Source organism: Dendrobates tinctorius, unplaced genomic scaffold (assembly GCF_039654945.1).
Source record: "Dendrobates tinctorius isolate UK_male_01 unplaced genomic scaffold, ASM3965494v1 ptg000157l, whole genome shotgun sequence".
Taxonomy (NCBI): Eukaryota; Metazoa; Chordata; class Amphibia; order Anura; family Dendrobatidae; genus Dendrobates; species Dendrobates tinctorius.
Window position 1 is genome coordinate 15,663,152 of NW_027361824.1, and position 72,089 is coordinate 15,735,240.

The following is a 72,089-nucleotide window of genomic DNA, read 5'->3' on the forward strand; positions in this document are numbered from 1 at the left end:
TTAGGGGGTCAGGTCTGTGGTCTGTATTAGGGGGTCTGGTCTGTGATCTGCATTAGGGGTCAAGTCTGTGGTCTGTATTAGGGGGTCAGGTCTGTGGTCTGTATTAGGGGGTCAGGTCTGTGGTCTGTATTAGGGGGTCTGGTCTGAGGTCTGTATTAGGGGGTCAGGTCTGTGGTCTGTATTAGGGGGTCTGGTCTGAGGTCTGTATTAGGGGGTCAGGCCTGTGGTCTGTATTAGGGGGTCTGGTCTGTGGTCTGTATTAGGGGGTCAGGTCTGTGGTCTTTATTAGGGGGTCAGGTCTGTGGTCTGTATTAGGGGGTCTGGTCTGAGGTCTGTATTAGGGGGTCTGGTCTGTGGTCTGTATTAGGGGGTCTGGTCTGAGGTCTGTATTAGGGGGTCTGGTCTGTGGTCTGTATTAGGGGGTCTGGTCTGAGGTCTGTATTAGGGGGTCAGGTCTGTGGTCTGTATTATGGGGTCAGGTCTGAGGTCTGTATTAGGGGGTCAGGTCTGTGGTCTGTATTAGGGGGTCTGGTCTGTGATCTGCATTAGGGGTCAAGTCTGTGGTCTGTATTAGGGGGTCAGGTCTGTGGTCTGTATTAGGGGGTCTGGTCTGTGATCTGTATTAGGGGGTCAGGTCTGTGGTCTGTATTAGGGGGTCTGGTCTGAGGTCTGTATTAGGGGGTCAGGTCTGTGGTCTGTATTAGGGGGTCAGGTCTGTGGTCTGTATTAGGGGGTCAGGTCTGTGGTCTGTATTAGGGGGTCAGGTCTGTGGTCTGTATTAGGGGGTCTGGTCTGTGATCTGTATTAGGGGGTCAGGTCTGTGGTCTGTATTAGGGGGTCTGGTCTGAGGTCTGTATTAGGGGGTCAGGTCTGTGGTCTGTATTATGGGGTCAGGTCTGTGGTCTGTATTAGGGGGTCAGGTCTGTGGTCTGTATTAGGGGGTCAGGTCTGTGGTCTGTATTAGGGGGTCAGGCCTGTGGTCTGTATTAGGGGGTCTGGTCTGTGATCTGCATTAGGGGTCAAGTCTGTGGTCTGTATTAGGGGGTCAGGTCTGTGGTCTGTATTAGGGGGTCTGGTCTGTGATCTGTATTAGGGGGTCAGGTCTGTGGTCTGTATTAGGGGGTCTGGTCTGAGGTCTGTATTAGGGGGTCAGGTCTGTGGTCTGTATTATGGGGTCAGGTCTGTGGTCTGTATTAGGGGGTCAGGTCTGTGGTCTGTATTAGGGGATCAGGTCTGTGGTCTGTATTAGGGAGTCAGGCCTGTGGTCTGTATTAGGGGGTCAGGCCTGTGGTCTGTATTAGGGGGTCAGGTCTGTGGTCTGTATTAGGGGGTCAGGTCTGAGGTCTGTATTAGGGGGTCAGGTCTGTGGTCTGTATTAGGGGGTCAGGCCTGTGGTCTGTATTAGGGGGTCAGGCCTGTGGTCTGTATTAGGGGGTCAGGTCTGTGGTCTATATTAGGGGGTCAGGTCTGTGGTCTGTATTAGGGGGTCAGGTCTGTGGTCTGTATTAGGGGGTCAGGTCTGTGGTCTGTATTAGGGGGTCTGGTCTGTGGTCTGTATTAGGGGGTCTGGTCTGAGGTCTGTATTAGGGGGTCGGTCTGTGGTCTGTATTAGGGGGTCTGGTCTGAGGTCTGTATTATGGGGTCAGGTCTGTGGTCTGTATTATGGGGTCAGGTCTGTGGTCTGTATTAGGGGGTCAGGTCTGTGGTCTGTATTATGGGGTCAGGTCTGTGGTCTGTATTAGGGGGTCAGCTCTGTGGTCTGTATTAGGGGGTCAGGCCTGTGGTCTGTATTAGGGGGTCAGGCCTGTGGTCTGTATTAGGGGGTCAGGTCTGTGATCTGTATTAGGGTGTCAGGTCTGTGGTCTGTATTAGGGGGTCAGGTCTGTGGTCTGTATTAGGGGGTCTGGTCTGTATTAGGGGGTCAGGTCTGTGGTCTGTATTAGGGGGTCTGGTCTGTGGTCTGTATTAGGGGGTCTGGTCTGTGATCTGTATTAGGGGGTCTGGTCTGTGATCTGTATTAGGGGGTCAGGTCTGTGATCTGTATTAGGGGGTCTGGTCTGTGGTCTGTTTTAGGGAGTCTGGTCTGTGGTCTGTGTTAGGGAGTCTGGTCTGAGGTCTCTATTAGGGGGTTTGTTCTGTGGTCTGTATTAGGGGGTCAGGACTGAGGACTTTATTAGGGGGTCAGGTCTGAGATCTTTATTAGGGCGTCTGGTCTGTATTACGGGGTCAGGTCTGTGGTCTGTAATAGGGGGTCACATCTGTGGTCTGTATTAGGGGGTCAGGTCTCAGGTCTGTATTAGTTTGGGGTCTGTCGTAGCTAAGTGACCAGGTCTTACATTTGTATTAGTTAAGGGGATCAGCTCTAGAGTCTGTATTAGTGGCCCTGGGGGGGCCTATATTAGTTAGGCGGTCTAGTCTGTGTTCTGCAATAGGGAGTCACCTTTGAGATCTAAATTAGGGTCAGCATTTATTTTTGGTTGTGATAATGAGAGACATATTCACTATTTGCAATTGAAATGCCATAGTTTGGGGGGGTGTCCCATACATAATGATGAGGGGCATAAGATAACTGCCTTCGGAACTTTATGAGCTAGCTATAAAAGGGTTGCCCACTACTGAGACAATCCTTTTTAAAGACTTTGGTCCCCAGTGTAAAGTAAAAATGAAAAATCTTATACTCCGTGGTCACCATTCCAGTGATGTTGGTACAGGGTCTCCCAGGACTCACGTGACATAGCTGTACCACACCGGCTGCTAATGGGCTACAGTTCAACTCAAACTTCCCTCAAAAAAAAAAGTTGGACATCCGTGAAAAGTGTGAGAACTACAGCCCATAAGAGTGAGTGAGTGTTCAAGTAGTGGACAACCCCTTTAAGTAGGTCACTCCTTGAGGGAAATGAAAACATACAAAATTGCAATTTTCATTATTTTATGAGGATTTTTCCTTTGTCTTCTTATTAGAAATCATTGTGAGGAGCCCGAGACCAATGTGAGGCTTCGTGCAGTAGGTGGCCAGCCAGTGTTTGCCTTACATATTGAATATCCTCAGAAGTCGTATGTCCAGTTGTCCCTTGTTTTGGGATGGATGAGTTTTGAGGAGATTACCCACTGTGCCCCCAGACCGTCCTGTCACCCGGGGTCCATTACTCATTCTTAATCATTATTAGTTTGGTGTTTAACTATTTTTCATCTGGTTATGTTTCAGACAAATGGTATTTGTTTTACTCTGAGAGCTATGGGCTCATTAGGACAAGAGTCTCGGGCAATGATCGGCAAAATGACTGCGCGTTCATCTGTAAAAACATTCTTTGAGTACATTATATGGAATAGATGTGATAAATCACTCAAAAGTGAGAAACTTCATTAGAGAAATGACTTTATGCTTGACAACCTTGTTCCCACGTTATACTACCATAAGATAGAAAGAAGAAAGCATAGCTATGTCTAATGGCTTTATAGCAGCCACCTGGCATTGTGTCTGGTGATCTAAGACTTGTGCGTAGCTGGTTGTCCATGGAGAATCCAAACTTGAAGCTCCTGATGAACATTTCTGGTCTAATGCTAGCAATTTAGTGATCAGTAGTGCTTAGCGGCAGAACATGTCCCCTTATTCAATGTCCTTACTCCATTCTTCTGATCCAGAGCACCTAAAAACCGCATTCCCTCTCTCTCTGTGAGCTTTGGTGAATAGGTCCCAGCTAACATAACAAGTCTAAGAAAATATAAAGCTGCACTCTGAATTGTTTAGAATGCTACATCTAGGAAATTGGATCTGCACTACCGCCATAGAACATTGGTTAAGTGCTATATTACGTGCATGTGAAATTTAGAAAAATTGTAAATGCAAAATTTGTTATAGGAAAACTTACAGTAAAAAGAAGGTACTTAGCACATAGATTGGCCAATGTGTATGAGCCCTCCTGCAACGTCAATGCGTACCTTATAGTTTGGTCCCAATTTTGCAGGATATTTCTCTTCTCCATTCCTCAAAATACAGCCCTATCCTGCAGTATATCACTGTTTTCAGTCCCTTTATAGAAAGGCCTATCCTGCAGAATATCTCTCTTTTTAGCCCCCTTTTTACACAGCCCTATTCTGCAGTATATCACTTTTCGTAGACCCTCTATGCACAGCCCCACCCAGCAGTACATCACTTCTTTAAGCCCCCTCAATTTACAGCCCCATCTTGCAGTATTTCATACCTCTCAGCCCCTTATATACAGCCCCAACCTGTTGTGTATCCATCCACGCAGCACCATTCTACAGTATATACAGTATTTCCTATACCTCTTTCATGGCCATTATAGAGTACGATGCTCCTAAAATACTCCACCCACACCAACAGAGTATGATATTCACAAAGTGAATCCCCCCAGTTTCACCAGACTGTTCCCAACCCCCCCACACACAATATGATGACTCCATAATGCATATAGCTAGGCAGAACACACCCATAGCATGATGCCCCTAAAGCGTTGCCCACATAATGATGCCCCACACTGCACCAACACAATATAATACCTCCACTCCATGATGTCCCTAAAATGTCATTCTCACAGTATGATGTCCCCAGAGTTGCCACATACACACAGTATGCTAGCCCCTCAGTATGATAGCCCCACTGAGTATGATAACCCCATAGTCCCCCACTTAGTATGATGGCCCTTATTGAGTATGATGGCCCTCACAGCCCCTCACTCAGTGTGAAGGTCCCCACAGTCCACTACTTTGTATGATGGCCCCCATAGCCCCTCACTCAATATAGTGACCTCCACAGCCCCTCATTCATTATGATAGCCCCACAGCACCCAACTCAGTATGACGACCCCCAATCAGAATGATGGCACCCACCGACACTCATTCAACATTATAACCTCCACAGTCAGTATGATTCTCACAGACCCCCACTCAGAATGATGGCCCTCACAGTCCACCACTCAATATGATGGCCCTCATATCCCCTTACTCAAATTGATGGCCTCCTCAGCCCCCCACTGAGGATGGTAGTCCCCACAGTCTGCGATGCGGTATATAGACCTGACAGTCCCTCACTCAATGTGATGGCCTCCACAGCCTTTGGCTCCCAGATCCAGTCTTCTGCTTAACAGTATACACATTCTGAGGATGCGGACAATTGTGTCAACGGGTGGGGGAAGGAAAGTGGCCCTGTGCTCTGCCGCTATGGACAGTACACCCATCCGCTAGTTTAAACTCATGGAGATGTGTATGTGGCGAGCTCTCTCTTGTGTGGCTGCAGGTAGCCACTATGACAATATTATGGGGAGCAGAGAAAGCACCCCACCTGCCCCATACTGCCATACTCTACGGGAAATACACCATTGGTTTTTGACATATAGATCTGGTAAAGCAGGATGTGACCCTAAATGGTGGATGGGCGAGTGGGTCATGGGTCGTATGATGATGGTGATAATGACCAGGGCCAGTATTCAGAATGCGGGTAGCAAAGCAATGTGCCCATTGTGGGTGCCCAAACAGAAGCCGCAGCTGAGACAAAGTCATGCAGGTGGGCTACAGACTGAACAGACCAAAAATCTAAGTGAAGACTTTGGTTTGAGCCTAAAGTACTTCTTCACATGTACATGTATTATTGCACCTGTGCAGCTGCCATTTTTCTTGGGTCCGCTGCACCCTGGATTAGTGCAGATGCATTTAGGCCTGTCTGGTTTGGATCTGAATTTTTTGGAGGATTTTTTCCTCTTTTTGAGGTTTTCATGTTAAAGTAGGACTGGCAAGTGTAAGGAACCTTGTTAGGTGACAGTCCAGACACAGTTTTTGCACAGTGGTCCCACAGCTTCACACTACGCCGCAGCTCATCTCTTCAGCCCGGGTTCAGGATTATATAACTGCAATTGTGAGAAGAAACAATATTTCTGCTCCGAAGTATCCAGTGTTTATGGACCTTAATCTGCACCATCTGCTCCCATTTTGCTTGCGGTGGTCTTTGATGTGCTATATCACGGAAACATTCCTGATCTGGAGGAGGATCCGGACCGAATTTCATCTCTTATTTTCACAACGGTCAATTATTAGCTGCATTTATTTAGTAAAACTCATAGTGACAACATAGGAAGCGATCAGTATATACAATGTGAGAAATCTTCAAATAGACACCATGTATCGCACCGCACCGTACACCAAACCTCCGGCCGGGGAAGAATCGAAAGGATTAACACGGGTAAACATCTGGGAGCCAAATGCATAAACATTGTCTCCTCCTAACACGTATCTGCATTATTCGCTACATGTATAGAGGCAAAAGTTCTTCATGTCACAAAAGCGCCACTTTTTGTACTGCAGATTTCTTTGTTCTTCATGTTCTAGGACAGTGAGGCTATGTGCCCACGTAGTTTTTAATGCTGCAGATTTCTCCCTGCGGATTTTGGAAAATCCGCAGGTAAATCCGCAGGTCAAATGACCCGGGGGGGTTACCCGGAGATTAGCCTGCGGTTTCTCACCTCACAATGGTGAAGGTGTGAAACCTCAGCGGAATCCACACAAAGAATTGACATGTCATTTCTTTCTGCAGATTCAAAACCGCAGCTTTTCCGCAGTGAAAAAACTGCAGCGTGTGCACTGCGGATTGCAAATCCCATAGACTTACATGGTACCCGACACTGTCTGCGGAACTGCTGCGGATCCGCAGAGGCCAAAACCGCAGCAGAATCCTCAGCGTGTGCACATACCTTTAGGGTATGTGCACATGTTGCAGATTATCCTGCGGATTTTTCCGCACAGATTTTGCCAATCCGCAGATCAAATGACCTGCGTTTTACCTGCGGATTTAGTGCAGATTTACTGCAGATTTTGTGTGGATTTCACCTGCGGATTCCTATAATGGAAGAGGTGTAAAAATGCTGCGGCATCCGCACAAAGAATTGACATGCTGCGGATTCAAAACCGCAGCAATTCTGCGCGGAAAAATCCGCAGCATGTGCCCAGCGTTTTTCATTTTACATTGACTTTAATGTACACCGCAGGAGAATCCGCAACGTGTGCACATACCCTTAGTGTCCTGAGAACCGCTTGGTGTTGCCACTTTTCCAACCAAAAATGGAACTTCGCTTAATGCAAAGACATTTTACATAACAGAAGATATTAAATAGGTTAGTACCAAAGTTCCTGCTAGTCTAGTTCAGTGAAGGAATCAACACCAATATTCCTGATGTTTTAGGACACTATGTAGTGTACGGCAGCATCTCTGGTGGTCTAGGGTAGTGAGAAGGTAATATCATCATCCCTGGTGGTCCTGGGCAGTGATGAGTTAAAGTCAGCATTTTTGGTGTTCTAGGGCAGTAATGTTAATGTAGTTTTCCCTGGTGGTCTAGGGTAAAGAAAGACTTTAAAAAGCTAACAATCTAGAGGGTAAATTATACCTCCTATCTACTGTGTCACTTACCTGCTAATGACCATCCATTTGATCATGGATTGATTTCTGTCAGTGACCAAGTATTTAATTGACCATCAGGAATGTGTCGGACTGTAACATTACCCATCAATTACATATTTACTAGGATGCTAACTACATATATCAAAAAGTGAGAAAGTAGCTGGCTTCTCCTCATACTTAAAAAAAACAAAACAAAAAAAAAATAACAAAATAAATGTCACGCTGCAGCTCTGTAGGTAAATGCAAACTCCACAAGATGGCAGCAGAGTGGAGGGAAGACTGAAATTCTGCTCAGAGCAGACCAGCAGCACTGCAGTGAGGCTACAACCAGGTGGCAGCAGAATAGTAAAACAAGCCAGGTCAATCCCAGAGAGTATCGCAGTACCAAGGGAAATACCAAACACAGAGTCAGAGGAACGCCAAAAAGGTCAGGACCGGTCAGAAGCAGATGTACCAGAAGCAAAAGACACGATCATGTCAGAGCCCAAGCAGAGTCGAGTACCGGGGATTCCAAACACGAAGGGAAACACTAAGTCGGGTGAGGAAGAGAAGAGAGAACAGACACGGGCACAGTCAGCAAAACACAGCAGGACAAATCAGGGTATCACCAGAGTCAGCTACTCACGCCGTAGGCAGAAAATATAACTGACGCTGCCTGCAGAATGCAGCGCAGAGAAATAGCATACCTGACACCAGAACGAGGCAGAGAAAAGTTAACCCCTGACATCACCAGACCGGGAAAAGGAGATACAGGAAAAACCCGGTCTGGATCATGACAATAAACATATGCCCTGTAGTAAGTAAATAAGCAAATAGCAATAATACATGTAAACAAACATAGGGAACTTTGCAGTAGCGTAGCTACCGGGGGAGGGGTCAGAGGGTGCGGTCACCCCAGGCCTCGAACTCTGAGAGGGGCCACTCGTAGCTATACTACACTTAAAGGGGTTTTCCCATAAACAAAAGTTGATTTTATTTAATACATCGTGGAATAATAATAATTTCCACAATTGGATGTGTATAAATAAAATGTTCCTGAGCTGAGATAATCTTATAAATGTGCCGCTGCTGTGTACTGTGTAATGGCTGTGTCTGATCATACAGGAACATCGTCTGATCGTACCACATCTCCTGGTCAGAGGGGGTAAAAAAGACTATAGCACAGCAGGAAATCACAACTGATTCTTTTTGTGAGATGAAGAATTTCCACTGCCTGTATTTAAAAAATGTTTTACCTCAAAGAATTATTTGCGACCCTGGCTATAATGTCTGTACACCTTTTTTCTTCTCCCCTGTCCAGGAGCTGTGGTATGATCAAACCATGTCCCTCCACGGTCAGACACAACCATTACACAGTACACAGCAGGGGCACAAGATTATCTCAGCACAGGAATATTTTATTTAACTCCTTCCTTACATTAGATGTACTATTCCATCCATGTTACCTGGGCCTTAAGTCCCAAGAACGGAATAGTACGTCATACGCGATCGCGGACGGGTGTCAGCTGATTATCACAGCTGACACCCGGCACTATGTGCCAGGGGAAGTCACGGACCGCCACCGGCACATTAACATGATCGCAGTGTACTGGGGGCATAGGGAAGAACCGGGCAGGGAGGGGGCTTCCCTAAGACCACATCGCGCTGCTCCGAGGGTCTCCTCCCTGCAAGCCCCCGGATCCAATATGGCCACGGGGGCCTTCAGGGTCCTGTAGGGAGGCGGCTTTCTCAGTGCCTGCTGAGAGCAGGCGCTGAGAAAGCCTCCTCAGTGCCTGTCAGATCGCTGATCTGTCACAGTGCTCTGCAAAGTGTCGGATCAGCGATCTGACACCTTATAGTAATGTCCCACATTGGTACAATGTAAAAAAGTAAAAAAAAAGCATACTGTATGTAAAAATCATTTATAAAAAATTACTAAAAAAAAAATATATTCCCTAATAAATTCTTTTTTTGTAAATTAAAAAAAAAACAATAAAAGTACACATATTTAGTATCACCCCGTAACGAACCGCCCTATAAAACTGTCTCACTGGTTAACCCCTTAAAAAAGAAAGCAAAAAACAATGCTTTATCATCATGCCGCCAAACAAAAAGTGCAATAACACGCGATCAAAAAGACGTATATAAATAACCATGGTACTGCTGAAAACGGCATCTTGTTCCGCAAAAAACGAGCCACCACACAGCATCATCAGCGAAAAAATTAAAAAGTTATAGCTCGCAGAATAAAGCGATGCAAAAATAATTATTGTTTATATAAAATTGTTTTTATTGTATAAAAGCGCCAAAACATAAAAAAAATGCTATAAATGAGGTATCGCTGTAATCGTACTGACCCAAGGAATAAAACCGCTTTATTAATTTTACCACAAGCGGAACGGTGTAAATGCCCCCCCCAAAAGAAATTTATGAAATGCTGGTTTTTGTTCATTCTGCGTCCCAAAAATCAGAATAAAAAGCGATCAAAAAATGTCACATGCCCGAAAATGGTACTAATAAAAACGTCAACTCGTCCTGCAAAAAATAAGACCTGAGATGACTCTGTGGGCCAAAATATGGAAAAATTATAGCTCTCAATATGTGGTGATGCAAAAAATATTTTTACAATAAAAAGCGTCTTTTAGCGTCTGACAGCTACCAGACATAAAAATCGCCATAAATAGTAAATCAAACCCCCCGCTATCACCCACTTAGTTAGGGTGAAAATAATAAAATAAAAAAAATGTATTTATTTCCATTTTCCCGTTAGGGTAAGGGCTAGGGTTAGGGCTGACATTAGGTTTAGGGGTGTGTCGGGGTTAGGGTTGGAGTTAGAATTGGGGCGTTTCCACTGTTTAGGCACATCAGGGGCTTTCCAAACGCGACATGGCGTCTGATCTCAATTCTAGCCAATTCTACGTTAAAAAAGTCAAACGGTGTTCCTTCCAAGCTCTGCCATGCACCCAAACAGTGGTTTACCCCCACATATGGGGTATCATCCTACTCAGGACAAATTGCACAACAACTTTTGGGGTCCAATTTCTCCTGTTACCCTTGGGAAAATAAAGAATTGGGGGCAAAAATATCATTTTTGTGGAAAAAAATATGATTTTTTTTATTTTTATGGCTCTACGTTATAAACTTCTGTGAAGCCCTTGGGGGTTCAAAGTGCTCACCACACATCGAGATAAGTTCCTTTGGGGGGGTCTAGTTTCCAAAATGGTGTCATTTGTGGGGGGTTTCCACTGTTTAGGCACATCAGGGACTCTCCAAATGTGATAAGGCGTCAAGACAATTTTGCGTTGAAAAAGTCAAACGACGCTCATTCCCTTCCGAGCTCTGCCATGCGCTCAAACAGTGGTTTACCCCCACATATGGGGTATCAGCATACTCAGGACAAATTGCACAATAACTTTTGGGGTCCTGTTTCCCTTGGGAAAAAAAATTGGGAGTGAAAAGATCATTTTTTTTTAAAAAATATGATTTTTTTTAATTGTACGGCTGTACGTTATAAACTTCTGTGAAGCCCTTGGGGGTTCAAAGTTCTCACCAACGATCTGAATTCCAGTCAATTTTGCGTTGAAAAAGTCAAACGGCGCTCCTTCCCTTCCGAGCTCTGCCATGCGCCGAAACAGTGGTTCCCCTCCACATATAAGGTATCAGCGTACTCAGGACAAATTGCACAATAACTTTTGCAGTCCAATTTCTCCTGTTTCCCTTGGTAAAATAAAAAAATGGACGTGAAGTAATTTTTTGGGGAAAAAAAAGTTAAATGTTCATTTTTTTTTAAACATTCAAAAAATTCCTGTGAAGCACCTGAAGGGTTAATGAACTTCATGAATGTGGTTTTGAGTACCGTCAGGGGTGCAGTTTTTAGAATGGTGTCACTTTTGGGTGTTTTTTATCATATAGACCCCTCAAAGTGGCTTCAAATGTGATGTGGTCCGTAAAAATAAAATGGTGTTGTAAAAATGAGAAATCGCTGGTCAACTTTTAACCCTTATAACTTCCTAACAAAAAAAATTTTGGTTTCAAAATTCTGCTGATGTAAAGTAAACATGTGGGAAATGTTATTTATTAAGTTTTGTGTGTGCCATATCTCTGTGATCTAAGGGCATAAAAATTCAAAGTTGGAAAATTGCAAAATTTTCAAAATTTTCGCCAAATTTCCGCTTTTTTCACAAATAAACGCAAGTTATATGAAAGAAATTTTACCACTAACATGAAGTACAATATGTCACGAGAATCACCAGGATCCATGGAAGCGTTTCAGAGTTATTACCTCATAAAGGGACAGTGGTCAGAATTGTAACAATTGGCAAACCACGTGCAAACCACCCTTGGGGGTAAAGGGGTTAAACACATCCAATTGTTGAAATTAATATTATTCCAAGATATATTGGCTAAAATCAGCTTTTGTTCGTGGAAAAACTCCTTTAACTATTGGTGTGCAATAGGGTGACCGGATCTCATATGGGGGGGAAAAAATGTCAGAATCTTGTTCGTCTGGACCCCACAAAACGATTCCCCTTTCCAGATATTGAGAGCCAAAATTTGAGCTCGATCAAACGACGTTAACCCGTGCCGCTCGTCGCTCAAAGTTTGAAAAAATCCAAATTGAGGTATTTTAAGATTTAGGTATTTTGCATAGTCTGTTAGACTATAAAGAATGTGACAACAACGTTGCAGAAATAGCCCTGACCAAATTTTCAAACCATTTGTGGTATTTGAATGCAGAGTTGGTGGGATTATCGTTTTTTGATCCCACCATTACAGACAATGAAAAGTTGTTAATGGCTAATAAATTGCTCAGTAGCACAGATGAACCATCAGAGCACGCTAAGGTTGTAAATCCAAAAGTTAGGAAAGAAAAATTAAAAGAGGTAGGAAGTAACCGACTTTAACGACCTTCTGACAAAAGATGAAGAACAAAAGCAATATGTCCTGCAAGTTGTAAGCAAATGCCGAGCATTATATTCTGAAGTTTCTAAAACTACTTTAACAAAAGCTCGAGAATAGATTAGATAACTATGTAAAATTATCAACTCATGTAGGTTAGCGTGCTCTGATGGTTCATCTGTGCTACTGAGCAATTTATTAGCCATTAACAACTTTTCATTGTCTGTAATGGTGGGATCAAAAAACGATAATCCCACCAACTCTGCATTCAACTACCACAAATGGTTCGAAAATTTGGTCAGGGCTATTTCTGCAATGTTGTTGTCACATTCTTTATAGTCTAACAGACTATGCAAAATACCTAAATCTTAAAATACCTCAATTTGGAGTTTTTCAAACTTTGAGCGATGAGCGGCACGGGTTAACGTCGTTTGATCGAGCTCCAATTTTGGCTATCTCAATATCTGGAAAGGGGAATCGTTTTGTGGGGTCCAGACGGACAAAATTCCGACATCGATTTTTTGCGGTCACCCTAGTGTGCACAATGTATCGATACAGTTAAACACTGTGACAGAGCAGAGAAAGATGGTCTCTCTGTAGTGCCGCTCTCCGCTGTGTAGGCCGCAAGTCAAATTAGGCCTGAGGCTTACAGAATGGTAGATCCAGGGTGGAGTGAAGTGATGACGTTATCATGTCAGGCTGCCCAGGACCTTCCACTGACTGCTGGATTTGCCGAGTTTAGGTGAGTATATGATTAGTTTTTTTTAAGATTGTGTGCTTATATGTCTTCATGCGAGGGGTCTACTACTAAGGGGGCCATAATAGACTAGGATTTAATACTAGGGATCATCAAGGGATCATCCTTATTTCCAGGAGCGGACATTGACAGCTTGGGACCCCTGTGCAAGAAATGTGTCTGGGCCCCCTTCCTTTTATGGTGACAAAGCTACACATATACACTCACTGGCCACTTTATTAGGTACACCTGTCCAACTGTGTTTTAAGACTTAATTTCTAATCAGCCAATCACATGGCGGCAACTCAGTGCATTTAGGCATGTAGACATGGTCAAGACAATCTCCTGCAGTTCAAACCGAGCATCAGTATGGGGAAGAAAGGTGATTTGAGTGCCTTTGAACGTGGCATGATTGTTGGTGCCAGAAGGGCTGGTCTGAGAATTTCAGAAACTGCTGATCTACTGGGATTTTCACGCACAACCATCTCTAGGGTTTACAGAGAATGGTCCGAAAAAGAAAAAAAATCCAGTGAGCGGCAGTTCTGTGGCCGGAAATGCCATGTTGATGCCAGAGGTCAGAGGAGAATGGGCAGACTGGTTCGAGCTGATAGAAAGGCAACAGTGACTCAAATTGCCACCCGTTACAACCAAGGTAGGCAGAAGAGCATCTCTGAACGCACAGTGCGTCGAACTTTGAGGCAGATGGGCTACAGCAGCAGAAGACCACACTGGGTACCACTCCTCTCAGCTAAGAACAGGAAACAGGCTACAATTTGCACAAGCTCATCGAAATTGGACAGTAGAAGATTGGAAAAACGTTGCCTGGTCTGATAAGTCTCGATTTCTGCTGCGACATTCGGATGGTAGGGTCAGAATTTGGCGTAAACAACATGAAAGCATGGATCCATCCAGCCTTGTATCAACGGTTCAGGCTGGTGGTGGTGGTGTCATGGTGTGGGGAATTTTTTCTGGGCACTCTTTGGGCCCCTTGGTACCAATTGAGCATCGTTGCAACGCCACAGCCTACCTGAGTATTGTTGCTGACCATGTCCATCCCTTTATGACCACAATGTACCCAACATCTGATGGCTACTTTCAGCAGGATAATGCGCCATGTCATAAAGCTCGAATCATCTCAGATTGGTTTCTTGAACATGACAATGAGTTTACTGTACTCAAATGGCCTCCTCAGTCACCAGATCTCAATCCAATAGAGCATCTTTGGGATGTGGTGGAACGGGAGATTCGCATCAGGGATGTGCAGCCGACAAATCTGCGCCAACTGTGTGATGCCATCATGTCAATATGGTCCAAAATCTCTGAGGAATGCTTCCAGCACCTTGTTGAATCTCTGCCACGAAGAATTGAGGCAGTTCTGAAGGCAAAAGGGGGTCCAACCCCTTACTAGCATGGTGTACCTAATAAAGTGGCCAGTGAGTGTATATATATATATATATATCCACACACATACACATGTAAATATATTACATAGTCTCCTTTATTATGTGTATTGTCGTCCCCTATTATACAGTGCCCTGTCTTGTTTTGTACAGTACCATCCCTTACATATTGGATTATATAGAGCCCTGTTTTTATTACATACTGTCCTGTGTTGCTAGCTGTATAATGCAATGATGGCTGATGGAGCATGGGAAAGCTTCTTATCTGCTGGAGGAGCTGATGGACTGGTCGTCTGATCACCGGCTCCTCCATCAGCAGTCATTTTAAATATAAAAGGAGAGAAGACTATGTAGTAAAAGAGGGTGCTGTGAATAACAAAATTAACAAGAATACACTATGTAAGAGACAGCACTATACATAACAGCAGAGGAAGCTATATAATAAGGGACGGCACCATATATAACTAGAGAGGATGGTACGTAATAAGGGACGGTGTTATACATAGTAAAAGAGGAAACTATGTAACTAAGGATGGTGTTATACAGAATTAGTGAGTACACTATATACTAAGGGACTGTGGTAGACATAGTGAGTACACTATATACTAAGGGACTGTGTTAGACATAATAAGCGATAATAATGTCTTCCTCCACCTCCCACTGTTCCTAAGGCCATTATAAGTCCCCCTTCCTCCCATCCCAATCCCCCACACCCCTCACTGTCCTCCTCCCCTCGCATCCCATTATTGTCCTCTCCCCCACCCAGTCATTGCCCTCTTCACCACCTCCATCATTTTCTTCTCCCCCACCACTATCTTTGCTTTCTCGCCCACCACTCCTATCATTGCCCATTCCACCACCTCCATCATTTCCTCCTCCTTCACCATCCTCATTATTGCCCTTTCCACCCCCACCATCATTGCCTTCTCCCGATCACCCCATCATTGCCTTCTCCCCATCACCCCCATCATTGCCTTCTCCATCACCCCATCACTGCCTTCTCCCCATCACCCCATCATGGCCTTCTCCCATCATCCCATCATGGTCTTCTCTCCCCATCACCCCATCATGGCCTTCTCTCCCCATCACCCCATCATGGCCTTCTCTCCCCATCTCCCCATCATGGCCTTCTCTCCCCATCATGGCCTTCTCCCCATCACCCCATCATGGCCTTCTCTCCCCATCACCCCATCATGGCCTTCTCTCCCCATCACCCCATCATGGCCTTCTCTCCCCATCATGGCCTTTTCTCCCCATCACGGCCTTCTCCCCATCACCCCATCATTGCCTTTCCCATCACCCCATCATTGCCTTCTCCCCATCACCGCATCTTGGCCTTCTCTCCCCATCACCCCATCATGGCCTTCTCCCCATCATGGCCTTCTCCCCATCACCCCATCATGGCCTTCTCCCATCACCCCATCATGGCTTTCTGTCCCCATCATGGCCGCCTCTCTCCATCACCCCATCATGGCCGCCTCTCTCCATCACCCCATCATGGCCGCCTCTCCCCATCACCCCATCATGGCCTTCTCCCATCACCCCATCATGGCTTTCTGTCCCCATCACCCCATCATGGCTTTCTCTCCCCATCACCCCATCATGGCCTTCTCTCCCCATCATGGCCTTTTCTCCATGTCCCCATCACATCATTGCCTTCTTCTCCAGGGCCAGGCTCCACCTACACACCTGTCCGCAGCATCGCCCACGCTTCCTCGCTCTGGCACAGCAGCGGCCGCTGAATGATGACATCATTCAGCGGCGCTCCTCTCTGTGACAGAGACAGGAAGTGTGGGCAGCGGGCAGGAAGGATCCTTGCAGCTCCGCTGCTATTGCAGTCAGCGGAGCTACTTGGATCGCCAGTACCGGATCGCGGCTCTGAATCTCCCCGGTTCAGGGAACTGGCTGCTTTTTTAACAAGTGGTTCCATCGAACCAGGGAGAACTGGCCGAATCCCACCCCTGCTCACAACTCTAACAGGCTGAGATGTCCCTTTCACTAGCACCAGTGAAACAGAGTGCTGCCAGCCAAGTGGGGCTGCCACCAGTCCCTTGATAGACATAAGCCTGGTCTGTTATCGGGATTATATTGGGCAAGAAACCAGCCCCGGTAGCATGGAAAATTAAACCAAGTAAAGGACATGTGGATTCTTGGATCGAGATAAAAGAGCAGCCCAAGATAAAATATATTTAATCACCTTAGTGGTACACTAGACAAAATACTATATACACAATGGTTATACATACACAATGGTCAGATATGCAAATACAGGTGGCAGCGCAAAGGTATAAGCAAAAGATAGCAAAGTTAGTTACTGTCTTGATATTCAGCTGTAGGATGCTTGCCACCATATGGGAGGTATGGGGGCCAGTTATTTCCAGTTCCTTCCAACACGCTGCATGGCGTGACCTCCCTTGGCAGAGAAAGAAGGCCCACATCGCCGCATGTGCACATAACCCCTTGGTCAGTCACACCTCCCCCCCCGAGATTGTCCTAGTCTCCCTCCCACTTGCTCTCGTAGCTGAAACTCCAAAAGCTATGATTATTATTATTTATTTATTGTTATAGCGCCATTTATTCCGTGGCGCTTTACAGGTAAGGAGGGGTATACATAAAAACAAGTACAATAATCTTAAACAATACAAATCATAACTGGTACAGGAGGAGAGAGGACCCTGCCCGCGAGGGCTCACAATCTACAAGGGATGGGTGATAATACAGTAGGCGAGGGTAGAGCTGGTCGTGCAGCGGTTTGGTCGATCGGTGGTTACTGCAGGTTGTAGGCTTGTCGGAAGAGGTGGGTCTTCAGGCTCTTTTTGAAGGTTTCGATGGTAGGTGAGAGTCTGATATGTTGTGGTAGAGAGTTCCAGAGTAGGGGTGATGCGCAAGAGAAATCTTGTATGCGATTGTGGGAAGAGGAGATAAGAGGGGAGTAGAGAAGGAGATCTTGTGAGGATCGGAGGTTGCGTGCAGGAAAGTACCGGGAGACGAGGTCACAGATGTATGGAGGAGACAGGTTGTGGATGGCTTTGTATGTCATGGTTAGGGTTTTGTAATGGAGTCTCTGGGCAATTGGGAGCCAGTGAAGGGATTGACAGAGGGGAGAAGCTGGGGAATAGCGGGGAGACAGGTGGATTAGTCGGGCAGCAGAGTTTAGAATAGATTGGAGGGGTGCGAGAGTGTTTGAGGGGAGGCCACAGAGCAGGAGGTTGCAGTAGTCAAGGCGAGAGATGATGAGGGCATGGACTAGGGTTTTTGCAGATTCTTGGGTGAGGAATGAACGGATTCGTGAAATATTTTTGAGTTGAAGTCGGCAGGAAGTGGAAAGGGCTTGGATATGTGGCTTGAAGGAGAGATTAGCGTCAAGGATTACTCCGAGGCAGCGAGCTTGTGGGACTGGGGAGAGTGGGCAGTCATTTACTGTAATTGATAGGTTCGTAGGGGGGGTCACGTGAGATGGGGGAAAGATGATGAATTCTGTTTTGTCCATGTTGAGTTTCAGAAATCTAGCGGAGAAGAAGGATGAAATAGTGGACAGACATTGAGGGATTCTGGTTAGTAGGGAGGTGATATCTGGTCCAGAGATGTAGATCTGTGTGTCATCAGCGTAGAGATGATACTGAAAGCCATGAGATTCTATGAGCTGTCCCAGGCCAAAGGTGTAAATAGAGAACAGCAGGGGCCCAAGGACTGAACCTTGTGGTACTCCGACATGATAGATCATAAATTCTCTATGGAAGGTCATAGGGTGGTGATTTTGGCACCATCGGATCCAGACGTGTCCCCGTTACACTTGGGGACCAGATATGGTTTGCTACCTGGCTCTCACTAGCTGTTCTACGTATTTCCATACTCCTGGGTGCTAGAACGGGTTGAGACCCCGTCAGAAGTTGACCCATTCTCGAGATCTCGAAAATGTAACCGATTTACAGCTATGACGTATGATAAGTCCATAACTCCATAACTCCTTATGAAATTATGGCTCCTGTCTGGCTGGGGGACTTGTTTCATCAGTTAATTAGCTTTACACTCCCACATATCTGCTAGATTAGAGGTGTGTTTTTAAACACAGAAAATATACATCTCATGGGAATATAACAGTAGTGCGAACATATAAATTCCCTAAAAAGCCAAATTTATTTAACAAAATATTAAAAGAACACCTATCCCAGTGAACCATCAAGTATTATCTGGGTATCAGCTATGGACATCATTTACATTGATTATTCCTCCTGATGAACCGCTGTAGGCGGAGAAACGCGTCGGGGCTACCTGCACATGATAAGTGACTCTCTTTTATTTGAATTGACTATATACCCCTGAGGGGAACCGATCTTTATCAGTGTCTTTTTGACATATCGGGTGCTCATAGGTGATCATGGTGCGGAGGTATTAATGTTTTTATTCTATTGGATATTTGTCTGGGGTCCTGCTACAGCCTAGGGCAATTTTAATATTCATTTCTGCACTATCTGATTATTGTTTTCCCTCCTGTCTTAGGGACTGTTAGGGGAGTGAGGGATAGTCCTCGTTGAGTGGGGGCGCCAAGATTCGTACTTTTAGGGTGCCAACCTCCACGGCTAGGAAGGTATCAGATAGCCTTATTGCAGGGCTGTGTAGCATCCCAAAATAGGTCTTTTTGTATTTGTGGCATTTGTCAATGATTCACTGGGATAGGTGTTCTTTTAATATTTTGTTAAATAAATTTGGCTTTTTAGGGGATTTATATGTTCACACTAGATTAGAGGTGTGAACTAAGCTTGTCCACCTACTGAGAATGGTTTCCTTGACGTTGGTATTGTCGAGCAGTTTACCTCAGAGGAGACCAAGCAACTATGCCTTCCCCGTCACCCCTGTGTGATCATAAAACCCCACCACCCCATTACCGGCGCCCACTAAGACACGGACACAAGTATTTCCTTTGGAATTTTATGGCCACAGCAGCCTTTTATTAAACCAACAAAATAACAATAAACACGTATCATAAATAACATAAGTACAATGACTTGAACACTGAAAGGCGGAGTCCTTGAAGCCACAAGATCATGGTGACGTAGTCCAAAAATATTGTGGACAAGCCCCATCAATTTGCTCCCAGCCGTTACCCCCACAGGCTCAGAAGCACCAGCACACCAATAAATATTGTCCACGAACTACTTGGAGATCCGCCCACTTCTGACGGAAACTCCCCATCCATCTCTCACCAGATCACGACCAACATACCTTTAAACGGAGGAGACCCTACACACAGAGTCTCCAACACTAATTTCCACCGACTTCAAGGACTCCCCCCTCCTCCGAAACCGCCACAACGAGGGGGCCTTGAACACCTCAACGACCCGAGACCCCCCCAACCCGCCAAGCGACGGCCCTCTCGATGCCGTCCTGAAGGACGAGGGCCCAAATATCGGAACCCACTGCATTTAAATGAATCCCGTCCGCCAACCAGAAATCACCCTTGCCCTTCTCCAAGTCAAAATGCCGCACGGCAACTCCCCCGTTCCTGACAATAAAAGCTGACACCGCCCTGTTGACTTTTATCCTTGCCCGATTAACCTTCTCCAATGATCTCATGGACCGCCAGTGCCTGCGTGGCACAATCTCAGACCACACGATAGTGACCCCCCGGTATAACAGCCACAACCTTAAGCAGTCCTGCTTAATGTCCTTGACCAGCTCCCGAAACGGCCGAACCGTCAGATCGTTACCCCCAGCGTGAATAACGAGAATATCCGGTGCCCGGTCCAATCGTGCGCATTCGTGGATCTCCAGCAACACTCTTTGCCACACCAGGCCCCTGAAACCGAGCCACCGTACCACTGCCACGGCCCTGGGAATCCCCAGCTGTCTACCTTCGTTCCTGACATTGGCCCGCAATGCTCCCCAATAAACGAAGGAGTGACCAAAAATCCAGACCAGGAGCGGCTCAGCACCTGAAACAGAAAAGCAACACTAACAGAAAAATATACCTGCAGCAACAAATTTAAACACCAAACCACCCAGGTTACTATGAGACCCATGACCAAGACCACCCTTACCCCCCCTCCCCATTACGAAATTAAGGACGAACATAACTGCGGTACCGATCAGACCTCCACCCGCCAATGCGCCGTATTAAAGCCGGACCCAGACCACTTACAGCCGCTTCGGTCGCCGCCCCTATCCGGAATGAATGAGAAGCAAAGCGGGAGTCATCCAATCCCAAATACCGAATGGATTTTTTAAAAACTGCGCCAAACTGATACTGAGACAAACTGCCCCCGTCTGCGTGGCACAACAAAGAACCGCTCAAACTTGGACGAAGCTCCCCAAAACTCCGCAAACACTGAACGGGACACATTAAGGAACCCGACACGCCACCCAGCACCACTTGGCGGCCTCTCCCGGACTGGTCCGTTTTGGACCACCGCAGCCAAAATTCCACACCCCGTCAAGTCAATACCACATCCCTGGCTAATAAGCCACCCATCGACTTTTTGTTAGGAGACACAAGCTCCCCCACTCGCAAAGCCCCAAAAAATGCGAACGAGAAAGCCAGGCGAAACAACAAAACTTCGTATCGGACCGAACAAACCGACTCCAGAACACGTCCTAATTGCTCCAATAAATTGAACGACACCGGCCGTCTTAAATCGCCCCCACCTCTGAAACGGCAAAAACCTTTTACCGCCTGCTTGACCAAAAATGACTTCGTCAAATCCCTGCTCCCGCGCAACCGAAAACCAAAAGACAAACCCGCTAATAAGCGCGTTACCTTTGCACGAGACCATCTCTCACTCGCACCTCGCCCTAACCAAGCCAACAACATTCCCTCCTGGTCAAGCCCGGCCCAACTAGTTTGGCCGGCCGTAAGGACCTCCTCCCACATCCGCCACACTGTCCGATACGCCTCCCAAGTTTTTGGTGCCAGAGATGATTCAATCAGCGCCTCCGCGGCCATTAAGCCACCCTCCACAGTTCCTCCGGACAGGTTAGACCCTCGATCTCTGCATCCGGAGCCAAAGAACGAAAACGATCCCACTGCGAACGAGAGAGAGAGTCAGCCATCTCATTCTTGACGCCAGGAACGTGCTTCGCGGTCACATGGGCATTTAAAGACAAACACACGGTAAGGCCATTAATCGCGCTCACAACGCCCATGTTATCGCAATTAAAACGCACCCGCCGGTTCTTGAAATCCTGCCCCAACAAATGAACCGCCACTAGTATTGGAAAAATCTCCAACAACATAATGTTACGCACCAGACCACCAGAGACCCAATTTTCAGGCCATTGAACCGCACACCATTGTCCTCTGAAATAGGCACCAAAACCTATCCCGCCAGCCGCGACCGTAAACAAATCCAATGCATCGTTACCAACCACCTCATCCATTACCAAAGAGCGACCGTTGTACTTCTCCAAAAAAGACTCCCAGACCGCCAAATCTGCCCTGAGCTCTAACAAAATGGTGGGGGGCCCGAATCCCCGCAGTAGCGCTAGCCAGCCTACGCGAAAAGACTACGCCCCATCGGCATAACACGACAAGCAAAGTTCAACTTCCCTAACAGCGACTGAAGATTGCGTAACGATAATTTTTTCAAGCGACGTGCTCGCACCACTTCAAACCGTAAATCCGCCAGCTTGTCTTCGGGCAACCTGAACTCCCACTCAACTGTATCGATGACGATCCCCAGAAAACACAGACATGTGCTAGGGCCCTCCGTTTTACCGGGTGCCAACGGGACACCGAAACGCTCCACCACCCACTCAATGGCTTTCAAAATCCTGAAACAACGCGAAGAATCCGCCGGACCAACACACAAAAAGTCGGCCAAATAATGAATAACCGAATCGAAACCGGAAACGTCACGCACGACCCACTTGAGAAAAGAACTAAACGCCTCGAAATACGCGCATGACAACGAACAACTCATAGCTAAACACCTATCCACAAAAAACCTGCCTTCCCAAAAACATCCCAGCAGCTTCGCGCCTCAGGGTGAACCGGTAACAGACGAAAAGCGGATTCAACATCTGTTTTCGCCAAAAGGGTCCCACAACCACACTTCTGCACCCACCGAGCCGCCTCGTCAAATGAAGAGTATACCACCGAACAAATCTCTGGATCAATACCGTCGTTAACCGACCTCCCCCGTGGGTAAGACAAAATGTTGAATAAGCCGAAACTTATTCGGCTCCTTCTTCGGAACCACCCCCAAAGGGGAATCCACCAAGTCTGGAAAAGGAGGAGAAAAGAAAGGGCCTGCCATGCGGCCCAATGAAACTTCTTTTTGGAGTTTCTCCGAAACTACTGCGGAATGCTCCAGAGCTGAGCGCAAATTTTTTAAAACTAATGGAATCTCAAACGGAGGACCCGGTATACAAAAACCATCCCTAAAACCTGTGTACAGCAACCCCGCTTTTTCCCTATCCGGGTACCTATTTAGATAGGGAACCATCCTTTCCAGATTCACTGGAGTCTCCCCCTTGTGAATTACCACCCCCGGTTCTGGGCTTCCCTTTCTTAAAACACTTCGACGCTCCATGTGAGGCGCCATTACAATTAGAGCAGAGGTGTTTGAATTTACAACTGGTCCCGAACTTACACTGGCCGTCATTAAACTGCCAACACACCCCCGCCTTGTGCGTTCCTGCTTGCCCTTGACTTCCGCCACCCGAAAAACCGGCGCTACTCTGGACGGTGCTTCCAGCCCCCCCATGAAAGGAGCTCCCAAACTTATTTTGAGCAATCACCCGCATCCACAATCCAATATCTTTCTGGTCCCAGCGAATAGCCGGACGCACAGCCTTCCTCTGACGGAATTGCTCATCATACCTCAGCCACGCCTGGCCGCCATACACTCTGTAAGCCTCCCTTATCGCATCCAGGTAACAAAACAGTGCTGAACAATTGTCAGGGGCCTTTTCCCCGATAACGCTTGCCAAAATGGCAAAAGCTTGTTGCCAATTCACAAACGTCTGAGGAATCAGACGCCACCTGCGCTTTTCTTCTTGCTCTTTCTTGCTGTCCTCTTTTTTGCTTTTATCTAAATTAAACTTCTCAAGAGGCAGCAGCGAAAATATTTCGACAAATTCATCCTTCCAAATCCGCTCCTTCACCTCTTTTTTTAAGTGAGCACCCAACGAACCTTCAAAGCAAACGTACACCTCGCCATGTGCCCGATCATCCAAATGCACACGACACTCCTTCTCAGTTTGCATCGACACGGACACCGCCTCACCTGAGCAGGGGCCCGTCTCCGACCCGCTCTGGCCGGACGACCCCCCAACCTGCGCCGACCCAAGCTGCTACGGGCGACGATCCGCGCAAGCCCTGCTCTAAGCGTGACAGCAAATTACACACGTCCACAAGCATACCACACACACCCCCAGCCGAACCTGGGCTGCTCAATCCCGCCCCCACCCCGACACTACTAGCTTCAGCTAAGGGCCCTCTTTCTGCCATTGACGATGACCCAAACGGATGACACACAGGGGACACGGAAGCATACTCACCAGGCTGCGAGGGGGCTGTGTGCCCTCCAGCCAGAAAGCCAGGATCCCTTGAAGCCTCCAGACCCTCACGACTCGCCGGCACGTTGCTGACCCTCGAAGCTCCCAGCAGGGAGGCACGGGGTGGGAGGCCTGAGCCCCTGGACCGACCCAGGCTGCGGCACCCCGAAACCAGATGACGCCTGGCTCCCCCCGCCGCAGGCTCCTGCCGTTGTGCCGTGCTGTCGCCGCTGGTCGTCTTGGGCCCCCCACGGTAATTGGGAGCCCGACAGTGTCCTTCTTCCTCCTCTTCTCGCAGCAGGCGCTGACCCCGCCGTGCTGCCCGTCACATCTGCCGCGGTGGATCTGAGAGCCCCGGTCACCATTTTCGGGGCAGGCGCAGCCGCGGGCCCAGCACTGCGGCACCCCCCGCCAAATCTGATGCCCCCACACCGCTGGGGGACACTGGAACAGGCCCTGCCGCCCGGCAGGCCACCACGCTGCCGGCGGCTAACATCAAAGAAGCAGGGGAGGCAGGCCGCGTGGCCTCCAGATCACCGCCGCGGCCCCCCGAAGCTCCAGGAGAGACATGCTGCCTGGTGCGCGCTGGCTCCGCCCCCTCCTGGACCGAGGCGGAGGCCCAGACACCGCCGCAGGGCCTCGCCGCACCCGTGGATTCCTCCCAGGTCGCGATGCGCTGGAAGTGGAAGTGCCCGTCGCCTGGGAGGGGCTCCTGCGGCGACGCGAGGCCCGGGGAGCGGTGTCAGGTGAGAGCCGTTCTGGAGGCCTCACCCGACGAGCTCTGCGCGCCTTCACCTCAGCCTGCCTGGAGGGTCCAGGGAGCAGGCTGGCGACTTGACTCTCCAGCCAACCAGGCGGCTGCAACAGCGCTGCGGCCCGCAGCCGGTTCAAAGCGTCCTCCACTCCAGCCATCCCGGTGAGTATCCCTGACTGTGTTGCTGCTGTGGAAGCGGGAACAGAGGGCTGGCACACCCCCGCCCCTCAGTTAAATACCCCTTGGCTCCCCCTCCCTGCTAGCAGCTCCCCCAACTAAACCCTCCACCCCCCCGTCATGATGGCCTCCGCCCACGCCTCCCATGGGGGGCTTGGGAGGCTCACTCCAGCCATTCTCTTTCTCAGCTTCACACTTTGTAAGAGGACTACAATCTTGAACCAGATATGATAGTTGATTGGCAAGAAATTATAGCCCCCATATTCATCACAGCTAGCTTCTCTTCATACTTAGTAATTAGCTTCTCCTTGCACTTATTAGCTACCTCCTCCTTATACTTAGTGGAAAATAGGGATTGCCTGTTTGTTAGGCAATCCCTGCATGTGTTGTGGCTGTCGATCAGCCGTGAGACATTTAGCTGCGGGGACTCGAACATATTATTTGAGCACACCGAAGTCACTCAGTTATCACCCGAGCATGATAACACGGTATCCGAGCACATTCACCCATCACTATTAGCTAACTTCTCATACTTATTAGCTAGCTTCATATACTTAGTAGTTAGTTTGTCTCATACTGAGTAGTAAATACTCATATTGATTATCTAACTTCCCCTGATACTTAGCAGCTTGGTAATCCTCCTACTTAGAAACCAACTTGTACCTTGCATCTCCTCATATGTAGAAGATAGCTTCTCCTCATACTCAGTAGCTGGCTTCTGCTCATACTTAATAGCTAGCTTCTCATATTTATTAGCTAGCTTTTCCTCATACTTAGTAGCTAGCTTCTCCTCATACTTAGTAGCTGGCTTCTGTTCATATTTAGTAGCCGGCTTCTCCTCATACTTAGCAGCTAACTTCTGCTTATACCTAGTAGCTAGCTCCTCCTCATACTTAGTAGCTGGCTTCTCCTCATACTCAGTAGCTGGCTTCTCCTCATACTCAGTAGCTGGCTTCTCCTCATACTCAATGGCTGGCTTTTCCTCAAACTCAGTAGCTAGCTTCTCCTCGCACTCAGTAGCTAGCTTCTCCTCGTACTCAGTAGCCAGCTTCTCCTCGTACTCAGTAGCCAGCTTCTCCTCGTACTCAGTAGCTAGCTTCTCCTCGTACTCAGTAGCCAGCTTCTCCTCGTACTCAGTAGCCAGCTTCTCCTCATACTTAGCAGCTAACTTCTGCTTATACCTAGTAGCTAGCTTCTCCTCATACTTAGTAGCTAGCTTCTCCTCATACTTAGTAGCTAGCTCCTCCTCATACTCAGTACCTAGCTTCTCCTCATACTTAGTAGCTAGCTCCTCCTCATACTCAGTAGCTAGCTTCTCCTCATACTTAGTACCTAGCTTCTCCTCATACTTAGTACCTAGCTCCTCCTCATACTCAGTAGCTAGCTTCTCCTCATACTTAGTAGCTAGCTCCTCCTCATACTTAGTAGCTAGCTCCTCCTCATACTTAGTAGCTTGCATCTCCTGATACTCAGTCCCTGGCTTCTCCGCATACTCAGTAGCTATCTTCTCCTCATACTCAGTAGCTAGCTTCTCCTAGTACTTAGTAGCTAGCTTCTCCTAGTACTTAGTAGGAGAAGCCAGATACCAAGAATGAGGAGAAGCTAGCTACTGAGTATCAGGAGAAGCCAGCTACTAAGTGTGAGGAGAAGTCAGCTGCTAAGTATGAAGAAAGGCAGCTACTGAGTATGAGGAGAAGCCAGCTACTAAGTATGAGGAGAAGCTAGCTACTGAGTATGAGGAGAAGTCAACAACTGAGTATGAGGAGAAGCCAGCACAAGCATAAGCACAAGCTCATACTCAAACCCTTTAAGACCTTGGGTCGTTGCACTGACATGATTATGGGGCCAGCTCACCAGTTTCGATTATCTTAAACTTTTCCAATCTGCTCTTTTTGAATTTTTTTCGAAACATTTTCCACTCCCAACTGTCGGTATGTTTCCACTTTCTCCCCTACAGTTTCTTCCCTTATGAAATCCATATCTTAAAGTCATAAACCCTCGGCCAGCAGATACTCCCAGTGTAAGTTTTCTTGCAATGGACGTTCAGATGAGATGTTTTTGACAAGCTGTCTTTCATCTCTCGACTAATGCGCTCCATATTATCTTCGCCTCCTCTAGATCTCTTCCATCTGCATCCTCCCCCTACCCCCCCCCCCCCGGAAAAAAAAATAACCTAAAAAATTTTTTTTCCCGGATAAACTTTCACTCTCCTTCTTTGTTCGCTTAATAATGGCGGCCAGAATTGAAGGAAGGGTCAAGGGTCACAGATTATTTTTGAATTTACTGAGACCTCAATTACAAAACGTTTGGACTTGGTGGGGGGGACAGGCGAGGCTTTAAAAAAAAAATGTCATCCCGGGACATAATTGGTATTACCGCCACATGCCATGAAAATAATAAAAAAGAAGAGCCTTAGATCCGGGTAGGATAGGAAGCCGCACGTGGACTTGTTTCAAAGCTGGGATTTGCGGTGCTCAGTGTGAGCTTGGGATGTTGGGGGAGGACTGGTGCGAGGACGGGATAGGATTTCAATATTTGAGTGGATGAAATACTTTGTTGTGAACATAAAAGAAGCAATAAAAGCTTCGCCGTAAACTATTACATTTAGGAAACTGCTGATTTTACATGGGGAGGGGGGAGATGACTCTTTCGATATTGCCATCTGCTGGGACATAAGAAGCCTCTTTGTTGTGCCGAAATTCCCCAAATAAGGCCATAACCTAAAATACAAACATATGGACGTCTTATTCCATGGACTTTCCCCAAACACCGAGACGCTCCTGCTGACGATACACGGCAGAACTCTTCAAATCTGTGAATTAAAGGATCCTGCAATTAGCCGGATTATCAAATATTCTGTAAGGACTATTTACTGCATTATGGAATATCATGGATAATGATTTAAAAATATTAATGGACTTTACTTATTTTAAAGATGTGCCCCACTAATAGAAATGGACTTTGTAAACCTGACAACCCCTGTAACCACATGAGCCACAAACATGTACAGTATGTCCGGGGTAGGTGTCAGTCTCTACTTTCTGCACTGAAATTCTCCCATACTCCATATAAGGCTTCATGTGGGGATTCTCATTTTGAAAAATGTAAATTCTCCCCCCAAAAAAACACCTGTAGTAAAGTGATGAGGGTAAATGCACCTGTGGCCAGGAGCTCATGGGGAAATGCCTGACAGGTGGTAACAACACTCAGCAGAATAGTGAGTGCAGCTCTGGGGTATAATACAGGATGTAACTCAGGATCAGTAATGTAATGTATGTACATAGTGACTGCACCAGCAGAATAGTGAGTGCAGCTCTGGAGTATAATACAGGATGTAACTCAGGATCAGTAATGTAATGTATGTACATAGTGACTGCACCAGCAGAATAGTGAGTACAGCTCTGGGGTATAATACAGGATGTAACTCAGGATCAGTAATGTATGTACACAGTGACTGCACCAGCAGAATAGTGAGTGCAGCTCTGGAGTATAATACAGGATGTAACTCAGGATCAGTAATGCAATGTATGTGCACAGTGACTGCACCAGCAGACTAGTGAGTGCAGCTCTGGAGTATAATACAGGATGTAACTCAGGATCAGTAATGTAATGTATGTACACAGTGACTGCACCAGCAGAATAGCGAGTGCGGCTCTGGGGTATAATACAGGATGTAACTCAGTATCAGTAATGTAATGTATGTAGACAGTGACTGCACCAGCAGAATAGTGAGTGCAGCTCTGGGGTATAATACAGGATGTAACTCAGGATCAGTAATGTAATGTATGTACACAGTGACTGCACCAGCAGAATAGTGAGTGCAGCTCTGGGGTATAATACAGGATGTAACTCAGGATCAGTAATGTAATGTATGTACACAGTGACTGCACCAGCAGAATAGTGAGTGCAGCTCTGGAGTATAATACAGGAGGTAACTCAGGATCAGTAAAGTAATGTATGTACACAGTGACTGCACCAGCAGAATAGTGAGTGCAACTCTGGAGTATAATACAGGAGGTAACTCAGGATCAGTAATGTAATGTGTTGTGAGTTCATTTTCCCCTTCACCATTGAGGTCTGATGAACTCCCTCTTCTGGTGAAGGAAGGTAGTGAGGCCGATTACCAAGCATCTGGGCAGGATGATGATGACTGGGTGATGGGAATTGCTGACTGGATATAAGGCAGCCGACGCCCTTCTTACTTGCTGGTGATCTCTCTCAGGGATTCTAGGAGACCAGTCTGATTCCTGCTCCTCAAAAGCTAAGTTTTCTGCCCTGCTTTTTGCATGTGTTTTGGTTTTGGTTTTCCTTGTTTTTCTGGATTTCTGCCATTCCCTGCTGGGGTGTGCTGAATTCCTTTTTGCTCTGTCTTCAGAAAATACCTGAGTACTGATATAGTCTTTTTGAAGCCTAGCGTCTTCAGGGCTTTTTTCCCTATCAGCTGTTGGCTCTTGTTTTGATAGGGTTTTGGCGGATCACAGACAGCAGCTTTTCTATCCTGTCCTATGTAGTTTGGGCCCCATCGTTTGCTCAGCCTATCTTTCTATCTGTGTGAGTGTTTCTTCATCTTGCTTCACCGTCATTATTTGTTGGGGGCTGCCTATTGCTTTGGGGTCTGCTCTGGGGCAGTTTAGATTTCCCTTTCTGTCTTTATGCTATGTAGTTCTCCGGCTGTGATCGAGGGGTCTAGGGCACCGTAGGAACCCCCCACGGCTACTGCTAGTTGTTGTTGATAGGTTCAGGGGTCTGTAATCCGATAGCTGCCAACTTCTCTGGTTTTTTGGACTTAGCTAGTATTTCTGTTTTTGCCTCCTACGGTGACTCATTCATAACAGAATCACCAGCCATACCGCAGATCCTAGGGTACTCAATAGCAGGAAAGAATTGTGTAAAAAAAAAAAAAAAGGTGTGTATATTTTTTCCTCTATATCTCTGAGGCCGTAGGGGGAATTTTTTTTTTTTCTCTCTCAATGGAGGTAAAGCAATTGTCTGATCGTGTGGAGCAGCTCGCTGCGGAAGTGCGGGGAATTTCCTCCTACCTTGCTCATTCACTTGCTGCTGAACCAAAGATCCCTACTCCTGATGTGTTTTTTGGGGATCGGTCTAAATTTTTGAATTTCAAAAATAATTGTAAATTATTTTTTGCCTTGAAGCCTAACTCGTCAGGGAGCTCTGCGCAGCAGGTTAAAATTGTCATCTCTTTGCTGCGTGGCGATCCCCAGGATTGGGCGTTTTCTTTGAAACCAGATGATCCTATTCTGACTAATGTGAATGCATTTTTTCAAGCCTTGGGGTTGTTGTATGATGAACCTAATGCTATTGATCAAGCTGAAAAGACCCTGTTGGCATTGAGCCAGGGTCGAGATTCTGCAGAATTGTACTGTCAAAAATTCCGAAAGTGGGCGGTCCTTACTACCTGGAATGATAATGCCTTGGCAGCTCTCTTTCGGAAGGGTTTGTCAGAAGCTGTAAAAGATACTATGGTGGGATTTCCTGTTCCCTCTGGTCTTGACGATTCTATGTCATTAGCCATTCAGGTTGATCTGCGTTTACGTGAATGCAGGACGGCACGAGAGGTGTTGCCACCTGTTGAACAAGTGTCTGAACCTATGCAATGTGATAGAGTTTTGTCCAGGGAGCAAGGTCAGGAGTTCAGAAGGCGTAATAAGCTGTGTTTTTTTTGTGGAGATGCCTCGCATATTATTTCTGTCTGTCCTAAACGAGAGAAATGTTTTGCACACATGTTTTCTGTGGGTGGTGTTCAACCTAAGTTTCTTCTGGCAATTACTCTGATCTGCTCCCTGTCCACATTTTCCGCTAAGGCTTTTGTGGATTCGGGAGCAGCTCTGAACCTGATGGACTTGGATTTTGCTAAACGTTGTTGATTTCCTATGACACCTCTGCGGATGCCTATCCCTTTGAGGGGGATTGATGCTACTCCTTTGGCGAAAAATAAACCTCAGTTTTGGACCCAGGTGGTAATGCGGGTCGCCCCAGACCATCAAGAAAATTGCAGATTTTTGGTGTTGCATAATTTGCATGACACCATTTTTCTGGGGTTTCCCTGGTTGCAAATTCATAATCCAGTTTTGGATTGGAAATCTGTGTCTGTGGTGAGTTGGGGTTGTCGGTGTGCCCTTAGTGAGGCTCCGGTTTTTTCCACCTCACCTCAGTCGCATGATGTTCCTGACTATTTGGCGGATTTTTATGATGTATTTAGTGAGAATGAGTCTGCGTCTTTGCCTCCTCATAGGAGTTATGACTGTGCAATTGAACTGAGCCCGGGGTGTAAATTTCCCAAGGGTCGGCTCTTCAATTTATCTGTACCCGAGCACGAGGCTATGCAATCCTATATTAAGGAGGCGTTGGAGAAGGGTCATATTAGACCATCCTCTTCACCCTTAGGTGCTGGGGTTTTTTTCGTGGCCAAAAAGGATGGTTCATTAAGGCCTTGTATTGATTATCGTGCCCTCAACAAAATTACTATTAAATATCAGTATCCGTTACCCCTGATTTCGGATCTATTCTCCAGAGTTAAAGGTGCTTGCTGGTTTACCAAGCTTGACCTCAGGGGGGCGTATAATCTTATCCGCATTAAGCATGGGAATGAATGGAAGATGGCGTTTAATACTCCGGAGGGACATTTTGAGTACCTGGTGATGCCTTTTGGGCTCACTAATGCCCCTTCTGTCTTCCAGTGCTTCATGAACGATATTTTCCGAGACTTTGTGGATACATTTTTGATTATCTATCTGGATGATATTTTGATCTTCTCCAAGGATTGGGATTCTCATGTGGAACATGTTCGGACTGTGTCCCGAATCTTGAGGGAGAATTCCCTGTATGTCAAAGGATCGAAATGCCTTTTTGGGGTACAGAGGATTTCTTTTTTGGGATTTATTTTGTCTCCGTCAACTATTGAAATGGACCCGGCCAAGGTACAGGCCATTTATGATTGGGTTCAGCCCACTTCTTTGAAGGCCCTCCAGAAGTTTTTGGGTTTTGCTAATTTTTATCGGAAAATTATAGCAAAATTTTCTAGTATTGCCAAGCCATTGACTGATCTGACTAAGAAGGGTGCTGATGTGTTGAATTGGTCTCCGGAGGCTGTTTCTTCCTTTCAGGAGCTGAAGCAAAGATTCACTTCTGCCCCAGTTTTGCGGCAACCTGATGTCTCACTCCCGTTCCAGGTAGAGGTGGACGCTTCTGAGATTGGTGCAGGAGCTGTTTTGTCCCAAAAGGATCCTGTAACATCTAAAATGAATCCCTGTGCTTTCTTTTCCCGAAAGTTCTCTCCATCTGAACGTAACTATGATGTGGGGAATCGGGAACTGTTAGCCATGAAATGGGCATTTGAGGAGTGGAGACATTGGTTGGAGGGAGCTAAACATCAAGTGGTGGTTCTCACTGAAAACAAGAATTTGATTTACCTGGAGTCGGCCAAACACTTGAACCCTAGACAGGCTAGGTGGGCCTTGTTTTTTACACGTTTTGATTTTGTGGTCTCTTTTCCTCCTGGCACTAAGAATGTCAAGGCTGACGCTCTCTCTAGGAGCTTCTTTGCTGATTCTCCTGTGGTGACCAAGCCTGCTACCATCTTAGGCGAAGGGGTAGTTCTTTCTGCCATCTCGCCCGATTTGAGACGTGCTCTGGAAGAGTTCCAGGAGGACAAACCTGAGCGTTGTCCCAGTGGAAAGTTGTATGTTCCTGACCAGTGGAAGAAGAGAGTGATGTCTGAAATTCATTGCTCTGCATTGGCTGGTCATCCAGGTATTTTTGGTACTAGAGATCTGGTGAGTCAGTCTTTTTGGTGGCCCGCCTTGTCTCGTGATGTCACGAATTTTGTGCAATCCTGTGGTACTTGCTCCCGGTCTAAACCTTGTTCTTGCTCTAGTGGGTTGTTGATGCCTTTGCCGGTCCCCAGGAGGCCATGGACCCATATTTCAATGGATTTCATCTCTGGTATGCCTGTCTCTCAGAGAATGACTGTTATTTGGGTGATTTGTGATAGGTTCTCTAAGATGGTTCATCTTGTACCACTCCCTAAGTTGCCATCTTCCTCTGAGTTGGTGCCCCTGTTTTGCAACAGGTGGTTCGCTTGCACGGGATTCCTGAGAATATTGTATCTGACAGAGGAGTTCAGTTTGTTTCTAGATTTTGGAGGACTTTCTGTTCCAATCTGGGAATTCAGTTGTCCTTCTCCTCTGCTTTTCACCCTCAGACCAATGGGCAGACGGAGAGAACAAACCAGACCTTGGAGTCGTATTTGAGATGTTTTATTTCCGCTGATAAGGATGATTGGGTTTCATTTTTGCCCTTGGCCGAATTTGCTTTAAATAATAGAGCTAGTTCTGCCACTTTGATGTCACCTTTTTTTTGTAACTTTGGGTTTCATCCTCGATTTTCTTCAGGGCAGGTGGAGCCTTCTGCCTGCCCAGGTGTTGACACTGTGGTGGAGAGAATGCACCAGATCAGGGACCAAGTGGTGGATAAGTTATCTCTCTCCCAGGAAAAGGCCCAGCGGTTTTCCAACCGACATAGGACCATTGGTCCCCAATTTAAGGTGGGTGATATGGTTTGGTTATCATCAAAAAATATCGCTATGAAGGTGGCTTCTCCAAAGTTTAAGCCTAGATTTATTGGACCTTACAAGATTTTGGAGATTATTAATCCGGTCTCTTTTCGTTTGGCTCTTCCTGTCACATTTAAAATCCATAATGTGTTTCATAAGTCCTTGTTGAAGAGGTTTGTTGAACCAGTAGTTCCTGGGGTCGCACCTCCGGACCCTGTATTGGTTGAAGGTAACATGGAATATGAGGTAGAGAAGATACTGGATTCCCGTCTGGCTAAACGGAGACTCCAGTATTTGGTTAAGTGGAAGGGTTATGGTCAGGAGGATAATTCCTGGGTCTCTGCCTCTGATATTCATGCCAAAAGATTGGTGCGTGCCTTTCATCGGGCTCACCCTGATCGCCCTGGTGGCGTGGATGAGGGTTCGGTGACCCCTCCTCAAGGGGAAGGTACTGTTGTGAGTTCATTTTCCCCTTCAACATTGAGGTCTGATGAACTCCCTCTTCTGGTGAAGGAAGGTATGAGCTGATTACCAAGCATCTGGGCAGGATGATGATGACTGGGTGACGGGAATTGCTGACTGGATATAAGGCAGCCGACGCCCTTCTGCCTTGCTGGTGATCTCTCTGAGGGATTCTAGGAGATCAGTCTGATTCCTGCACCTCAAAAGCTAAGTTTTCTGCCCTGCTTTTTGCATTTGTGTTTTGGTTTTGTTTTTCCTTGTTTTTCTGGATTTCTGCCATTCCCTGCTGGGGTGTGCTGAATTCCTTTTTGCTCTGTCTTCAGAAAATACCTGAGTACTGATATAGTCTTTTTGAAGCCTAGCGTCTTCAGGGCCTATTTCCCTATCAGCTGTTGGCTCTTGTTTTGATAGGGTTTTGGCGGATTACAGACAGCAGCTTTCCTATCCTGTCCTATGTAGTTTGGGCACCATCGTTTGCTCAGCCTATCTTTCTATCTGTGTGAGTGTTTTTTCATCTTGCTTCACCGTCATTATTTGTTGGGGCTGCCTATTGCTTTGGGGTCTGCTCTGGGGCAGTTTAGATTTCCCTTTCTGTCTTTAGGCTATATAGTTCTCCGGCTGTGATCGAGGGGTCTAGGGCACCGTAGGAACCCCCCACGGCTACTGCTAGTTGTTGTTGATAGGTTCAGGGGTCTGTAATCCGATAGCTGCCAACTTCTCTGGTTTTCTGGACTTAGCTAGTATTTCTGTTTTTGCCTCCTACGGTGACTCATTCATAACAGCAATGTATGTACACAGTGACTGCACCAGCAGAATAGTGAATGCAGCTCTGGGGTATAATACAGGATGTAACTCAGGATCAGTAATGTAATGTGTGTACACAGAGACTGCACCAGCAGAATAGTGAAGGCAGCTCTGGAGTATAATACAGGATGTAACTCAGGATCAGTAATGTAATGTATGTACACAGTGACTGCACCAGCAGAATAGTGAGTGCAGCTCTGGGGTATAATACAGGATGTAACTCAGGATCAGTAATGTAATGTATGTGCACAGTGACTACACCAGCAGAATAGTGAGCGCAGCTCTGGAGTATAATACAGGAGGTAACTCAGGATCAGTAATGTAATGTATGTACACAGTGACTGCACCAGCAGAATAGTGAGGGCAGCTCTGGGGTATAATACAGGATGCAACTCAGGATCAGTAATGTAATGTATGTACACAGTGACTGCACCAGCAGAATAGTGAGTGCAGCTCTGGGGTATAATACAGGATGTAACTCAGGATCAGTAATGTAATGTATGTACACAGTGACTGCACCAGCAGAATAGTGAGTGCAGCTCTGGGGTATAATACAGGATGTAACTCAGGATCAGTAATGTAATGTATGTGCACAGTGACTACACCAGCAGAATAGTGAGCGCAGCTCTGGAGTATAAAACAGGAGGTAACTCAGGATCAGTAATGTAATGTATGTACACAGTGACTGCACCAGCAGAATAGTGAGTGCGGCTCTGGGGTATAATACAGGATGTAACTCAGGATCAGTAATGTAATGTATGTACACAGTGACTGCACCAGCAGAATAGTGAGTGCGGCTCTGGGGTATAATACAGGATGCAACTCAGGATCAGTAATGTAATGTATGTACACAGTGACTGCACCAGCAGAATAGTGAGCGCAGCTCTGGAGTATAATACAGGAGGTAACTCAGGATCAATAATGTGATGTATGTACACAGTGACTGCACCAGCAGAATAGTGAGGGCAGCTCTGGAGTATAATACAGGATGTAACTCAGGATCAGTAATGTAATGTATGTACACAGTGACTGCACCAGCAGAATAGTGAGTGGTGCTCTGGAGTATAATACAGGATGTAACTCAGGATCAGTAATGTAATGTATGTACACAGTGACTGCACCAGCAGAATAGTGAGTGCGGCTCTGGGGTATAATACAGGATGTAACTCAGTATCAGTAATGTAATGTATGTAGACAGTGACTGCACCAGCAGAATAGTGAGTGCAGCTCTGGAGTATAATACAGGATGTAACTCAGGATCAGTAATGTAATGTATGTACACAGTGACTACACCAGCAGAATAGTGAGTGCAGCTCTGGAGTATAATACAGGATGTAACTCAGGAACAGTAATGGAATGTATGTACACAGTGACTGCACCAGCAGAATAGTGAGTGCAGCTCTGGGGTATAATACAGGATGCAACTCAGGATCAGTAATGTATGTACACAGTGACTGCACCAGCAGAATAGTGAGTGCAGCTCTGGCGTATAATACAGGATGTAACTCAGGATCAGTAATGTAATGTATGTACACAGTGACTGCACCAGCAGAATGGTGAGTGCGGCTCTGGGATATAATACAGGATGTAACTCAGTATCAGTAATTTAATGTATGTACACAGTGACTGCACCAGCAGAATAGTGAGTGCAGCTCTGGAGTATAATACAGGATGTAACTCAGGATCAGTAATGTAATGTATGTGCACAGTGACTGCACCAGCAGAATAGTGAGTGCAGCTCTGGAGTATAATACAGGATGTAACTCCGGATCAATAATGTAATGTATGTACAGTTGTGGCCAAAAGTATTGACACCCCTGCAATTCTGTCAGATAATACTCAGTTTCTTCCTGAAAATTGCAAACACAAATTCTTTGGTATTATTATCTTCATTTAATTTGTCTTAAATGAAAAAACACAAAAGAGAATGAAGCAAAAAGCAAAACATTGATCATTTCACACAAAACTCCAAAAATGGGCCAGACAATAGTATTGGCACCCTCAGCCTAATACTTGGTTGCACAACCTTTAGCCAAAATAACTGCGACCAACCGCTTCCGGTAACCATCAATGAGTTTCTTACAATGATCTGCTGGAATTTTAGACCACTCTTCTTTGGCAAACTGCTCCAGGTCCCTGATATTTGAAGGGTGCCTTCTCCAAACTGCAATTTTTAGATCTCTCCACAGGTGTTCTATGGGATTCAGGTCTGGACTCATTGCTGGCCACCTTAGAAGTCTCCAGTGCTTTCTATCAAACCATTTTCTAGTGCTTCTTGAAGTGTGTTTTGGGTCATTGTCCTGCTGGAAGACCCATGACCTCTGAGGGAGACCCAGCTTTCTCACACTGGGCCCTACATTATGCTGCAAAATTTGTTGGTAGTCTTCAGACTTCATTATGCCATGCACACAGTCAAGCAGTCCAGTGCCAGAGGCAGCAAAGCAACCCCAAAACATCAGGGAACCTCCGCCATGTTTGACTGTAGGGACTGTGTTCTTTTCTGTGAATGCCTCTTTTTTTCTCTCCTGTAAACTCTATGTTGATGCCTTTTCCCAAAAAGCTCTACTTTTGTCTCATCTGACCAGAGAAAATTCTTCCAAAACGTTTTAGGCTTTTTCAGGTAAGTTTTGGCAAACTCCAGACTGGCTTTTTTATGTCTCGGGGTAAGAAGTGGGGTCTTCCTGGGTCTCCTACCATACAGTCCCTTTTCATTCAGATGCCGACGGATAGTACGGGTTGACACTGTTGTACCCTCGGACTACAGGGCAGCTTGAACTTGTTTGGATGTTAGTCGAGGTTCTTTATCCAACATCCGCACAATCTTGCGTTGAAATCTCTTGTCAGTTTTTCTTTTCCGTCCACATCTAGGGAGGTTAGCCACAGTGCCATGGGCTTTACACTTCTTGCTGACACTGCGCACGGTAGACACAGGAACATTCAGGTCTTTGGAGACGGACTTGTAGCCTTGAGATTGCTCATGCTTCCTCACAATTTGGTTTCTCAAGTCCTCAGACAGTTCTTTGGTCTTCTTTCTTTTCTCCATGCTCAATGTGGTGCACACAAGGACACAGGTCAGAGGTTGAGTCAACTTTAATCCATGTCAACTGGCTGCAAGTGTGATTTAGTTATTGCCAACACCTGTTAGGTGCCACAGGTAAGTTACAGGTGCTGCTAATTACACAAATTAGAGAAGCATCACATGATTTTTCGAACAGTGCCAATACTTTTGTCCACCTTCTTTTTATGTTTGGTGTGGAATTATATCCAATTTGGCTTTAGGACAATTCTTTTTGTGTTTTTTCATTTAAGACAAATTAAATGAAGATAATAACAAAGAATTTGTGTTTGCAATCATTTTCAGGAAGAAACTGAGTATTATCTGACAGAATTGCAGGGGTGTCAATACTTTTGGCCACAACTGTACACAGTGACTGCACCAGCAGAATAGTGAGTGCAGCTCTGGGGTATTAAACAGGATGTAACTCAGGATCAGTAATGTAATGTATGTACACAGTGACTGCACCAGCAGAATAGTGAGTGCAGCTCTGGAGAATAATACAGGAGGTAACTCAGGATCAGTAATGTAATGTATGTACACAGTGACTGCACCAGCAGAATAGTGAGTGCAGCTCTGGGGTATAATACAGGATGTAACTCAGGATCAGTAATGTAATGTATGTACACAGTGACTGCACCAGCAGAATAGTGAGTGCAGCTCTGGGGTATAATACAGGATGTAACTCAGGATCAGTAATGTAATGTATGTACACAGTGACTACACCAGCAGATTAGTGAGCGCAGCTCTGGGGTATAATATAGGATGTAACTCAGGATCAGTAATGTAATGTATGTACACAGTGACTGCACCAGCAGAATAGTGAGTGCAGCTCTGGGGTATAATATAGGATGTAACTCAGGATCAGTAATGTAATGTATATACACAGTGACTGCACCAGCAGAATAGTGAGCGCAGCTCTGGGGTATAATACAGGAGGTAACTCAGGATCAGTAATGTAATGTATGTACACAGTGACTGCACCAGCAGAATAGTGAGTGCAGCTCTGGGGTATAATACAGGATGTAACTCGGGATCAGTAATGTAATGTATGTACACAGTGACTGCACCAGCAGAATAGTGAGTGCAGCTCTGGGGTATAATACAGGATGTAACTCAGGATCAGTAATGTAATGTATGTACACAGTGACTGCACCAGCAGAATAGTGAGTGCAGCTCTGGGGTATAATACAGGATGTAACTCAGGATCAGTAATGTATGTACACAGTGACTGCACCAGCAGAATAGTGAGTGCAGCTCTGGAGTATAATACAGGATGTAACTCAGGATCAGTAATGTATGTACACAGTGACTGCACCAGCAGAATAGTGAGTGCAGCTCTGGGGTATAATATAGGATGTAACTCAGGATCAGTAATGTATGTACACAGTGACTGCACCAGCAGAATAGTGAGTGCAGCTCTGGGGTATAATACAGGATGTAACTCGGGATCAGTAATGTAATGTATGTACACAGTGACTGCACCAGCAGAATAGTGAGTGCAGCTCTGGGGTATAATACAGGATGTAACTCGGGATCAGTAATGTAATGTATGTACACAGTGACTGCACCAGCAGAATAGTGAGTGCAGCTCTGGGGTATAATACAGGAGGTAACTCAGGATCAGTAATGTAATGTATGTACAAAGTGACTGCACCAGCAGAATAGTGAGTGCAGCTCTGGGGTATAATACAGGATGTAACTCAGGATCAGTAATGTAATGTATGTACGCAGTGACTGCACCAGCAGAATAGTGAGTGCAGCTCTGGAGTATAATACAGGAGGTAACTCAGGATCAGTAATGTAATGTATGTACACAGTGACTGCACCAGCAGAATAGTGAGTGCAGCTCTGGGGTATAATACAGGAGGTAACTCAGGATCAGTACAGGATCAATAATATATTTATAAAGTGTCACGTTTTATCTTTTTGAATCTGATAAAGCAGTCTTGGAGCCAAAAGAAACTGTCAGGATTCTGAATGCAGCTTTGGATGTAACTAGAGGGCATTGATGAATGTAGCATGTATCACTAACTGTAAATAATGTTGAAACATTAAATATAGACTCAGTGATTTCCAACCAACCGCAGCCTATTTCCCCTGATGGGAGCAGCAGGTGGCAGCACGCAGTCATGGCTTCTCTGGGATGTTTCTGTCTTTTCGAGTGCAGCCAAGTCAGATTCCCATTATGTGACCCTCTCCTTCTGAGACGGTCCGGCCGCAAATCTCGATGAATTCCCTGCGATCTTCTTAAGAAGAATCATTTATGGGATCTCTGCCACGACACAAAGTCGTCTCCTGCAAAGTGTGAGCCGCAAGACAATAACGAGGGAAGGCAAATGGTAATGGAAAACCTGCATCGGGGGGGCCGAGAGGATCCAGCGCAGCATCAAAGGCCCCGGGACACCCGAATTATGGGCTGGACATGCAGGATCTGCGTCTTAGGACTGTGAAAGACGATTTATCAGAGAGATGAAGCTGTAAAATCCTCCAAGAGACAAATCCAAGCTGTTCCTTACACCTGCTGGAAAGAGGAGAGCAAAGTCCTGAGCAAATCAGAAGCACAAACTTAAGGCTCCTGGGCCCCAATGCAAAATCTGTAATGGGCCGACCATATCCCAGATCAATGCTGGGGTCTTACGTGGTAGAGGGGCAAATATACAGCCAATTTGCAAGTCACTTTATAAAAACATTACATTTTTTTACCGCCTTCAAAACACGTTCCAAAGTGCCGACGACAAGGTCACCTTCTCCTGTTCATTAACAGATAGGCAGACTTTTAGTTAGGGGCAGGCTGGCCATTGCAAATAGTAGCATAATGCATGCTGGAAAGAGAAGAAAGGTGGTTCCAGCAACTATAGTGCTGGCAGAATGCTGATGAAGAGGAACCGGTATTTGCGCCTTATGTTGATTTTAACTTGTTCTGCAGGATGCATAATGGTGTGAACAGAGCTGAACCAACTCCATATAGAGGAGATGATGGCTGCATTATACAGCCAGCACCTGCCAGTAACAGCGGCAACCAGATCCAGCTCTGATCACTGCTGTTTATTAATGTAAATTCCGCTATCAATCTCCAACATGACTGGAGTGCGGCATCGATTCAGGAACCCTAGGGATCATTAGGTGACACTAACATCCAGAAACCTACTGAGGTCATCCACCATACACATGCCCTGGCTCACACTGCAATCTCAACTTCTCCAGCGATGCTCTAGGAGTGCTGAACGCCTATGGAGAAAAACACGCACACCAGAAGACTTCATCCACTTCAAATTTATGTTAAGAACCTATAACGCTGCCCTTCACCTCGCCAAACAGACCTACTTCACCACCCTGACCTCCTCACTAGCCAGCAACCCCAAGAAACTTTTCGACACTTTTCACTCCCTCCTCAGGCCAAAACCACAAGCCCCTATCACAGACATTTGTGCTGATGACCTGGCCTCCCACTTTACAGAAAAAATAGATAATATCCGTCAGGAAATCTGCTCCCAACCACCAAGTGCTGTGACTCCCATCCCTTCCTGCATCTCCCCTAGCTCACTCACATTTTATCTCATCACAGAAGTCTCCAGACTCCTCTCTTCCTCTTGTCTGACCACATGCACTACGTACCCCATTCCCTCACATCTCCTCCAGTCTCTCTCTCCACTTGTCACATCTCACCTAACTGCAATCTTTAATCTCTCCCTCTCCTCGGGCATTTTCCCATCCTCCTTCAAACACGTCATCGTTACTCCATTACTAAAGAAACCCACTCTCGACCCATCCTGCACAAACTACAGACCAGTCTCCAATCTCACCTTCATCTCTAAACTTTTGGAGCGCCTAGTCTACTGCCGCCTTACCCGTTACCTCTCCACTCACTCTCTTCTAGACCCTTCACAGTCCGGCTTCCGCCCCCTACATTCGACTGAAACTGCACTCATCAAAGTGACCAATGACCTTCTGACAGCAAAACGTTTAACGGTGACCACTCTCTGCTCATTCTTCTTGACCTATCTGCAGCTTTCGACACTGTTGACCACCATCTCCTACTCTCTAGGCATTAAGGACACTGCTCTCTCCTGGCTCTCTTCCTATCTTTCTGACCGCTCCTTCAGTGTTTTGTTCTCTGGCTCCACGTCATCTCATCTTCCTCTCGCTGTCGGGGCCCCTCAGGGCTCAGTCCTTGGCCCCCTTTTCTCTCTCTACACGGCCCCAGTTGGACAGACCATCAGCAGATTTGGCTTTCAGTACCATCTTTATGCTGATGACACACAACTATATACGTCATCCCCCGACCTTACCCTCGCTGTACTACAGAACGCCAGTGACTGTCTGTCCGCAGTCTCCAATATCATGTCCGCTCTCTATCTGAAACTCCACCTCTCCAATACTGAACTTCTTCTGCTCCCGCCGTCTACTAACGCTCTATTAATTGGCTTCGCCGTCACTCGACTTTCCCCTCTCCAGTCCATACTTAATGCAGCAGCCAGGGTCATCTATCTGGTAATCGGTACTCGGACGCGTCCGCTCTTCGCCAGTCCTTACATTGGCTGCCCATTCATTATAGGATCCAATTCAAAGTACTTGTTCTCACCCACAAAGCTCTCCACAGTGAAGCACCCCCCTACATCTCCTCCCACAATCAAAGTAATTTCTCACCGGCCGCCCGCACGCTCCTCACCGCTCGCCATCCGGTCCTCTATTTTCCGCAGATGCATGCAGCATCTATAGGCCAGAAGTTTCGACCATGTTCAGGTTTCGAAGGTCACTGAGTGTCATGAGGTTCGATGGCAATACGACCTTATGTTGTGCTGTGAGCTCCGGCATGGACGCGGGTGGAAGTCCTGGTCTGAAGTGAAGAGGCCGGGGCAGGACCGGCTACGTACAGGGTTACTGCCTCTGAATAGAAGCAACACATTCACTGACCGCAGACGCGCATTCGCTGACCGCAGACGCGCATTCGCTGACCGCACACGCGCATTCGCTGACCGCACACGCGCATTCGCTGACCGCAGACACGCATTCACTGACCGCAGACACGCATTCACTGACCGCAGACACACATTCACTGACCGCAGACACATATTCACTGACCGCAGACACATTCACAGACCGCAGACACATATTCACTGACCGCAGACACACATTCACTGACCGCAGACACACATCCGCACGCACACATCCGCTGACCGCAGACACACATTCACTGACCGCAGACACACATCCGCACGCACACATCCGCTGACCGCAGACACACATTCACTGACCGCAGACACACATTCACTGACCGCAGACACACAGTCACTGACCGCAGACACACAGTCACTGACCGCAGACACACAGTCACTGACCGCAGACACACAGTCACTGACCGCAGACACACAGTCACTGACCGCAGACACATATTCACTGACCGCAGACACATTCACAGACCGCAGACACATATTCACTGACCGCAGACACATTCACAGACCGCAGACACACATCCACTGACCGCAGACACACATTCACTGACCGCACACACATTCACTGACCGCACACACATTCACTGACCGCAGACACACATCCGCACGCACACATCCGCTGACCGCAGACACACATTCACTGACCGCAGACACACATTCACTGACCGCAGACACACATTCACTGACCGCAAACACACATTCACTGACCGCAGACACATTCACTGACCGCAGACACACAGTCACTGACCGCAGACACACATCCGCACGCACACATCCGCTGACCGCAGACACACATTCACTGACCGCACACACATTCACTGACCGCACACACATTCACTGACCGCAGACACACATCCGCACACACACATCCGCTGACCGCAGACACACATTCACTGACCGCAGACACACAGTCACTGACCGCAGACACACAGTCACTGACCGCAGACACACAGTCACTGACCGCAGACACACATTCACTGACCGCAGACACACATTCACTGACCGCAGACACACATTCACTGACCGCAGACACATATTCACTGACCGCAGACACATTCACAGACCGCAGACACATATTCACTGACCGCAGACACATTCACAGACCGCAGACACACATCCACTGACCGCAGACACACATTCACTGACCGCAGACACACATCCGCACGCACACATCCGCTGACCGCAGACACACATTCACTGACCGCAGACACACATTCACTGACCGCAGACACACATTCACTGACCGCACACACATTCACTGACCGCACACACATTCACTGACCGCAGACACACATCCGCACGCACACATCCGCTGACCGCAGACACACATTCACTGACCGCAGACACACATTCACTGACCGCAGACACACATTCACTGACCGCAGACACACAGTCACTGACCGCAGACACACAGTCACTGACCGCAGACACACATTCACTGACCGCAGACACACAGTCACTGACCGCAGACACACATTCACTGACCGCAGACACACATTCACTGACCGCAGACACACATTCACTGACCGCAGACACACAGTCACTGACCGCAGACACACAGTCACTGACCGCACACACATTCACTGACCGCAGACACACATTCACTGACCGCAGACACACATTCACTGACCGCAGACACACATTCACTGACCGCAGACACACATTCACTGACCGCAGACACACATTCACTGACCGCAGACACACAGTCACTGACCGCAGACACACAGTCACTGACCGCAGACACACATTCACTGACCGCAGACACACATTCACTGACCGCAGACACATTCACTGACCGCAGACACACATTCACTGACCGCAGACACACAGTCACTGACCGCACACACATTCACTGACCGCAGACACATTCACTGACCGCAGACACACAGTCACTGACCGCAGACACACAGTCACTGACCGCAGACACACATTCACTGACCGCAGACACACATTCACTGACCGCAGACACATTCACTGACCGCAGACACACATTCACTGACCGCAGACACACATTCACTGACCGCAGACACATTCACTGACCGCAGACACACATTCACTGACCGCAGACACACATTCACTGACCGCAGACACACATTCACTGACCGCAGACACACATTCACTGACCGCAGACACATATTCACTGACCGCAGACACATATTCACTGACCGCAGACACATTCACAGACCGCAGACACGTATTCACTGACCGCAGACACATATTCACTGACCGCAGACACATTCACAGACCGCAGACACACATCCACTGACCGCAGACACACATTCACTGACCGCAGACACACATCCGCACGCACACATCCGCTGACCGCAGACACACATTCACTGACCGCAGACACACATTCACTGACCGCAGACACACATTCACTGACCGCAGACACACAGTCACTGACCGCAGACACACAGTCACTGACCGCAGACACACAGTCACTGACCGCAGACACACAGTCACTGACCGCAGACACACAGTCACTGACCGCAGACACACAGTCACTGACCGCAGACACACAGTCACTGACCGCAGACACACATTCACTGACCGCAGACACACATTCACTGACCGCAGACACACATTCACTGACCGCAGACACACATTCACTGACCGCAGACACACATTCACTGACCGCAGACACACATTCACAGACCGCAGACACACATTCACTGACCGCAGACACACATTCACTGACAGCAGACACACAGTCACTGACCGCAGACACACAGTCACTGACCGCAGACACACAGTCACTGACCGCAGACACACATTCACTGACCGCAGACACACAGTCACTGACCGCAGACACACAGTCACTGACCGCAGACACACAGTCACTGACCGCAGACACACAGTCACTGACCGCAGACACACATTCACTGACCGCAGACACACATTCACTGACCGCAGACACACATTCACTGACCGCAGACACACATTCACTGACCGCAGACACATATTCACAGACCGCAGACACATATTCACAGACCGCAGACACACATTCGCTGACCGCAGACACACATTCGCTGACCGCAGACACACATCCGCTGACCGCAGACACATTCAGCTACCGCAGACACACAATCACTGACCGCAGACGCACATTCACTGACCGCAGACACACATTCACTGACCGCAGACACACATTCACTGACCGCAGACACACATTCACTGACCGCAGACACACATTCACTGACTGCAGACACACAGTCACTGACCGCAGACACACATCCGCTGACCGCAGACACACATTCGCTGACCGCAGACACACATTCACTGACCGCAGACACACATTCACTGACCGCAGACACACATTCACTGACCGCAGACACACAGTCACTGACCGCAGACGCACATTCACTGACCGCAGACACATTCACAGACCGCAGACACACATTCACTGACCGCAGACACACAGTCACTGACCGCAGACACACAGTCACTGACCGCAGACACACATTCACTGACCGCAGACACACATTCACTGACCGCAGACACACATTCACTGACCGCAGACACACATTCACTGACCGCAGACACATATTCACTGACCGCAGACACATATTCACAGACCGCAGACACATATTCACAGACCGCAGACACATATTCACAGACCGCAGACACACATTCACTGACCGCAGACACATCCGCTGACCGCAGACACGCATTCACTGACCGCAGACACACAGTCACTGACTGCAGACACACATCCGCTGACCGCAGACACGCATTCACTGACCGCAAGCAGAGACCTGGAAAACGGTGAGGAATAGAGACAGAAACTAAGTCAGAAAGTTTCAGAACTTTTCATTTATACACAGACTAAACTTTATTATGGTTAAAAATGGAAAACCTAATTTTCAGTATTTCTCCTCGGTATGTTGTCGCTCCTACAAACTGGCTCAGATACAGAATTACAGCATGAGTGACATTTACATAAAACCCATGAGATGTGTGGCACTGCTCCACCGCTTACACATAACTCAGTACATTCGGCACATGTCACAAGTAGAAATAAAAATACCCACAGAAACCATATTTACTTTCCATTAACCTGACACCTTTCACTTTGATTTCACATCGGGAATAAGATTCCTCGTAACAAGCCCCAATCTGTAAGATACATGTAACAAATTAGTTTCAAAGGAGAAAGGTAAACATGGCACATTCCCCTCCGACATCAGAAATGCATTTCTAGACCTCGTATATCATATGTAAAGGTAAACAGGAGCGCTGTCATATCCTCACACTAAAGAGCCATCTGCTGCAAGGACAGGATCCATCACAGCACGGAAGAGGCCAAATGCTACACATAGAACCATGGCACAAAAGGAAGGCGCTATAACACTAAACTCTGTGTACAAGACTGTAACTACTATAATACTGCTCCCTATGTACAAGAATATAACTACTATAATACTGCCCCTATGTACAAGAATATAGCTACTATAATAATGCTCCTATGTACAAGAATATAACTACTATAATACTGCCCCTATATACAAGAATATAACTACTATAATACTGCCCCTATGTACAAGAATATAACTACTATAATACTGCCCCTATGTACAAGAATATAGCTACTATAATACTGCCCCTATATACAAGAATATAACTACTATAATACTGCCCCTATGTACAAGAATATAACTACTATAATACTGCCCCTATATACAAGAATATAACTACTATAATACTGCCCCTATGTACAAGAATATAACTACTATAATACTGCCCCTATGTACAAGAATATAGCTACTATAATAATGCTCCTATGTACAAGAATATAACTACTATAATACTGCCACTATGTATAAGAATATAACTACTATAATACTGCCCCTATATACAAGAATATAACTACTATAATACTGCCCCTATGTACAAGAATATAACTACTATAATACTGCCCCTATGTACAAGAATATAACTACTATAATACTGCTCCTATGTACAAGAATATAACTACCATAATACTGCCCCCTATGTACAAGAATATAACTACTATAATACTGCTCCTATGTACAAGAATATAACTACTATAATACTGCTCCCTATGTACAAGAATATAACTACTATAATACTGCCCCCTATGTACAAGAATATAACTACTATAATACTGCTCCTATGTACAAGAATATAACTACTATAATACTTCCCCCTATGTACAAGAATATAACTACTATAATACTGCTCCTATGTACAAGAATATAACTACTATAATACTGCTCCTATGTACAAGAATATAACTACTATAATACTGCCCCTATGTACAAGAATATAACTACTATAATACTGCCCCCCTATGTACATGAATATAACTACTATAATACTGCCCCTATGTACAAGAATGTAACTACTATAATACTGCTCCTATGTACATGAATATAACTACTATAATACTGCCCCCTATGTACAAGAATATAACTACTATAATACTGCCCCTATGTACAAGAATATAACTACTATAATACTGCTCCTATGTGCAAGAATATAACTACTATAATACTGCCCCCTATGTACAAGAATATAACTACTATAATACTGCCCCTATGTACAAGAATATAACTACTATAATACTGCTCCTATGTACAAGAATATAACTACTATAATACTGCCCCTATGTACAAGAATATAACTACTATAATACTGCCCCCCTATGTACATGAATATAACTACTATAATACTGCCCCTATGTACAAGAATGTAACTACTATAATACTGCTCCTATGTACATGAATATAACTACTATAATACTGCGCCTATGTACAAGAATATAACTACTATAATACTGCCCCCTATGTACAAGAATATAACTACTATAATACTGCCCCCTATGTACAAGAATATAACTACTATAATACTGCCCCCCTATGTACAAGAATATAACTACTATAATACTGCCCCCTATGTACATGAATATAACTACTATAATACTGCCCCTATGTACAAGAATGTAACTATTATCACATAAATTGCCCAATAATTGCACATTCCCAATAAGGGTAATATACCACCACCAGAATATAAACACTTTGTGGTTACCCAAAATTGTAAAAATATGGCACCACTAAATGGTATATAATAAATATATACAAGACATATAAAACAATACATGATAAAAAAAGGTGTCAAGACAATGCAAAAAAGGGACTAAAAAGGTCCATGGATATTCCTACCACAAAATTTGTAGAACCAACATAGCAATACACCCAAGAATAAACTAATCAAGGAACAAAAACACATAATGCATTGTATATGAAATAACCTTTGTCTTGTGTAGAACCAACACTAATGAATAGTATCAATTTTATTATTACAAAAATAACCTGACAGTATTAACCGCAGGTAAATGGACAATTAAGGGTAAATTGACCAACCCACACAACTACTGCCTCTCCCTTCTAATGTGAATAAGTTAGCAGTTAAACCCGCAATATAGATAAACGAAATGAAGGTAAATTAGCAGCAGGTGGATAAAGGTTAGTTAACCAACAACCACTGAAGCCTGTCCCTATAATATAGACATACTAACGGTTTAAACCGCAAGATGGGTGAAGAATAAAGGTAAATTACCTATAAGTAAATGTGGAGGAGAAGCCTGGACGTCCCTTAAGCCCCGACGCTCGTTTCGCACAGCTTCTTCCGGAGGCGTATCAACATAGGGGGCATAACACGGTTTAAATACCTAAATCCATCATCACCATTGGTTAATGATCATGTGTCATCTATGTCAAATAATAAAGCGCCCATGGTGCCTACGCAATCAATCCTAAAAGGTCCTGTGTATTCCTGCATATAGTAAGGCAAATAGCGGCGCATAACTAGTCACATGAGACTCGCCATGCAATCAGGGGAAAAGTAGGCGGTCATGTGGCTCAGAAATGACAGGTCCTGTGAGGACGTGCAGAGACCGTAACCACAACTGACCACGGAATAAACCCCGGCGGCTCTGTATATCGGTATGCGCTCAGCCTCTTTAAGCAAAACAATCTTTCTTTTAATAAAAAGAAAGGAAAATCCCGCTGAAGAAATTCTGCAACCTCCTGAACATAAAAACAATATAAGTGCCTCTAAAGAAATAAAGTGCTGATGTGCATAGGATTATATTATTAATCTATACATATACAATAATGATACAAAAAATCATTATAACTACTGCCCCCTATGTACAAGAATATTACTACTATAATATTGCCCCTATATACATGAATATAACTATTAATACTGCCCCTATGTACAAGAATATACAGTGGGGAAGAAATATTTAGTCAGCCACAAATTGTGCAAGTTTTCTGACTTATAAAGATGAGAGGGGCCTGTAATTGGCATCATAGGTAGACCACAACTATGAGAGTCAAAATGAGAAAACACATCCAGAAAATCACCTTGTCTGATTTGGCAAGATTTATTTTGCAAATTATGGAGGAGAATGTCATGATCCAGACTGGGTTTTGAGTCCTGTCTTCCCCTTTTTCCGGTCTGGTCATGCCAGGGGTTAACTTTCTCAGCCTCAGCCTGGTCTCAGGTTTGATATTTATCTCTGCTGCGTCCTGCAGACCATGTCCGTTATAGCTTCTTCTTATGGCGTGTGTAGCTGACCCCGTTTGCCCTGATTTGTCCTGCTGCTTGAACCCATGTCTGTTTATCCTGTGAGGTAGCGCTGTCATTCAAGGTTGGGGGATACTCGCTTGGCAGCAAATAAATCACATCCGGTACGGGTTTTCCATAAAACCATATCAGTCTGTGAGGTTTATTATTCAGCATAAACCAAAGGAAGCACCACAAAGTTCATATCAGCATAGCGTCCTTTATATAGGCTATTCAGCCTCATCATTATCTCACCAGTCAGGGTTCCTTATGCGGCTTCACCATTGCACACATTAGTACCCTCCAGGGAGCTCTCAGGCACACATCGCCATTGCTCACACAGCCGCTCCACAGGCTGTTAGCCAGGAGATCCTTCTCCTCATGGGACCTTCCAAACTGGACCAATCAGGTCCCAGCATTCACACCTTGTGACCTACCCTGGCCACCGTATATGGTCCGTAGCCACGCCCACTGGGTCACATGGCTATGACCTCATCACAGGTCCTTCACACACTTATAAAGCCTTTTACTATAGGCGTTTTCAGACACACCCCTGGGTGGATTTGTAGGTAACCAGAACCCGCCCATCTCTTTAGTTACCTGAAGACTTCTCCCTTACACTTAGAAACAACACCTCAGCAATGATATTGCTTATCACACATACACAAGTCTCCATCTCAAAGCCACCCACTTTTAGATTCATAATTATCCTTCAGAATTCTGCCAGTCATCCATTCTCTTGGGACATCCACACAGCGCCCCCTAGTGGACACAGTGGTCATTACACCACAATCCCCTCTTCCCTTTCCAACTCAGTCTTTCCCTTTCGTGTATTCACTCCCTGGTTTTGTCTTGACTTGATGGTTCTCTCATCTTTTTCGGAGAACCTGCACAATTGACTAAATACTTTTTTTCCTGTGTGTGAGATATATATATATATATTTTCTGTATATAGTGAGATAGTGCTCTCTGAAAGTGTTGGGTAACACACACTTGGCAACGGCATTAAGGCACACAGGAACGGTTTTCCACTTAAACAGTCCATCCAATTTATGTAGACACAGCATAAACCACATAAAGTACAGTCCATTGTGTTACATCCACGAAACATGTTATGACCACCAGTCTGTTCCAATTGCAGATACACCTGTCTGCCTTTCCTAAAACCCCCTTGTTCAAGGGGACCTTCTAGGAGCTCCGATCCACACGCTGACCATTAGCCAGTCTTGACTTCCAGGGAAGCTGCCTTACTTGGACCACTGACCCGTACTCTGACTTGCTCAAAAAATTCAAACCTGTCAGTTCCAGACCCTTAGAAGGACGGTGTCTTCCCCAAACTCAGATATCCATCACAGATTTTGCAGGCACATGACCTCCTCCATGTGCTTCCAGGAGAACCTGTCCTCTTCAAGGACCTTCCAACACAGAGACCATGTGACCAAACAACAGTCTCATTATATCCCATGAGACACAACCATTGTTGGGAGGTAGGTGTTTAGCCAGACCCGCCCAACTCTCCGGATAACCTGCAAGCCCAGTCTTCATAAACCAAACAAGGCTCGTAGAACTACAGGTCCCAGAGCAACATTCCAGGCTTACAGCACAGAGAACCTCCGCCTCTGTGACACATACCGGCCATTCACAATAACGCCGGTCACTGTCTCACAATATATACCTAAAAGAATATTTTTATATGTTAAGAAACTAGTTTAGAGTAGAGTAGAACCTGGCCAAAAGAATCTACCTTGTAGTGGTGGTGGCTTAAAAAAATCTTTTGGCCAAAACAAAAGCTGCTGTCTATGTATGCGATACGGTGTTTAATGGGAACTGATAATAGCTGATTGGTGAGGATGTGGTGGAGAAGTTGAGTTTTCCCAAGAGTGGGCGGTGGGACTGTGGAAGGTTTGAGGGGTGGAGGCAGAACTAGGGCTGAGTCTCAAGGGGCCCCCAAAATATTGCCAGTACGGGGCCCCGAAATTCCTAGTGGCAGCCCTGGCGAATGATGTCTACAGTGAAACATGCTGGTGGCTTGGTGATTTCTACAGTGAAACATGGCAGTGACTTGGTGATGTCTACAGTGAAGCATAGTGGTGGCTCAGTGATGTTTACAGTGAAGCATGGTGGTAGGAGATAACATCATGCCTTCCATGAGGAATCTGAAGCTTGGGCATTATCAAACCTTCCTATAGGACAATTATCCCAAGCGTATCTCACAGTAAAGACTTGGTTCCTGAAGGAGTCCGGGAAAACTATGGAGTTGCTGTCACAGTTACCAGACATAAACCACAATTTTTTATAGGATTTAAAGAAGGCAACTGCAGCAAAAAAAAAGAAAACAACAATATTAGTAACCATTGGCAATGAGGAATGGGCTAAGACTCCACAGAAATGCTGTCAGAAGCTGGTGTCTCGCTCATATCTTATCTGTGGCAGATTATAACAGCCAGAGGGGCAGCAGGTTATAACAGCCAGAAGGGCTCTTTTACGTACTAAGAAGGCTGGTGATGAAGGGGTAAATAATTCTGAGACTGTAATAGTCAGTAAAAGTGGCATTTTTTGGTGAATTTGGAAAAAAACACTTCTTGTATTAGTTGTGTTGAACTTTTTACATTGTTTTTGTTACAATGATTAAATGTAAACAACAAAAAGTTTTTCAGTTTTGTAATAAACTGAATTAACTGTGTCGTAATTGAATATTTTTTATTGCATCTATATATAATTAGTCCAGGAAAAGCAGGATGATAACTTCTGAGATCACGAAAATGTAGCCAAAGCAGTATGTGCTGGGGTTCACATACTTTCCCAGGGGGCTCTATGGTCATGCATTTCTCATTTCACCACATATCTGGGCTGATGTGAGTCAGTTTTGGAAATCTTTGTTATATGTGGTTCAGGGAGCATCAAAGTCGACGCTGATTGTGGTTACTACAAAGTAAACTCGGGAAACCACAGCGCGGCTCCCACCCATTACTTATCATCTGTGATCTCAGGACGGGCACCGCAGAGATCATCTCTCTCTATTTCAGCGAGGGCCTTTCCTAAACTACTGCTGTCATCCGTTGTAGTGCCCATAGGGTCTAATCTATAGGGTCCACTATACATGAATCTACCCTTAACATATGTGATAGGAGGAGGTCGGATCCCCTTGAACTCCACCTTTAAAGGGAAGCGGTCAGCTTGTTTTTTAACTATGGAAGTAGTGGCATGGCTGAGTAGGCGTTTATTGCCTTATGAAAACGATCCCTTTTTTGTAGAGATCCAATGCCCCAGCAAGAAGAAATCTAATGAAGAAGCCATGTGCAAATCAGCCTGGATGTGAACTAGGGGCGTGGAAGAAGAAGTTCAGACACGCCCCAGTGCACTTCCAATTGAATTTGCATATGGCTTCTACACTAGATTTCTCATGACGGGCGCACCAGATTTCCACGAAAAAAGTATTAATCTTATTGAAGTTCAATCGCCTATACAGCCAATCCACTGCTTCCATATGTAACAGCCTCCTGCCAAGTTCTATGAAAAAGCATTGTCGTAGAGAAAAATGGTAAAATCCATAAAGACATCTTCGAAGAGGGGACATATCACCCACACATTGAACATATGGGATTAATTATAACTGGGTAAGTGAAAAGAGCTGACACTTCAACCTCCATTGAACTAGGACCTCCTGCCATGAACAGGTAATTATAGCAGAGATCTGTTCTGAGAATCAGCCAACATGTCTCGGATTCGTATATACAGAGGTGTAGAAGTGCACTTCCAAGGCAAGAGCTTCCTCTATTAGAATCATAGAATCGTAGAGTTGGAAGGGACCTCCTGGGCCATCTGGTCCAACCCCCTGCTCAAAGCAGGATTCGCTAAATCATCCCAGTCAGATGTCTGTCCAGCCTCTGTTTGAAGACTTCCATTGAAGGAGAACTCACCACTTCTCGTGGCAGCCTGTTCCACTCATTGATCACTCTAACTGTCAAAAAGTTTTTTCTAATATCTAATCTGTGTCTCCTCCCATTCAGTTTCATCCCATTGCTTCTAGTCTTTCCTTGTGCAAATGAGAATAAAGTTGATCCTTCTACAATGTGACAGCCCTTTAGATATTTGTAGACAGCTATTAAGTCTCCTCTCAGTCTTCTCTTTTGCAAACTAAACATTCCCAAATCCTGCAACCTTTCCTCATAAGACAGGGTTTGCAGACCGGTCACCATTCTGGTCGCTCTTTTCTGAACTTGCTCCAGTTTGTTGATGTCTTTTTTAAAATGTGGTGCCCAAAACTGGACACAATATTCCAGATGAGGTCTGACCAAAGAGGAGTAGAGGGAAATAATGACTTCACGTGATCTAGACTGTATGCTTCTGTTAATACATCCTAGAATTGCATTTGCCTTTTTTGCTGCTGCATCACACTGTTGACTCATATTCAGTCTGTTATCTATTAGTATACCCAAGTCTTTTTCACATGTGCTGTCACTTAGCCCTATTCCTCCCATTCTATATATGCTTTTTTCATTTTTATTGCCCAGATGTAGTACTTTGCATTTCTCCCTGTTAAAAACCATTCTGTTAGTTGCTGCCCACTGCTCCAGTTTATTTAAATCTTTTTGAATCCTCTCTCTCTCTTCTCTAGTATTAGCTATCCCTCCTAGCTTTGTGTCATCAGCAAATTTAATCAGTTTACCCTCAATTCCTTCATCTAAATCGTTGATAAAGATGTTGAACAATACAGGGCCCAGGACAGAGCCCTGTGGTACCCCACTTGAGACATTCTTCCAACTGGATGTGCAGCCATTTACGACCACTCTTTGTGTCCGATCACTAAGCCAGTTATGAATCCACCTAACAGTTGCCTTGTCCATTCCATACTTAGTCATTTTTTCAATAAGGATTGTATGAGAGACTTTATCAAATGCTTTGCTGAAGTCAAGATATACTATATCTACAGCATTTCCTTGATCCACCCAATCAGTGATACCATCATAGAAGGAAATTAAGTTAGTCTGACATGACTTATTAGTTACAAACCCATGCTGACTCTGTTTAATCACTTCATTCTTATCCAGGTATTGACATACATGTTGTTTAATAATTTGTTCAAAGATCTTTCCTGGTATAGAAGTCAGACTCACCGGCCTATAGTTGCCTGGGTCCACCTTCTTCCCCTTTTTGAAGATAGGAACAACATTTGCTCTTCTCCAGTCTTCTGGCACTTCTCCTGTTCTCCAAGAATTTTCAAAGATTATGGAGAGGGGTTCGAAAATTTCTTCTGCTATCTCCTTCAGTACTCTGGGGTGTAATTCATCTGGACCTGGAGACTTGAATTCATTTAGGTTAGCTAAGTGTTTCCTCACTATCTTTCCGTTTATAGATATCCTGGATTCTTCTATTCCCTTAATAGGACAGTGAATAACAGTTGATGTTACATTTCCTTTCTGAGAGAAAACAGATGCAAAATAGGAATTTAAAAGTTCAGCCTTCTCAACATCCTGTCTTACCATTTCATCATTTTCATCCTGCAAAAATCCTATAGCATCTTTGACTTTTCTTTTACTTTTGACATATCCCCAAAATCCTTTATTATTGCTTTTGACATCTCTTGCAAGCCTCAATTCATTTTCAGCTTTAGCTAATCTGATTTGTGCCCTGCAGGTTCTGCAGACAGCATTATATTCTTCTTTAGATATGCCTCCCTCTTTCCATTTTATAAACATTTTTTTCTTCCTTTTTAGCATGTGCTTAAGTTCTGTGTTCATCCATCCTGGTTTCCTTAAATGCTTCCTATTCTTCCCTCTTTTCGGAATTGTTAACAACTGTGCTTTGAGAATTTCATTTTTCAAGATTTCCCATCCTTCCTGGACATTTTTGTCTTTAAGGATATCCAGCCATTGGATCCCTCCAATTCTCTTTCTGAATCCTTTAAAATCTGCCTTTCTGAAATCTAACCTTGATGTCTGAGTCTTCACAGGTCTTCCGCCTCTAGTTATCCAAAATTCTAAAATAGCATGGTCGCTACCTCCTAGGGTCCCAGCCACTTTTACCTCCTCAACCATTTCCTCCCTGTTTATAAGGATTAGATCCAAGGTAGCAGTTCCCCTTGTTTTCTCCCTTACCTTTTGGAAGATAAAGTTGTCAGCAACAGAGGATAAGAATTTCCTTGACCTGTTAGTTTTGCCTGAGAGAGATTCCCAACAAATGTCTGGATAGTTGAAATCTCCCATGACAACTATGTCATATTTTTTGGAGAACTTGGCCATTTGATGCATAAAGAGTTCATCTATATCTTCAGCTTGCACAGGCGGCCTGTAGTAAATGCCTACAATGGTGTCCTTTCCATTGTTCTGTCCTTGTATTCTTACCCAAACAGTTTCCACAGAACTCCCAGTCTCTGAAGCTTCAATCTCTGTGCAGATATACGCGTTTCTAACATACAATGCGACACCCCCTCCTCGTTTATCAAATCTGTTTCTTGCAAATAAGTTGTATCCTTCTAGTCTTGTATTCCAATCATGTGTATTGTCCCACCAAGTTTCAGTGATTCCAATGACATCATATTTCTTTTCCTGTGTTAGTAGTTCCAATTCTCCTTGTTTGTTGCCCATGCTTTGTGCATTAGTATAGAAACATTTTAGTTTGTGATTGGTTTCTCTTTCTCCAATGTTTTTATTAATTAGATTCTTTCGTCTTTCTTCTTCCTTTCCACTTCTAATAGCAGAGTTCTCAATAGCATTCGTCAGGTGTATGGCTTTTTCTGGTCTTTTGCTTCCCTTCCCATGTTGTTCTAGTTTAAAGCTCTCCTTACAAGTGTAGCAAGGCGACTTCCAAATACATGCTTTCCAGTCTTCGTAAGGTGCACCCCATCTCTAGCAAGTAGTCCATCGTATAAGTAGTTCACTCCGTGATCCAGAAATCCAAATCGTTGCTGACGGCACCATCGACGTAGCCAGTTGTTCACCTGCAGAATCTTATTCCACCTCCTTGTTCCATGGCCATCCACTGGGAGGATGGAAGAGAAGACCACCTGCGCTCCCAGTTCTTTCACTTTCTTGCCTAAGTCTTCAAAGTCTCTGCAGATGGTTTCCAGGTCGTTTCTTGCGGTGTCATTTGTCCCCACATGTAGTAGCAGGAATGGGTAGTCATCTGTAGGTCTGAAGAGTCCTGATATCCTGTCAGACACATCTTTAATTTTTGCACCTGGAAGACAGCACATTTCTCTTGAAGTTATATCCGGTCTGCAGATAGCGGCCTCTGTTCCTCTCAACAGGGAATCCCCCATGACCACCACTCTCCGTTTCTTCTTCACAACATTTTTCTTTCTCCATCCAGGAGGACTCTGAAGGCGTACAAGGTTGCTGTTTGTTGGCAAAGTCTTATCCTGATGTATTTCTTCATCGTTTTCCTGCGTGAGAGCCTGGTACTGGTTCCTGAGAAGTATGGGTGCTGACTGCCTCCTGATCCTCCTGCTTCTCTGGGTCACATGTCTCCATTCCTCTTTTTCTTCAGGTGCACTTCGAATTTCTTCTCTTTCTGTAACATGAAGAGATAATTCTGCTCTGTCCAAGAACTCTTCACCTTCCTTAATGATGTTCAACGTAGCTAACCTCTCTTCGAGATTTTGCAACTTTTCCTCCAACAGGGACACCAGCTTGCATTTGTGGCATGTGAAGTTTGGCTTTTCCACTGGTAAATCTGTGAACATGTAGCAAGAAATGCAGCTCACCAAATGGCTCCTGGCCTCTTCCATCTTGAGATTTCTTAAAAACGATGAAAGATGAGCCAAAATTCGCGCGCCTATCGGCACGCGGTTTTTCCGATTTCCTCTTTTCAGCTGCAACGGCCAAAACCCAGTGATCGTTGAGCCCGCGGAGACTCTTCACTTATCCCAGAAGGCACTGGGAATATGCAAATGATCTCCTCAAGACTGTTCCCCTGGTTTCAAAGGACTGGTATTCAAAGGACTGGTCTCAGACTTTCTGGAGAAAGTGGTCACTAATGAATATTGATGAATATTGGAGATTGCATTGATCCGATATTTATCGGAGATATATTTTCAGCGTCGTAGGGAAGGGACAAACATAATGCATTCACTCACATCACTGTTATTTGCATAACACCTTCAACTTAATATCGTTCCAATGGATGATGCTATCCATGTCATATTTTTTCTCTGTAAAAAGGTAAAATCATGATAGGAAACATTATGACAATATCTTCCACCTGTGACCTCCAGGGGCAATGATATTCTGAAAGTTGGGGATCTCATAATCTGCCAAAAGACCTAGCACGTCCGACAACCAGCCCTCATATGAGATCACCAAGGGGAGGTGCGTGGGCGTAACCTTGATCTCAATAAAAATCAGATTTTGAGTTTCTGTCACTGTTCATTTCTGGGAGACACAGTTCTCTGAGAGAGTGTTTTATTTTTCTAATCGGTGAGTTTCATTACAAAATCTCTTCTACATCCTAAATGTATCACTGAAGAATAAGCTACCAGTGATCTATCAGAGTTTGTATTTTTGGGGGGTATTGCAACCCCGCTCTCTCTTCTCTTGAACCATCTTCTTAGCTGATTTCACGAGAAGAGAGATAAGAGTTACAGACAGATTCTCTGGTAGTTCATTGTAGAAGTCAAACACTGCACACATTTTAATTAAACCCAATTGTAAAAATTCTTTTTAGGCAAAAATACATCCATTTATGTAAAAAATAACAAGCTTGTCAACACAACTTGATACAGCAGAGCTGAGAGTGCAGGATAACCTAGATTTGTTGGCCTAAGCACGGAAGTAGTAGCTGGATGCTGGATTGGAGAGAAGAGTAATGGGACAGATAATTAGTAAGTGGCTGAAGCAGAGCCAAGAATAAGATGAGGCTAACTCAAGGAAGACAAAGGTGGAAGCAGGGTATTGTACTTCCTGAATACTCAGGCAGAGGGCAGCTTTATGAGCCGGCCTTAAAATGGATAAGATCACTGGGGAATAAAGAAGAGAACCCTTGTGTAGGAACAATATATAGGCTCTTCCTGTTCGACAGCTCATCATAATGCACCTGCTTTGGAGGTGGAAATGGGCCCCCTTGCGTCGTGGGCCACTGTTCGGCTGCACAGGTTGCACCAATGATAAGTCCACCCCTGGATAAGATGATAACATTGATGGTGCTTGTTGAGCTACCATAATAACCCAGCAGGGACTAGCACAGAGGGAGGAAGAAAAGAGGCAAAGCCCGGTGCTGGAGCCGGGACAGATGAGTCACAGATTGGACCCCCAGTTTGGACCCCCAGAAAGCTGGGAGTTATCGTTCATCAGCTGACGGAGACCAGTGCACTACTGAGCAACATGCCACCCCTGGATACAACCAAAAGGAGCTATGTGCTTTGGGAACTCCAAAGTTGAAGAACTATACGCAACCCTGCACCATGCACAATGCCAAGCGGCAGCCGGATTAGGGTAAAGCCATCGTCACTGTTCTCTGCAGTGATGGAGACTAGAGACATTGCCCATCTGACAGTCTTAGGGGTAAATGTTAGACATCAGGAGGACATGGTCTGAGTCTTAACCCAAATTCTGCAGGAAACCATCCCAGAAAAGCGGAAAAGCTAGATTCTCTCCATACAAATGAGATTCCTGAATGCATAATGTGGGTGGTGATGGGGGGGGAAATCACATACATTTGCAAATTAAAAGAAAATTAACTTTTTTTAACGCCGAAAACTTTCTCTTCAAAGCAAATCTAAAAGTCGCGAAACCTGAGCCCAAACCGAGCGTATTTGGAAAATCTGCTCACGGCTCAGTCATCGCTTTCATTAATATTTTTCCCCACTGTAAACAAATGAAGAAAATTAGAACCTGTAAAGCCACAAAATCTGCCAAAATAAGAAACCCACAGCGGTTTACATAAGAGAAACAGATGAGGTCCTGCGCAAACGCCCAGGCGTAATCCGCACGCATGGCCATCCGAGGCAGGCGAGAGCCGATCACCAGTCCTAATGACTGCAGCGCCATCTAGTGGTCACAAATGTCAATTCACCCTAAAAATCAGCAGCATATACAAATTAGGAGGGGTTCTCTTTTGGAAACCAGTTTGAATACCGTTCAGTCCTCCATTTGGGAACACTCAACTTTCATGAGACCCCAGAAATAGGTCTGCCTACAATCTGCCTATATCCAGTTACACGGGCGCATCAATCTATAGGGATATAGCTATAGGGGTGCAGAGGTAGCAATCGCCCGGGGATCAAGGGTTCCCCTGCCCATATAATGAATCCAGTGTTATAAATGGCTGTGTTATGTCTTCTCTTGGGGGCAGCACGTTCATCTGCTGAAATCCTCTGCGCTGCTGTGAGCGCTCTGCCCCCCTCTTGGGATCTTGTGTTGCCTGCCATTATGTTGACAGGTAGTGATGGCAGAACTGATTGGACAGGTTTGAGGTCCGAGGTTCTGCTGACAGATGACCTGATGAGGCGCCGCCATTTCGGATCCCTTCCATCCATGTGTATTTTGGGTTCGGTTACATTTTCCATGAACGTCCAGGAAGTTTTCAGGAATTTAATCGTTATTTTGCATATTTTTTCTGCCGCTATCTCCGAGCCAACTGAGTATACGGTTCTGCTCCGTGACCTACTGACGCTTGTGCGAAGCTGGATTTAAAGAGACACCGCACAATATTGTAAAAAAAAGAAGTAGCAAACCCTCAGCTGTGAGCAGTCATAGGCCATATTCACCAGATGCAACTGTAGCAAAACTTCAGCTATGAGCAGTCATAGGCCGTATTCACCAGATACAACTGTAGCAAAACTTCTGCTGTGAGCAGAACCTTCTGCTGTGAGCAGTGATTGTTATTTTATGTCTCTTTTAAGCTTTTTTTGCAGCTTCAGGTTTTGAAAAAACCCTGTGGGAGAAAAAAAAAAGTGCAGTCACGTCTTTAAAGCAGAGAGCGGAAAAAAAACCTCTTGAGGCTGCATTCACTCGTTGCGTTTTTACTGTTTTTTTTCTGCAGCCAAAACCTGCTCTCTTGAAGCAGCTGATTACAAAAAGCAGATTTTGCAGCGTTTTTTTGCTCCGTTTCTGTATTTACGGCTGTGTTTTTGCTGTTTCTTGTGCATGCTGGTAGTTTAGTGGCCCCCCAAAAAACTGATACTTTTGCAGCAAATACTGATACTTGTGTTTTTTTGCTGCATTTTTTGCACCTCCCCACTGTTTCCTATAGGTGAAAAAAATGCTGCAAAAACGCTGCAAAAAAGCGACGCGCCGCAGTTTGCAAACACGCAGCATTTTTTCAAATCCGTCAATAAAATAAAATCAATGTGTGGGCCATTAGGTGTCATAGTTGCCTTTCTCTTTCCTTATACATGTTTCTGTTTCCCTAAACGGTTAACTGTTCAGCACCGCCCATAACTATTCCTGCCAGACTCCTGACTAGCTCACATGTGCTCAGCTTTCTGCAAAACCACTGGGTATAACAAGCGGATTCTGGTAAGGTTAATGCAGTTATGTGCTAAGCATCTGTGTTAGCAGCCATAATGCAGCCTCCCATGACGTTTGCACTGCATGTTCAGCTCCTGTAATGTTATTACACTGCATGATAGCTATATGCTTCCTCTGGTCAGTGAATGCAAAGCTGGCAGCCCAGCTGTGTATGTTGTATTGCTCAGCTTCTATATAATGCATGCTCTGTGATATTGTCTTCCAGTACTGACATGCTGCATTATCTGTTTCTTATAGTTTTTACCTGAAACATCCATAACTGTGTTCAACAATCTCTGATATCATCTACAACTTTGTACAACAACTCCTGATCTCATCTACTACTGTGTTCTACTATACCATCTGTTATCATCTCCCATTGTTGTCCATATCATCCCAATAAATATAAACTTAAGCACCCATACAGTCTTGTTGCTGGGCGTGGATGAAAGGTTTAGCCGTTTGCTGGAATCCACACAGCGTCATACGTGGAAGAAGGCAGAACTGTAAAAATGGACCGCTGGTCGCATGCGGTGATTACCCAGGCTATATGGGACCGCTATCACCCAAACTGCTTCGCATATGGGTATTACAGCAGCCGCCATACAGCCGCAGGGAATAAGAGCCCAGAGCTGAGTAAAAACTGAACCGCCGTCGCAGGCGGTGATTATCCAGGCTATACGGCACCGCTATCACCCAAACTGCTCCGCATACGGGTATTACAGCAGCCGCCATACAGCCGCAGGGATAAGAGCTCAGTAAAAAGGGAACTGCCGGTTGCAGGCGGTGGTTACCCAGGCTATACGGGACCACTCTCACCCAGACTGCTCCACATACGGAGTGCTATATCTTACCTGCCATACATAGACTCAGTTTCCCGCCAATACACTCAGCAGTACGCAGCTACACGCACAATGTCTCGAAAAAGCACATACTCAAAACGAGGTCACAAGCAAGCTCCAGCAGGTCGTCATTAGCAGAGCTCGCTGCTGTCGCTCGTGCTGAAGCCGAAGCGGCCAAAGCAAGATCCTCCTTCACGGAACAAGAGATGCATTTAAAGCTGAGACAAGCAGATCAAGAGACGGAAGCTGCAAGTCTGCAGGCAGAGAGAGAAGCAGAAACTGCACGTTTGCAAGCAGAGCTAGAAAAACTTGCGGCAGACAAAGAGACAGCAGCTGCAATAGCTAAGGCAGAGTATTTGGAAGCTATGAAGAATCCTGTTTCTGAGAGACGCAGCAGCATTCTCGGACCAGATCTAGAGCAGCAAGATCCAGCACAGCGCATCGCAGAGTACGTCCTTCAACATTCCGGCGTAGATGACAGCCCTGGCACATCATATTGATCAGCCTATGCTGACTACCAGCGATTCAACCCAGAGTTTCACTACCATAGGCGAGGAGACGTCCAGCACAAAGATGTTGACCACAGCTACCGTTCCACTGAGAAGGTACAGCTCCCATCCCGCCTTAAAGAGACACCTTCTACACCGAGAAGGTACTGCACAGACTATCTGGAGTCAGAAGCGTCTAACAGGTATGGTGATACACCACACACTAGACATCACTATAACACACTGGCACGTGCCAGCACTGATGGAGCCACCATGGACTTTGGAAAGTTCTTTGCCCGCCGAGAACTGGTTACAAAAGGACTTGTAAAGTTCACTGACAAACCCAAGAACTATAGGTCATGGCGAGCCTCGTTCCGGAACGCCATTCATGGTCTGGACCTTTCTTGTAGTGAGGAGTTAGATCACCTAGTTAAGTAGCTCGGAAGTGAGTCGGTCGATCATGCCAAAAGACTGAGAGACATTAATGTAAAGCATCCTCACACAGGTCTACGTAAAGTGTGAGAAAGACTTGATGCATACTATGGGACAGTAGAAGTCATAAAGAATGCTTTATATAAAATAATTGATTTTCCTAAGATAGGACCTAAAGGTTATCAAAAGCTTAGAGATTTGAGTGATTTATTGATAGAGTTGCAGGTTGCCCAGGAGGAAGGAGACTTGCCCGGAATAGCATTCTTAGACACCGCTAGGGGTGTCAATCCGATAGTACAGAAACTTCCTTACAAAGTGGATTACATGTGGTTCACGGTATAAGCAAAACCATAATGTATCATTCCCTCCTTTCATTGTATTTGTTGATTTTGTCACCCAGCAATCTAGGATTAGAAATGACCCTAGTTTTGACTTTACTCTGTCGTGTTCCACTGCCCCCGGTGTCAAGCCCAGTAAGACACCCGTGGCAGTCCACAAAACTAACATTGTTTCCACAGACCCTCCTCACAAGGAGAATAAACAACCTCCAGATGAAAGCAAGCCTCGGGATGTCAGTAAACAGTGTCCTCTGTTGTGAACTCATTTTCTGGTCTGCCTCTGGTTTCTGGTGAGGGAGCTGGTTGTGCTGACAGAGGAGTTGTGAGTTCTCTTTCCGGGCTCCCTCTGGTGGTGGCAGGAGGTAATGAAGCTGATCTAATTAACAGAGACCTGCCACCTGATAATAAGGAAGAGGAGTGGACATCTGGAGTCTCAGACTGGATTTAAGACAGCCGACTCCCTATTCCCATGCTGGTGATTTTTTCCTGCCTCCTGAGCTCTTACTTTCCAGCTCAGTCCCTGCCTCCTCAAGCTAAGCTGTCTTTGCTAATGTTGACATTTGATTTGGTTTGGTCTATTCAGTTTTTTGTGTGGTCAGCCAGCCCCAGCTGGGGCTGTGCTGAATTTGCACTCTTATGTCCCTTATTGGATTTGCCTCTTTTTGCTCTGTTCTCAGAATATGCCAGAGTGCTGATATAGTGGGAGAAGTCTAATGACTTCAGGGTTTTTTTGCTATCAGAAGTGTTGGACATTTTTGCAGGGTTTTTTGACGTGATTGCAGACAGTATCTTTCCTTTCCTGTCCTTTCTAGTTAGTGTGGGCCCCATCGTTTGCTCAGCCTATTTTCCTGTGTTCGTGTGGGGGCTGTCTATTCCTTTGGGGTCTGCTCTGGGGCAGTTTTAGATTTCCCCTTTTATTGCTTTAGGGTTATTTAGTCCTCCGGCTGTGACGAGGCATCTAGAATCATTGTAGGTACGCTCCACAGCTGCTGTTAGTTGTGTGGTTAGGATCAGAGATCTGCAATCCGCGTAGTTACCAACCTCTCTGGTTTTCTGTGACTTAGCTTGGTCTTGTTTTCCTCCTTGGTGACCCATTCATAACAGTCCTCTACACAAGAAACCACATCCTCTACTAAAATGCAGAGCCTTCAGGGAGAAGTCTTTAGAGGATCGCAAAGGTTTCCTCAAGGAGAACATCTGCTTCAAATATTGTGCCACAACATCTCACTTCGCCAGGAACTGCGAAGCTAACATGAAATGTGCAGAATGCAGCAGCAAGGATCACAATACAGCCTTGCACCCCGGAACACCCCCACAAGTGTTGTCGCAAGCAGAGGAGCACGATGGGAAGCAGAAGGACACTGAAGAAGACGCCCCTGAGGTCAGCTCTAAATGTACAGAGATCTGCAAGGGATTCACAGGAAGAAGGTCCTGCTCAAAAATCTGCCTTGCTCGAGTCTATCCTGCAGGCCGCAAGGACAAAGCCTTCAAGATATAAGCAATCATGGATGACCAAAGTAACAGGTCTCGAGCCAGGTCCATCTTCTTTGACAACTTCAGCATTGTAGGTCCTGGTTCTCCGTATACCCTGAGGACATGTTCAGGTACCGTTGAGACGGCGGGGAGAAAATCAACCAGATACAAGTCCATAGATGGCCAAACCTGCCTATCACTACCGACCATCCTGGAGTCCAACCAGATTCCTGACAACAGGTCAGAGATACCTTCATGGGAGGTGGCAACACATCACCCCCATCTAAAGTGTATAGCCCACCTGATACCTGAGATGGATCCATGAACCCCAATAGATCTACTCCTGGGAAGAGATATACTACGAGTCCACAAGACTAGAAGATGTATAAATGGCTCCAGGAACCCTCCGTATGCACAGAGGCTCGACCTTGGATGGGTCATCATAGGAGACGTCTGTCTAGGAGGAGCACACAAGCCGGCCTCAGTCAACAGTATGCTTAACAGCACACTAGAAAATGGACGGCCGTCTCTCTTCCAGCAATAGTCTGCTGGTAAAGGAATTGCCAAACAGCACTCCACTACCTTGCACTTTCTCAGCAACTACCAATGAAGACCATGCCTCTGAAGGTGAACAATACCACATGGGATGTATGGTCTTCCACAGGACAAAGGAGGACGACAAGGTAGCGATGTCCATAGAAGATAGGATGTTCCTGGACATCATGGATAAACAGTCAAAAACTAATCAAACAGTTGGGTCGCACCTTTATAATTTCGGCCTCAGAGAAGGCACCTACCCAACAACAGGGAACTGGTCTACGGCCGATTCATCTCCCTCAGGCGCAAGCTTCAGAAGTCACCTGAGACAAAGGAACACTTATTTACCTTTATGGGGAAGATATTCCAAAACAACCAAGCAGAGAATGCACCTGCACTTTGGCCCTCAGAGGAGTGTTGCTACCTGCCTATCTTCGGAGTATACCATCCCAAGAAACCAGGTCTGACACGAGTGGTATTTGACTCAAGCGCCAAATGCGAAGATGTTTCGTTGAATGATGTCCCACTGTCGGGTCCAGATCTCAACAACAGACTTCTGGAAGTACTACTCTCTTTCCGCTGGGATACGGTGGCATTTATGGCTGACATACAACAGATGTTTCACTGTTTTCTGGTCAAAGAGGAACAAAGAAACTACATGAGGTTCTTCAGGTACCGTGACAACAATCCGGACAAAGACATCACGGAATACCGGATGAGGGTGCACATCTTCGGGATCAGCCCTTCCCCGGCAGTTGCTAGCTATGGCCTCCGAAATTCCGCCAAAGAGGGCGAAGAAAAGTATGGGTCAGACGTCGGATCCTTCGTAGAAAAGGACTTCTACGTAGACGACTGTTTGAAGTCCACACCGACAAATGAGGCTACAATCAGTCTACTAAAATGGGCTCAATAAATGCTTGCTCAGTCTAACCTAAGGTTAAACAAGATTTCCTCCAACAGCCGAGAGTTGATGGAAGCCTTTCCCTCTCAAGACTATTCCAGTGATCTAAAGGACCTAGACTTAAGCATCGACTCCCTTCCCATGCAGCGGAGCCTTGGATTGCTTTGGGATCTGAATACAGATACCTTCACCTTTCAGATCAGCAAAGAGGAGAAACCCTTCACGCGCAGAGGAGGTCTCTCTTTCGTGAATAGTCTATACGATCCCCTGGGATTCGTAGCTCCAGTAACTATCCAAGGGTCCAAGGAAAAATTATGCTAAGAGACTTCACCCAAGACACGTCTGATTGGGACGATCCACTTCCAGCAGGAAAAGCAGACCTGTGGGAAGAGTGGAGGAGTTCTCTCGATGCCTTGACCGACCCTCGAGTGAAACGACCGTATGCTCCTGTGCCATCCACAGAAGTCAAGACACATAGACTTTGTATCTTCTGCGATGCATCAGTCAAATTGATCGCAGCAGTAGCATACCTCAAAACCATAGACATGGACGAACAAAGCCACATCGGGTATGTGATGAGCCGGACTAAACTGGCACCACTCTGTGAACACACAATACCAAGACTGGAACTCTGTGCTGCTGTCCTCGCAGTCGAGTTGGCCGAGCTTATCTTGGATACGATGAATCTGGAGTTCTACACCGATAGCAAGGTGGTATTAGGATACATCTGCAACGAAACTCCACGCTTTTGTGTCTACGTCAGTAACCGGGTACTGAGGATAAGAAGATCCACCTGTCCTAATCAGTGGCACTATGTGCCTACTCACCTAAATCCTGCCGGCCATGCGACTAGATCCATTGCTCCAAGTCATCTTAAGGACACTACATGGTTCACAGGCCCTGCTTCCTTGTACCGTTCGATGCCCCACGTCGACAGGCCCAATACGTTCGAACTAGTGGATCCAGATTGCAATGAAGAGCTCCGCCCTCGAGTGTCTGCTATGCATACAGAGACTTCAAGCCATCACCTGGAATCTCATCGGTTCAGCAGGTTTTCAACCTGGAAGTCACTTGTTTGAGCCATTGCTTGTCTACATCATGTGGCCCAGTCCTACAAGTCAGCATTACCTGCAAGCCAGAGACCTTGTAAGGGTTGGCACTACTACAAGCATGCATTACCGCCCTCAACTAAAAGAGCTAAATTGTGGCATCTGTTGATGCCAAGCCGGGAGTGTTCTGCCCATTCTGTGCAGCAAGATATTTTTAAGTGCTGCTCCAGCTAGGGCCATTAGGTGTCATAGTTGCCTTTCTTTTTCTTATACATGTGTTTGGAATCTTCTGTTTCAGTAATCGGTTAACTGTTCAGCACCGCCCTTCTTCCTCCCCGGCCTTGCAGCTCACATGTGCTCAGCTTTCTGCAAAACCACTGCTTATAACAAGCGGATTCTGGTAAGGTTAATGCAATTATGTGCTATGCATCTGTGTTAGCAGCCTCTCATGACGTTGGCCATTCATGTTCAGCTCCTGTAATGTTATTACACTGCATGATAGTTACATGCTTCCTCTGGTCTTTGAATGCAAAGCTGGCAGCCCTGCTGTGTATGTTGTATTGCTCAGCTTCTATATAATGCATGCTCTGAGATATTGTTTTCCAGTACTGACATGCTGCATTATCCGTTTCTTACAGTTTTACCTGAATCATCCATAACTGTGTTCAACAATCTTTGATATCATCTACAACTTTGTACAACAACTCCTGATCTCATCTACTACTGTGTTCTACTATACCATCTGTTATCATCTCCCATTGTTTTCCATATCATCCCAATAAATAAAAGACAAGCACCCATACAGTCTAGTTACTGGGAGTGGACGAAAGGCTTAGCCATATGCTGGAATCCACACAGCGTCATACGTGGAAGAAGGCAGAACAGTGTGCCTGAGACTTCTGATATCTGAGAGACTTTGCTGGTACTGTGAAATGCAGATAAAAATGTGCATAAAAAACCTCAAAAATGTAAAGTGTGAACGTGGCCGAAAACAAGGAAAGGCTGTAAAAAAAAAAAAACTTCGAAAAAACAATTCCTCACTTTTCATGAAAAGTAAAACTCGACAATACAGGCCTCTCAATAAGGGGCCAAAGTTTCCTTCAACTCAGAGTTTTGCAAAAGTTTTGCTACTTTTTTTCTGTTTGCGGCGCAAACTTTTAAGGGGCATTTCACTTTCTTTGGGATAAGGGAGAGCCGATAAACGAAATACCGTTTTTAATGAATTTTTCCAAAACTACGTGAAAAAGTTGCAAAGCTTTCCATTACACAATGATGAAACTTTACTTGCGTAAAAGGAATACCCCTTTAAATTGCATTAATCACATCCAGAGCTGCATCAAAAATTTAGCTTCCTGCAACCATTGCCTTTGCCCATGTTTCTACATAATATTGCTATAGGGCACAACCTCTACTGCTCCAGCAGGGGGCAGCAGTGATATGTGACCTTACATTTATACCCAAAAAAAAATTGGAATGCAGCTTTGGATGTGACTAGAGAAGGTGATGCTGACTTGCAATAATCAAATTCAGAGGAGAATGAGTTAAAAATGGCTAATGAAAAAGCTGCGAAGGTCACCACATGCCCCTCCCCTTCATATCAATTACGTCGCTCATGCTTCCCATGTATAAAAAGACTTTTATGTGCCATAAATGACAAACTGCTCCGATCCTGCAGCGGCCGAACATAAAGCGATAATATCCCCGGACTTTACGAGGCCAGACAGGCGCTTTTTATTTCAGTCATCAAGGCTGAGAGCGAGCACAAGGTAATCGGAGCGAGCGGAGACGTGACAGCATAAAATAATGGAAGGTTAGAAGGATCTGACGATGCTGAGGTCATGGAATACCAGCAACACGACGCGGAGACTTCAAAGAGGACGACAAGAGCGAGAAGAAAGCCAATAACTGAGCGTAAAAAGAGAGTTCATAAGTAGGGATTATTATCATCATCAGGGCAAGTAATCGACACAACACAATACTGCACTATAGGTGGGATATACACATATACAGCAACAACATGAAGTCAGAATAACACAAAAAGGGATAGCTGTAGTATTATAGTAGTTATATTCTTGTACAGAGGGACAGTATTATAGCAGTTACATTCTTGTACATAGGGGGCAGTATTATAGTAGTTATATTCTTGTATATAGGGGGCAGTATTATAGTAGTTATATTCTTGTACATAGGAGCAGTATTATAGTAGTTATATTCTTGTACATAGGAGCAGTATTATAGTAGTTATATTCTTGTACATAGGGGCAGTAGTATAGTAGTTATATTCTTGTATATAGGGGGCAGTATTATAGTAGTTATATTCTTGTACATAGGAGCAGTATTATAGTAGTTATATTCTTGTACATAGGAGCAGTATTATAGTAGTTATATTCTTGTACATAGGAGGCAGTATTATAGTAGTTATATTCTTGTATATAGGGAGCAGTATTATAGTAGTTATATTCTTGTACATAGGAGCAGTATTATAGTAGTTATATTCTTGTACATAGGAGCAGTATTATAGTAGTTATATTCTTGTACATAGGGGCAGTAGTATAGTAGTTATATTCTTGTATATAGGGGGCAGTATTATAGTAGTTATATTCTTGTACATAGGAGCAGTATTATAGTAGTTATATTCTTGTACATAGGAGCAGTATTATAGTAGTTATATTCTTGTACATAGGAGGCAGTATTATAGTAGTTATATTCTTGTACATAGGAGCAGTATTATAGTAGTTATATTCTTGTACATAGGAGGCAGTATTACAGTAGTTATATTCTTGTATATAGGGGGCAGTATTATAGTAGTTATATTCTTGTACATAGGAGCAGTATCATAGTAGTTATATTCTTGTACATAGGAGGCAGTATTATAGTAGTTATATTCTTGTACATAGGAGCAGTATTATAGTAGTTATATTCTTGTATATAGGGGCAGTATTATAGTAGTTATATTCTTGTACATAGGAGCAGTATTATAGTAGTTATATTCTTGTACATAGGAGGCAGTATTATAGTAGTTATATTCTTGTACATAGGAGGCAGTATTATAGTAGTTATATTCTTGTACATAGGAGGCAGTATTATAGTAGTTATATTCTTGTACATAGGAGCAGTATCATAGTAGTTATATTCTTGTACATAGGAGGCAGTATTATAGTAGTTATATTCTTGTACATAGGGGCAGTATTATAGTAGCTATATTCTTGTAAATAGAGGGCAGTATTATAGTAGTTATATTCTTGTACATAGGAGCAGTATCATAGTAGTTATATTCTTGTACATAGGAGCAGTATTGTAGTAGTTATATTCTTGTACATAGGGGGCAGTATTATAGTAGTTATATTCTTGTACATAGGGGGCAGTATTATAGTAGTTATATTCTTGTAAATAGAGGGCAGTATTATAGTAGTTATATTCTTGTACATAGGAGCAGTATCATAGTAGTTATATTGTACATAGGGAGCAGTATTATAGTAGTTATATTCTTGTACATAGGGGCAGTATTATAGTAGTTATATTCTTGTACATAGGGGGCAGTATTATAGTAGTTATATTCTTGTACATAGGGGGCAGTATTATAGTAGTTATATTCTTGTAAATAGAGGGCAGAATTATAGTAGTTATATTCTTGAACATAGGAGCAGTATTATAGTAGTTATATTGTACATAGGGAGCAGTATTATAGTAGTTATATTCTTGTACATAGGGGCAGTATTATAGTAGTTATATTCTTGTACATAGGGGCAGTATTATAGTAGTTATATTCTTGTACATAGGAGCAGTATTATAGTAGTTATATTCTTGTACATAGGGGCAGTATTATAGTAGTTATATTCTTGTACATAGGGGGCAGTATTAAAGTAGTTATATTCTTGTACATAGGGGCAGTATTATAGTAGTTATATTCTTGTAAATAGAGGGCAGTATTATAGTAGTTATATTCTTGTACATAGGAGCAGTATCATAGTAGTTATATTCTTGTACATAGGAGCAGAATTATAGTAGTTATATTCTTGTACATAGGGGGTAGTATTATAGTAGTTATATTCTTGTACATAGGGGCAGTATTATAGTAGTTATATTCTTGTACATAGGAGCAGTATTATAGTAGTTTATATTCTTTTACATAGGGTGCAGTATTATAGTAGTTATATTCTTGTACATAGGAGCAGTATTATAGTAGTTATATTCTTGTACATAGGGGGCAGTTTTATAGTAGTTGTACTTTTGTAATTTTTTTTTTTAAATGGCCTTTGACTTGATCTCAATCCATGGTGACTTGAT